General features: G+C 46.3%; 1 long non-coding RNA gene across 1 annotated transcript; it reads right to left on the reverse strand.

Annotated features, from left to right (window-relative positions):
• Positions 1-37,905: 37,905 nt before the first annotated feature.
• LOC116658642 lies at positions 37,906-58,983 on the reverse strand. The gene is made up of 3 exons (XR_004313865.1): positions 57,354-58,983; positions 53,828-53,835; positions 37,906-37,916 (listed from the first exon to the last, which is right to left on the reverse strand). It is a non-coding gene; the product is annotated as an uncharacterized LOC116658642 (long non-coding RNA).
• Between the last annotated feature and the right edge of the window lie 8,715 nt (positions 58,984-67,698).

The raw sequence follows: 67,698 nt of genomic DNA on the forward strand, positions 1-67,698 counted from the left end.
TCTCACCTACTTCTGACTCCCTCCTCAATGTCGGTGACAAGATTAGGAATTTTTCTGAGATTCCCATAAATATTGAATGAACAGAAACTTGGCATTTGTGGAAGGTCTAAGAGCCTTTCATAACCATCTCCGCTTGATCTTCCTTGATCTAAGTCTGGGAGGGATACAGGGCATACATAGAGAATGAAGCACACAGAAAAATGAAAGAATTCACTCAAGATCACATGAACTTAAGGTCAAAGACATTGAGATCAATCCCCAGTGCAGTTCTCTTTAGGCTGGCTGAGTAGGGTGACCTTCCCACAGGGCCCAGGGCTGCCGCGGGAGCTGTTCCCTGTTATGGTGCTGGCTGGGGCACTGCAGGAGCTGATTAAACAGCTTGTGACCAAATGGTATAGTTATCAATTTCACCGTGTTCCTGTCTCCCAGTGCTGCCGTACTCCACCGGCTGGTCGGGAGGTCTGATCCACATCTCATGCGGCCCTTCATCAGAGCCTCCTGCTAGTTCAACCTCCTCATTTTAAAGGTGTGCAAACTGAGTCCAGAGAGAGGACAAGACTGAGTCAAAGCCACTCAGGTTGTTAGTATAAGGTCTCTGGCATCTGGGTCAGGGGCCACCAATTTTCTAGCATTTTCTCTAAGTTGGGACTTAGTTCAGATCCACCTCCAAAATTTATACTCAGAAAAAATTTGGTGAAAAAAAAATTGAGTAATGATGAAGCACCCCCCCCGCCCCCACCGCATTGGCCACCGAAAGATCCTAGATATGAGTCAGGGTTATTTTTTTTCCCTAACAAAGCCCCTTACCTAACACCTCCTAGAGTTATTACCCAGTTGGCTGAACCCAGTGTGGCTTTTGCAGCTGTTGGTTTTTGTGTAGCATCCGGGTCTTCATAATAAATAAAATCCCTTCCCCATGAACAGTCCTTTAAAGTTTATAGACATCAGCCCCTTTGGCCCTCAATCTGACTGCCGCGAGAGAGGCAGGGCACGGACCACTATTCTCACTTGATAGATGGGGAGACTGAGGAGGGCTTGACAAAGTCAGAAGCCTCCTGATTCTTAGCTGGCCATTCCAGTCTCTTATAAAAGGATCATTCTGAGGGTGAAGAAGGGAGGTGATTGGTGAGTCCACATGAACAAGCAAGAATGCAGTGGGACATGAAGGGCAGGCTACCCTGTCACCTGAGTGCCTCATTCAGAAAAGGGTCTCTTCCTGGTTCTCCCCATTGCACGCAGGGCCTCTCAAGTGTTTTGCCCCAGCTGGTATGCTTATCCTGGGCCTTGCCTGTCATCCACAGTGAGCTGGGGAGAGTCTGTTGCAGCAGGGCTCTGACCCACTATTCCATCCACAACGCCCAGCCCCTTCCAATCATCGGATGACCACAGCCCGGGCTTCCAGGGGAAGCCACATTGCTTTGCCAGCCTGGCTCACCCAATATGGGTGGTTGACCTCAGACTCTAACCAGCTCCACCCATCTGAGGCCCAAGCCCATTCATCAGGTAGGTCTTCGGAGAAATGCTTGTCATCTCTGAAAATGTAGTGAAGAGAGGGCAGAGGTGGCTTCCACCCCGTCCCCTTGTCTTCCCCTCCCCCAACCTGGCAAGCATGGCTTAGGTTGAGAATCCCTCACTAAACATTTGCCAGCTTCCTCTGGTCAAGCTCAGCTCAGTGATGCCTGGAAAATGCACTTGCGAGCACTCAGCACAGCACTCTGTGCAGAGTTGGTGTTTTAGACTTGTTAGTATTCTTCCCTCTCTTCCTCCAGTCTGGTCTGTTTCCTGAAACAGGCTCCAGGGATTGGCAGGAGAGTGAAGGGAAAATTCTGTCTCTTGGTATTGATTTTGGAGAAAAGAGAATTCCCTATTTGTGAGCCTCTGCTTTCAGGGAATCAATGGAAATGTGTTTATCAGAGAGTTGGAAGGCAGCTAGGCTCACCAAGCTGTACCCAGACTTCCGGTGGTGAGCATAGTGTCCTGCAAACAGAAGTCAAGATACAGTGTTGCGCACATGAAACGTATATAATGTTATAAACTATCATTGTCTCCATTCAAGAAAGAAAGAGAGGAAGGAAGGAAGGGAGGAAGGAAGGGAGGGAGGAAGGAAGGAAGGAAGGAAGGAAGGAAGGAAGGAAGAAAGAAAGAAAGAAAGAAAGAAAAGAAAGAAAGAAAGAAAGAGAGAGAGAGAGGGAGGGAGGGAGGGAGGGAGGAAGGAGGAAAGAAAGGGAAAAGAGAAGAAAATTGGCCTGGCCTAGGCAGGGTTTCAGTGATGTAAACCATTGGAGGAGGAGGGAAAGGGAAGAGGTCCGGCCAGAGCTTGGACATTGGCTCCAAAAAAGTTCTGGCCGTTGAGACCACTTGACAACATTATCTTTATTTGATGGAAGGCTTCAGAAGCTGCCCAGCACCTCTGCACACAAATATCCTGCTCCCAACCAGGTCTTTGCAACTGGTGGTTCAGTGGCCACCAGAGTGCAGGGGTGGGGCTTTACTCTGTCCTCAGCACAGGTCACCCTGGGCCCTCCTAGCAGTCCACAGGGAGCTGACAGCACTGCCTCACCCATCCCCTGAAAGTCTGAGCTCCAGGCCCTCTTGACTCTTCATGTCCTCAGGGAAAATGGAGAAGTGAATGGACTCTGGCGGACCCCCTTAATGGCTCCATGCCTCAGTTCTTCTCCTGGAAGGGCTGACGGAAGTAGCATCTCTTTGCTGCACCGTCCTGGTCCCGACCCCAGTACAGCAGGAGAGCTGGGCCTGGAGGGGCAGAGCCAGGAGGTGAGAGCCACCACCTGAGGGGCTGCTGGCCTGACAGTTTGCAGGGGAAGGTGCAGCAGCCTTGCTCCAAACCTGAAGGTGTGGGGGTGCTGACTGAGAGCCAGAGCCTTGGAGAGGGGGCTTCGGACCCTTGGGGGCTTGTGATGTGACTCAGTCATCCCGGGGTGGCCATCTGCGTGCTGCTGGGGCACTGAGTGGAGGCAGTTGTCTTGCTGTGGCTTCTGCTTCTCTCCATCCACTCACTAACCTGGGACTTTAATGGGGACTCCAGAACATCCATCTGGCAAAGAATGCTCCCCACCTCTGATTCTGAGAACCAGCCACCCTAAAGGGCAGTCTCTTCTCCTTCCTCTCAGTCCCTCCAGTCTCTTGCATCTGCATCTTTTCTTCCTCCCCCACACCTCCTTTCCTCCTGTATCTTCCTCTTTCTCACTTCCTTCCTCAAAAGTTCCATCTCTCGGTCTTGCTTTTTCACAGAGTATGCACAGTCTCTTACAAAAAACACACAATAAACACACAACCACGCACATGAATCCTCCCTTACAATTATATTAAGGCACAATCCCATTCACATCCTTTTACACTCAACCGCATGTGTGCATCACACCCACAGCTGCAGGCTCACACAAACAGCCGTGTTTACCCTCACTCGCCGAGGCCCCAGTGCCCACAAAGTCCTCATCTCCTCGCCTCTGGAAGCTCTGACAGGACGGAAGCTCTGCTGCGAGGAGCTGTCACTGTGAGCATCAGTCACATCTCCAGTGACACTCCCACCCCCAGCGACACTCCCACCCCCAGCCTGCGGTAATTGGGACAGGAGGGAGTGCAGGTGGTGACGTGAGCCAACCTAAGGCCCATGCACGCAGGTACTTGACCCGAATATCTCAGTAAACACAGGACCCCACCCCCCCAGCAGTGGCTCTGATGTCAAGAATAAACCATACCCAGGAGCTGGGCTCTTGGCTGGCTGAGTTAATGGAGCTGGGAGATTTTAACTGAGAGGTCACTAGTTCAGACCCAGCTCTGGTCAGCAGGAACTGAAAAATTGCTTTATCTGACAGCTGAGGGCCTTCCTGCATTAGCTGGAGGCGGGTCTCCCGCCCACCCCACCGTGCAGGCAAGGTCACTGCACCTCGGGGTTGGCGCAGGGCTGGCACAGAGCTTGGCAGGCTTATGGAGGCTTGGGACAAACTAGAAAAAGACACACACAGATATACACACGGCAACTCTCCCCTTTTCCTTCCTCCTGCAAGAACAGATTTTTTAAAAGTCCAGTGTCTGGGCAGATAGACTCATGGATTGTTGCTTTAGTGTGATTCAACTTCTCTCTCTGGGAGGTCGCCTTTCTGCACAGGACACGTGGTGAACAGAGCACAGGCTAGATCCCAGCCTCCTCGATCCCTGGGGCCAGAAACTTTGGGCAACATGACTTGCAGATCTACCAACGGCAGCCCGGAGGAGGCGCCCCGTCCGCCCCCCGCCCGGCCCCAGCGAGCCTCCTCTCTGCGCTTCTTCATGAGAGCCCACAACCAAAGGGGGCAAGCCTCTCTTAGACCTCTTTGCTACTCTGCCCTCACAGGCGAGGACATCAGTGAGGTGTCATGCCCGAGCTGTCCCTCCTCAGGGAACAACTGAAGCAATTCGCTCATTTAAGGTCATTAAGGCTCTTCACTAACACTGGTGGGAGAAACAATGCTAATAACCGCATTACGACAGTTAAATTGCAAAAAATCTTTCCTAGTTTTCCAAAGTACTTTGGCACACATGGCCATCCTTCTTGAGAGGAACCGTGATAATGAGGATTCCCATAGTCCTCACTGGCATCTCTCCGTTTTGAAGGACAGCCCAGTGTGGTGGCGAGAGAATGGAGTTAAGAATCAGGATGCTCTAGGTTTGAATCCCTGTTCTCACCTATTACTACCTAAGTGACAGTGTTATAGTCTCTTTGAGCTTCAGTTTAATTGCAAAATGGGCATAATATTACTTGCCTTACAGGCTTGTTGGGAAAATTAAATAATTTTTTTTTTGTCCTGCAGTTGGACATAAGGTGAATCAGTGAGAAAAACTATGGCACCCAAATAAGGAATTAACTTTCTGGAAGGAGCAGAGACATAATAGGGTGTGTCTAAAAAGAGACTGAATTGTGCTTCTGATTTACTTCACGGAACATTCGTGGGACTCAGGCTGCCCATCAAGTACTGTGCCATGCATGGGGTGCGCCAGTGGGCCGTCTCCCATCCCTGCCCCGCAGGGTCTTAGAAACGACACTCCCAGTGCACCTTGACCCTGAGTCAGTCATCAGCATCAGAGCAGAGCAGGAACAGATCACAGCCACTGGTGGAAGAAGGAATATTCTGCTAGAAATGGTGGAAGAGGCTCATTGAGACAAGTCTTAAAAAGGTTCAACAAATGGAGGCTGGGTGGAAGGACTCCAGGAAGAGGGAAGAACTTTGACACAGGCACCACATGTGAAGGACTGAAGTCGTCTGCTTTTGCCAGACCCTGGGGTATATGTACAGCATGTAATGGTTCTTGTTGCAGTGACCTGGAAACTGTGATCCCCATAAGAGACTGGATGGGAGAAGGTAGAGTTTTCTCTCAAGTCAGTATCAAAGGGCAACATTTTGACTTAGTTTGTATAGATCACTGAGTCCCCTTCCCGCCAAGGTGGAGTGGGGTGCGCCTTTTTCTACATTCATGAATTATTTGTATTATTCATTCTTTATATGATATCAGTCTTAGACGCTTTCCAAACATCTACAACTTCCTGCAGCTAAAACCAGCATCTTACTCTTGAACAGTTTCATTTAAGAACACCTTTTAGGTGCACACACCAAAGGGAAATTGGGGGCCTCCGGGCCACGAAAGGCAATAAGCAAGAAGGATTTGGGGGGATTCACAGAAAGGCTCTAAAGCAGTTAGGGAAGGAACAAAAGGAGTACTTAGATGTGTTGGGGCATCAAACCACTGTGCCCTAAGAGAATAAATCTCTGGGGGTGGGAAGAGTCGCACCCTTCACGCCAGGCTTCACATATGGGAGTAAAGAGGGAAATACTCTCTTGCAGGGAAGAATATTCGCAAGGACTCTAATGTTAAATTATTTTTATTATAAGGGTACTTAAATTTATGCAAACACAAAAACTAAGTGTGTATTCTTAACACTTGGACCCTTTGCATAATTATAAAACAAAAATAAATTTATAAATTTATAAAAACTAAAAAAACCCACATTCAAATGAATCACACCCGTTTAATGTGATGTGCGCTGTTTTGCTCAGAATATATCTTCGCTAACAAAGTGAATAGCAAGTCTGGCTACTGAGTAATATAGTGCCGATTCTTTTGACTTTGAGATATCTGTATACACTGTATAATAACCCAATGTTTCCACCACTTGTCTTTCTTTCTGTAAACCCGAGACACAGAAAGCTGAATTAATGACATCCCTGAAGTCACAGCAAAGTATCAGAACTTGTCATACAAAGCCTCCTTTGTATCATTCCATCTTCTTCTTCTTCATTCCTTTTGCCTCCTAGACCCTTCCCATCCCCGTAATCAAGTGGGTATTTGCATGTATGTTGTATTGTTAGTGGATGGGGGGACACCCCTAAATTAGGAAGCCCACCAAAGTGTGGGTTCTTGCCACTGGCTGTGAAGAAATTCGCACAGCAGAGGCAGAGGGATGAAGTGATCAGCGGCTTTATTGCTCAGAAGGGGAAAGGGAAGGAAAGTGCTCGAGGAGGGAGAAGGGCGAGGAAGAGGTGCTGAAGTGGGGAACTGGCAGCCAAGATGGGCTGCCGGGACAGCTCCAGCCCGGCCGGGCCACGCGGACTGTTACGGGAGGCTTCTGCCATCATGTCCTCCTTCTGGGTGTGATGGAGCCAGTCAGTCCTTGTGTGGGCTTTTCTGGTTGTTGTCATGGCAACTGGCAACTGTCAACTGTCAACGTTCATGGCACTGGTGGGTGTGTCATTTAGCATCTAATACATTACAATGAGCGTATAATGAGGCTCACAGTCCACTGGAAGGCGAATCTTTCACCGTCTTGGACTGAATGGGTTCTAACCAGTTCTTATTTCTTCTCTGCCGCTGCCTCCTGAGACTCAGACAAGAGTAATTGGTTTCTATTTGAGGGAGGGGCAGGGGTCTGATCCTGGGGGCAACAGCCTTGGTAACAAAAGGAAAGTTGCTTTTAATCAGAATGCCTGCAATCTGGTGGCCCCAGCATCCCCCAATCCCCCCCAAAACTATCTCCAAAGATTCTGTTCAGCCAGGAAAGTTTTAAAGGGAAATGAAGGCATAATCTCACTTAATTGTTGAGATAGGTGGTCAGAGTCACTACCATCCCCCCAGTGCCTGCAGGCTTGTCCTCGTCCCCCCAGTGCCTGCAGGCTTGTCCTCATCAACGGCTTGAGCCTGCCCTTCTGTGACTCAGGGAGGCCTGGGAGACTCCAGTTTTTCTATGAACAAGAAGCAGTGGTTGGGGAGGGGGGGTTGGCAACAGGGTCCCGCTCCCTTTCAGTCTGTGTCCTTGGATATCTGTTTGCTTGTTTGTAAAATATACAGTGTCGTTTTACAGTTTGGTTTTAATTTATGTAAGTGGTATTAAGCAATCTACTTCGTTCTATTTCATACTTTATTCATTTACTGCGTGTTTTTATGAACTACCCCTGTTGTCGAGTGAACTTCAAAATATTCCTTCAAATTGTGAATTCAGCGCCATGCTCTGCATTGGCTGCACTTTGACCAGCTGGTTTCCTAGGGTGAACACCCAGATGGCCTCCGATTTCCAGCGGCCTGGAATCAAGCTGTGGCCGATCTCCTCACCCTTCCTGGGAAAGTTCCTCTAGAGGCTGTCTTCTCCAGGAGTGGGCCTGGTTGTTATAAAACACTTCTATAGAGATAACTTCAGTAAGATGGTTCTCTAGTGTGGCTGGGCCAGTTTGCCTCCCAGCAGGGGTACATTAGGTTTCTCTTCCAACTTCTCTGTCAGTCCTTGTTCGTGCCTGACTTTAACATGTTTGCCAGCTTGATAGGCATAAAGTAATACATCATTGTTTTAAGAGCGTTTTTTCCAATTAGTGAGTTGACCATCTCCTCAAGTGCTTCTAAGCCAGTTTGCTTTCCTCTGCTGCAAATTTTCTGCCTGTAACTTTTGCCTGCTATTCTATTAAGTTTCCTTTCTTGTTGATTTGTAGGATTCTATCATATCACAGATATTAATTTCTTTTTGGTTTTATACATCACCTCCAAGTTGGTACCTTATCTGTTCATTTTGTCTATGTGGTCACCGTTGAATAGAAATATTTAGTTTTGATGCAGTTAAATCTCTTAATTTTTTCTTTGTTCTTTGAGTTTCTTAAGTCTTATTTTTAAAATGTTTTCTCAACTCAAAGTGGTAAATATATTCTCATATTTTAAAAAACTATTGAAGGTATGAGGTTTACTCTAGGTTTTTAGAATATAACCTTTATCAGATTAAAAAAGTTCCATTCTTAGTTTTTTGAAAGTTATTTTAAAATCATATATGAGTTTGTACTTCATTAAATGCTTTTTCTGAATATATTAGAATAATAATATAATCGCTATATGAATATAGTGATATAGAATAAATTTTCAGTATTAAATTACTTTCTTTCCTAGGAAAATATTATTTGATTATAATCTTTTATTTTTTTCAGCTCACTGTTATATTCAGGTAGCTAACATTTGACCTAGAACTTTTGCTTCTTTGTGCATAAGTAAAATGAACCTGTAATTTTTGTTCTCATACTGTCTTTATCCAGTTCTAGACTCACAGTAATATCAGCCTTGTGAAATGAGCTGGGCATCTTTCTTTTTCTATTTTTCTGGAACAGTTTAGATAATGAAGAGGTTATCTATTGCTTGAAACTTGACCAGAATGTGCTTATGTAAAATGACCAGGTCTGGGATTCTTTGGAAGGAGTTTTCCAATTACCTTTGCAATATCAGCTATAAATACTTTATTTTATATATTTTAAGATTTATCCATTTTAGTGTTTCAATTTTATTGAAACATAGCTAGTCACAAGATTCTTATATTTAAAAAAAATCTCTGTTGTGCCTTAATTTCCCTCCTTAAATTAATAACTTCATTCATTCACTCATTTATCCAGCTTTGGGAAGAAGCCTCTATGTTCCTCTCTGGGTTTGACCCTCCACATTTGCCACCCATTGCTTCCCTCATCCCAGGGTGACCCTTCCCCTCAGAGAACATGCCAAACAAGGCTCTTTTCCAACAGCTTTATCTCTGGCTTCTTTGTGAATATGATGCTGGGGGAAAAGTTAGGAATGAGAAGGAGGAGGGGTAGTAACGAAGTAGGGGAGGGGAGGGGGGAGGGACGGTTGCTGTATAGTCCCCACAGTTCATTTCTCATTAGCCTGAGTCTCTTAAACCAGCCCTACTTGTTGCCAAGGTTACTGTAAACAATAACACACACAGGCATCATAGTCACGTCCAAGTCCTAGGTTATAAAGTCGCCAACTCGATAATCCAGTGATACTTCTATGAACTACTTTTTAAAGATTAACATCAACATGAAAGCACAAAACCTTAAGATTCCTTAAAGTTCTGTTGATCCCAGTTTAAGAAGCACTGCCTTGAAGGATTTTTACTTGCTTTTCTGCTTTCCTCTATTTTTAATGGTAATCCTTTATAATCTTAACACATGTTCGCATAATCATATTTTACCAGCTTGAAAAAAAAAGGGAAGTTTATCCAGGCAGAGAAGATGACACTTGCCAAGATATGGAGGCACAAAGAGGGCAGGGGGTGACCATGAGGAACACCTGGTAGAGGCTTCTAGAACACGTGTGCAGGACGGGTGGGCAGTTAGTTGGGAAGGCAGAGCTGTGAGTGAATGAGGGGCTACAGAGATGCAGAGCAAGGTGAGGGCTGCAGGAGGGTCGCTGGATGGCCAGCTGGGAGCAGTTTCAGGACAGTGGCGGGAGAAGGAGGTCAGTCTGCCTGGAACTGAGGGGTGAATTGTGGAAAAAATGACGCCTAGGGGTGAAAAGCTCCCTTCTGGGCCTTCTGAGCCCGTTCTGACCTGCTGGGCTCTGTGCTAAGTGCTGTGGCTCCATCAGGAAACAAGGAAGGTGGTGTCTGCCCTCATGGAGCTTGTGGTCTAAAGGTGGGTATGGACATTGCATGAGCAAACAGCGCAGTGATGCACTGATTTCTGATCATGGGGAATAACCCTGGAGGACCAAAAAGGAGATAAGCAGAAATGAAACCTAACTGCAGATGCAGGTCCTTTAAATAAGGGGTCAAAGGAGGTGCTTTGGGGGAGATGACTTTGAAACTGAAGCCAGAGAAGGAAAACTTGGGAAAGCTTTTGAGGTGGAAGGAACACCAAGTAAAAAGCTTGAAGGTGGAGAACTGATGGGCTTGAGGGAATACAGGGAGACTGGGGAAGCTGGAGAGCAGTGAGCATGCAGGAGGGGCTGGTGGCAGCCTGACCACGGGGTGGGGATGGAGTGGGGCTTGGATTCATCTGGATTTGGTGGGGAGCCCTGGCAGGGCTTCATGCAGGGCGGAACACACCTAAGCTTGTTTCATATGCCCTCGGGTGATAGGGAGGGTACAGGTCACCTTTAGCTGCCTCTGTGGTGCTCCAGGCATGAGACGAGGGGGAGAGAAGAGGGCAGGTGGGGGAGGTCTCCTGGAGGCAGAGCGGACAAAGGATGGCCCAACATGGGACTTGGACAGAGTGTGAAGGAAAGGGAGAAATGAAGGATGACCCCTAAAGATTTAGGCTGAGTGACTGGGTAGATGGTGCCGCCGTTAGGGGTGGAACAGGCTGGGAAATGGGAGAGCAGAGGATTCTGCTGGTGGTAAAGAGAAGTGTGATTTTAAGGAAGGGGAAGGTTGTTTTATTATGATGGGGAAGATGGAGTTTGCTTGCAGTAGAAGGAGAAAGGGCCACTTGTCAGGGCAGGTTGGCCAGGCAAGTGTGGGAAAGGGCCACCGATGGGTGAGGGGGACACAGGTGACTGGGCTGCGGAGTGAGCCATCAGAGAGAGAGCAGAGAAAGAGGGAGGAAATTTGCAATGGTGAGAACTCAGATTGTGTCGTCTCAGTCCAATTACGATGCTGAGCCATTTGCCGCCATGTGATGGTGGAGTAAGGGGCTCGTGCTGGGGCGAGGCTGCCCCTTTAAGTTGTTTGAAACTGATTGAGTTCCCAAGCCTGTGTTCCCATAATTACCGAACCTATTACCTGGTGTCACCCAGGGCCTTTTCATTCTACCAAAGCAGCTCATTTTTTTCCAAGTGGAGCCTTCCATTGATTAAACATTTATTGAGTGCTTGTTATAGACAGAAAACTCTGAAGATTGGGGGTACTAATATAGCGGCGGCATTGTCCCGGGTCTCAAGGAACTCACAACCTAGTTAGGGAAGGTGACAGCTGAACCAGAACTCTAAAACCAGGCAGAAAGAAAAATAAATAACTACTAGGAAGGAATTACCGCAACAGCTTGCAGGAGAGGAAGTTACATATAATTCAGATGGGCAGAGGGTGCCATGGATCAGAGCTGGCTTGTGGGGAAGTCGGCTGGAATTTTGCCAACAGGTGAAGGAGGGGGAAGATGTCCTAAAAGGGGGAACAGGGTGAGCAAAAGCTGACTACTCAGGCCATCTGCCCTGCACACAGATGGGGAGGGGGATGTGCCAGGGAGTAGAAAAGACAAGAAAATCAAGGGTTCTGCCTTAGAAGAGAAACCACACCAATTAGCATCAAAGCAAAGGAACAACGGGGTGTGCATTCTTGGGGGCCACCTTGAATTACATTCCTGCCCCCCACCCCTGGAGTCACACAGCTTCCAGGTAAGGAGGGCCTCACTGCCAAGAACACCTGGGCACCGGAGGACGCCTGCCTGCCTAGAACGTGAGGCTTTCCAAAGCCCAGTGGGGACCCCGGTTTGGACTATTTTCATTATTGTTACCATCATAATTGGCATTTCACACACTGCCTGTTATCTCCTTCTGGTGTTTAGCAGCTTGGAAATGTTCTGCCTGTGATTTTTTTTTTTTCCATCTAGCATTTATTCCAGCTTCCCCTCCACCTTTTACTTAGCTTCTTTCCCCTAGAAGAGAACTCGACACCACGAACATTTTTTTTATTTAGCACAAAATAGCGACAAGTGTATTTGTGAATGTTACAACAAAGAAAGGCATTATGTGGCTGAAAGAAAGGCTCTTAAAGAATTAGATAACACCCCACACTCCTAAATTTTAACTCCGTCCCTCCCCCAGGAGAATACACTTAAGCAAATTTTGTGTGTGTGATGAACAATTCTACTTGTTCGTAGGTTAGAAAGAGCTTTAAAAAAAAAAAAGCAACTCACAATACTCCCTTTTTTGCATATGCCAAACATTTTCACCCAGGGCGAAATCAGTTGCTATTTTAAACAAATTGATTTTTCTGGAGGATGCTGTAAAAATATTATTGCAGGCAGAGCCAGCCTGGGGCAAAACAGTGTGAACTGTGGGAAGCTTGTCTTTGGTGTTTTCCTGACTCCTCTTCCCTGTTCAGGGGCTGACCTCCACCAGCACTGGTCCCATCCTGCCTGCTGAGGGCTTAGATCTGTGATGGAGAGGCCTGGGAGCCTGGGAAGGTGGGGTCACCTCTGGCTCAGCCAGTAACCAGGTACAACCTTGAGCAAATCCCTTCCCCTCTTTGGGACATAAAATGAGGGTATTGGATCATGGAGGATCCAAAACTCAGATGACCACAAGATGAGACAGATCATGTAAATGGGTGAAGCAGGCTTGGCAGAAGACACTAGGGAGCAGTGGGGACTGAGGCAGAGCAGAGAAAGACTGCCTTAACCAAGAGGCAAGGGCTGGTTCATGGCAGCCAATCGCTGCCTTAGTTAGTGCGAGCCTGGTGTTGCCAGAACTGCTGATTTTTTTAGGAGAACCAAAAATATGAGTTTTATGTGAAAATCTCCAGGCCTAATCTGGCCTGCAGTGGTAAGTGTGTGATCTCTGGGCCAGGTTATCTCTATGACCCTTCTGGTTCTGTCAGTAGCTGGGGGAGGATTAAGGTTCTTTTGCGTCTACTGAGTCTTTTAATGCAACCTCTTAAACATGAGAAGCCCAGAGAGTGAGTCTCTGACGGTGGAGCTGGAAGCCCTATGATGGGCCATTGGGAAAGTTATTTGCAGCTGCGCAAATAAAATAGGGGTGCGCCTGCTCCCCTAACAGATTATGCTGTCCCCGCAGCTTGGTGCTCTGCCCACACGTAAGCCTGGTGCTATTTACATGGTTTCTTTCTCGTACAAAGTGGCCCAGTCAGGGCAGTCAAGTCCACACGCAGAGCTGGCCTTCCGCCCTGAGTACCATTTTAACACAACAACTGCCTGAGTCAGATGGGAGCCCCCTCAGTGGCCAAGGGGTGGGGAGTTCAGAGACTGAGTTATGAGGGAGGAGGAGAAAACCTGGAGTGAGTCTTTGATCACATAATTGCATGCAATTAGAATATCTTACTTTTAACTCCCTGCCCCAAACACATTCACTATTTAATATACTGCGGAAAACTTACTTTCTTGCTTTGACTCCTAAGAATTAGGGAAAATTTAGCTCTGTCCAAAGCCCTTCTTGTGATCCTCTCTTAGTCCAGATGAGAATGGCTAGGATTCTCTACTTTTAATACAAAATATCGGCTTTGTTTTATTTGCATATCTGATGCCTAAAGCACACGACTCTCTTGTTATTCAACATTCTGGTAGTTGCCAGTATTCAGCACTGGAATGACTGCTTTTTAGTTCCAGATAAAAGCTGGGTTGAAGTAACTGATACATTTTTAGTTAGATCAAAGCATAGACCCATCATTTCTCGTTTAATGTTTATTAAGCTCTCTCCCTGGCTCTTGTTGTGTTGTTCAGAAAGCTGTATCCCTAGACCGTATTAACTTTGTTCCCTGCGGAAAGATCCTCACTGAGTCGCATTGGTTACCATGCCCGTGACTTTTATGGAAGGCCATTTTAAGAATCAGCCAAATGAAGAACATTTCCCCCATTTTCTCAAAAAACTGTTGTGGAAGATATTGTCCATTATGGTGTTCAATGTTCCTGACACAACGATCCACATTATAAATTCCTCTTAGGATTTAATATTGGGAAATGTTTGCTTCTCTTGACACAAGAGAATGCTTCTTCTTAAGTGGTCATGAAGATCCTAGACGCTTGACCTCGTCATGCTCCTGTTGCTCTTTTGCCTTGGCTGCTGGGACCCTTAAAGCCCGCCTTTATGCTGGTGGCAGCAACCACATATTCCCAAACTGGGAGCAGAATTATCCTACGGCTGAGCTTTCTTGGTGTTGACCTGTTTTTATTTTAATTGTTTTCTGCATATATATGTGTTTTCCTCTATGTTGGTTAGAGGAGTTTGGGAAGTAAGCAATCCATAAACTATGCATAAATTTCACGATCATTTAAACACATATGTTATGTTATTTTATTATTGTTTTCAAATTACTTCATTTGTATCTCTTTAATCTTCTCAGCTGGAATTGTAATTTTTTAAAAAATCTTTCAATTGTACTTAACACAAAGCTTTACGCCCAGTTAGCACTCAATAAATACTTGCTAATTTGTTCGCTTCACCATTGACTAATGGCCCATTCCCAAGGCACTGAAAGAGGGAAAACAGCTTAAATCATATAAAGAATGAAAGTTTATTCATAATCGTGAAGTGAGAAAATAGATAGGTTTCACATACTCTCTCCCTCCTCTGCAAATGGGTGGGGCATCTGACCCAGTAAGAAGGGTGACTTACCCCAGGAAGGCTTGGATTTTGGTAGGAATTCCTAATGTGCAAGGGCACGTAAGACCAGAAAATGGATTCTACTTATTTGAAGATTTCCTGTATTTACCAAACATGCCTTGACAGTTTACCCTGTGCCTAGCACCGTGCCAGGTGAGGGAAGACAGAAGTAAGGGGAGGGGTCTAGTCTCAGGCTGCACAGAAAAGCAGACAGACCTCAGGGCCACAGCTCACAAAATGGCCCCAGGACATTGCCACTAGGGTCATCTCTCTCTTGGAGCTGCCCAGCTTTGTGGAACTGGGCGAGGGGTGCAGGGGAATGGTGACAATGAGGAACCAACCACTGGTCTGCTTTATGAGGAATGTCCTCAAACAGCTCAGTCTCTCTTCATCTTCCAATTATTGAACCAGTAAGTCCAATACCACCATGTTCTTGGCCCTTCTGCCCGCAGCCACGATCTGGCTGGGTTGAGGTGTGATACAGCTCACACCAGAGATGGAGAAATGCGTACTTACTGGCAGCTGGGGATTATGATGAGATGGCACTGATTAGATCTGCAATTAACTGTGACCAGCTACCTCAAAGCTAAAGAGTCTGCATTGCCGAGGGAGGAATGGCATTTTGTTGGGCAATGTGTCTTTTAGCCCTTGTTTACATAAATTGTTTACTGACCCTGTGGGGTAACATGACTACTTAGTTGCTAACACACCTCCAAATTTGTGGTAACAATCTCTGATAACACGCATACCACTAACTCACTAGGCAATGCGTATCTCTGTACTTGGACTTTTCTTAGTCATCATATTCTTGGGAAAATAGCAAATGATGGTCACAATTTATTGCAAAGGGTGTTTAGTAATTTAGCATGCATCTGTGAAATGTTACTTAATCCTAGGTGGTCTGTGTGCATAATTATGTTTTAATTTGCACATGATTGCTGATTCTCATTTCACTTAAACAATCAGGATGCATCAAACGCCTGGCTGTTGTCTTATAACATTTTGTTTTCCCCCTTGGAACAATTGGAAAGAGACCATCACATCCCACAGCCATCTGCAATACTCCATGTGTATTGCTGAATATTGAGTAGATATTACAAGTATTGAATTTGGCAGTACTTCCACAGTCATTTTCTGATGTATTTTTCATTGCCTACTGGAAAGAAAATTAAAAGAAGGAGGAAAATGTTAAAGTTCTCTGGGTTCTGCAGAAATGCCCTTGCATTTCTATACCTCTCTCTTCCCATCTTTTGTTTTGTTTCCTCCTCTAATAATAACATCAATCTCTTACCTTTGCATAGTGCATATATTTTAAAAGCATCATCCAATAAAGTGTGGTGTTTGGTCTTTACATTGACTGTGAGATGGGTGGGCTTGCCAAACATTCGTTGCATGTATGAGAAAACTAAAGCGAAGAATGCTGGTGACTTCTGGTAACTAATACCACTATTATTCTGTGATAGCCTAGGAGAGGCCAAGAACTCCTGGTACCTACTTCTGAACATTCCTCACTCAGTAGCACTGCCTTCTAGCTAGAGGATGATATAGTGGGAGATAATTCCTGTCACATCTTACAGTATATCTCCAGGATGTCAAGAGTGATCATGGAATTGAATGTGAAGGGCCAACATCTAACTAAAAAATAGCCCACTTACAGGTGAAGGGCCAGGAATATGCATGTGTTTCTTTTTCTGGGTCCCCTTCTCTGACAGAGGCCATTTGAACAGCGATCAGAATAAAATGAGGAAGGGAACTATGTGACTATCTAGAAGAGCATTTCTGACTGAAAGAACAGCAAGTTTAAAAAAATCCCAAAGATGGGAGTGAACCTGGAGGCCAGTGTAGCTGGGGTGGAATCCTGGCCAGGGATCCCGGGCGAGGTTGGAAAGTTAGCTGGGACAACACCACGAAAGGTCTTGCAGGTCATTATGAAGTCCATGTCTTTCACTTTGTGTGAGCTGGAAAGCCAGCAGAGGGGTGACATGATGTATACGGCTCGGGACTGAAACGAATCACTCTGGCTGCTACGCAGAGAACGGATTATCAAGAGGCAAAGGTGGAAACAGGAACATCAGTTTCCCTGAGAGATGCTGGTGGCTCAGGCAGGGACAATGTGCAGCGGAGGTGAAGGAGTGATCGGGTCCTGGATACATTTTGAAGGTGAAGTTGGTAGAATTTGCTGATGGATTGGATGTAGATGTTGAGAGAGGGAAGTCAAGAAGAAAATATTTTATTTAATAAAACCCTACGTTTCCACAGAAAGAGTAAGAGTTAAAAGAATACAATATAAGGACAATTGATCCTTCTGTTTGGAAAAACAATATTCTAGATGCAAGCAAGCAGGGATTATGGCTTAATTTAGCCCTGTGGGTGAGTGATTTGTTGGAAGATGAATTCAGTCACTAACTGTTAGAGTCTTCCAATCAATCGAAGGCAGGATCCTGTGAAAATGTGGGTTACATTCTAATCTCAGCTGGAGGGCTTTGGTGCCCTAAATTTCCCTTCCTCCAACATTCCAGTGTGTGGGCCTTTGTGACCTGCAACCAACTGGTTCAATAACAGTTTTGCCCTTCCCCTAGCCCTGGGGCTGAGGTGCAGCACTGGGATTTTTCTGAGTGGTCCTTCTGTGCTAAGACCTCGCCCAAGGCCACAGCCACATGCATGAGAGCCTGTTCATCAGGAAGCCATCTGAAGGAGAGTTAGTCCAAGTGGGTTTTTGAGGTCTTAATACAAGAGTGAGAGAGAGTCCATTTCCCCAGGAAGGAGGTTGGACATTCTCTGGAAGTCACTGAGGAGTGTCCCTGCCCAAGAGGGTCACAACTGGTTATTGTTAATAACTGAGAGAACCCCTGTAATTCGTTCTCCTGTCCAGCTGAACAAGAGCAGATCTGTGAGACATCTCTTCCAGCAGGACTCTGCGTAAAAGGAAGCTGGTTCTCTCTGTCTCTACTCGTCTCTTCAGATCCCAGCATCAGGGTCTTAGGGACGTTCCTGAAAGGTCTGCACTCCCTGTTTCACAAGAACCTGACTCACAGCAACCCGGCTGCAGGAGTTATGCTTCCGCAGAGAAGAGCGATTAGATGCTCGTGTGCAGCCCGGCAAGTAATGGAGGAAGCCTGGAAACTCGTGAGCCTCTTCTAAGGTTCCCTGGAGCTGGGGGTGGGGAGGACTTGTCGCCTCTGGGGAATGACACTCACTTCCCTCTCATTATAGTCAGCAGCTCCTACTCTGCAGAGCAGTGTCTGATGGTGACCATGAGACCACATGTACAGATAAGACGCCTGAGCATAGAGATCTAATCCAAAGTCACAGCTGAGACAAGGTTTCGACAATGGAAAGGAGCCCAGATGACATTAGGTTTGACATTTTCCCCTTAGTGGAAGACTTCTTCTTGGAGACACACAGAAGTCCATCCAACACTTCATTACCCAGGCACTAATGAACTGACACCTGGCTTCTTCTGGACCCTAAAGATGAACCTATCATGAAAATATAAATGCACCATCTCTCACTCATTGTCATCCAGGCATGATTAATCAGGCTGCGGACTATCCAGGGCTTTATTTTTTTCTCTGTCTTTTGATAATTTTATAAGCCAGTCCAATCTCCTCCACTACAGGGTGGGTATGAGCAGAAAGAAGAGGTACAGCTCAGTATAGTCAATGTATTCATGAGTTAGGAGGAAGGATTTGGTGTGGGAGAAACTAAATGGCTTAAAAATGATATTGGACTCTCTTTAAGTTTTAATTATCCATGTTATCTTTCCTTTCATTATTATGGATCCCTGAACGTCTCAGTAATGGCTGCACAGTTGACAACTGCACCGTGTAATAACTATGTCTGCTCTGTGATCATATTCCAGCATGCTATTTCTCAGGGACCATTAAAACTTAGGATACTGGAGGGCAGCAGAAATAAACAGTAGACAAGCCCAGGGTGCTCTCTTAAATGTCCTCGCCATCTTTTATGACCATTTTCTTAAAAATCAGATTCGTGCAGACTAAGTCTACTCTTTCTTATGAATTTTCAGAATCCAGTCTGTAAGAGCCACGGGGGAACTGCACGATCATTGTCTTCAGATTGGTATAAATTGAATTGGTTTTCAGCCATACCCAATGCACGTTAGCTACAGAGGTTCCAGAAGGAACTCATTGTTGGACAGTCTTGCTATCTTCTGAATATTTTTCTCAGACTCTGGCCTGAGTCATCAGGTAAAGACCTGGGACGGGACTTACTCCAACCAAGCACGGGTTTGTCAGAGCTGATGAGACTCAGTGTCCAAACAGAGAGGTCACCTCGGTGAGGAGTCACGCAGCAGAGAGTGTGTGATTCCAAGAGCCAGGGGCAGGGCTCCAGGAAAGACCCCACATAGTTTTGGGAATCAGGCAGAAGACAGTATAGTCATTACGTGGGAATCCTGTCCACGGGTGATTGTCTTAGCCTTGGAATTGGGGTGCAGGTGCAGACCTCTAGTCCCAGTGGAAGGATTCGGAACAGCAGGAGAAATGAGCAGTCAGCAAAAATTAAATGAGCATCCTGTCCCGGAACCTGGAGCCTGGGAAAGAGGGCAGGGGCTCTCAGCGCTGAATCACGGCTCAGCTGTTAGTGGGAGAGTTTAAATGTGCTTATGAGTATAAAGTGCTCAGAACACTACTTAGAACACAGTAAGCCAGTTTTAAGTGTCAGCTGTTATTAGTGTCACCACCATTGTCATTTTCACGTGGCTGTCCCAGGAATGCCACATCCTAACTCTGACAACAGAGGAGGCAGTGGTTCACACTAAGCACCTAGATTCCAGTTCAGCACGGTGATGGATGCTAACCCCAACTGTTGTGTGTGAGGCTTTTTATTTTTTCATTAATTAATTAATTAATCAAAGTACAGTCTGTTTACAATGTTGTGTCAATTTCTGGTGTACAGTATAAGGCTTCAGTCACACATACACGTACATACATTCCTCTTCATATTCTTTTTCATTATAGGTTGCTACAAGAAAGTGATTATAGTTCCCTGTGCTCTACAGTATAAACCTGTTGTTTATCTGTTTTATATATAGTAGTTAGTATCTGCAAATCTCAAACTCCCAATTTATCTCTTCCCACCCTTTTCCCGCCTTGGTAATCATAAGTTTGTTTTCTACGTCTGTGAATCTGTTTCTGTTTTATAAATAAGTTCATTTGTGTCTTTTTTTTTTCAGATTCTGCATATAAGTGATATCATATGGTAATTTTCTTTCTCTTACTGGCTTCACTTAGTATGACAATCTCCAGGTCCATCCATGTTGCTGCAAATGGCATTATTTTATTATTTTTGTGGCTGAGTAGTATTCCATTGTATAAATATACCACAGCTTCTCTATCCAGTCATCTGTTGATGGACATTTAGGCTGTTTCCATGTCTTGGCTATTGTAAATAGAGCTGCTATGAACATTGGGGTGCAGGTGTCTTTTCCAATTAGAGTGTGTGTGAGGCTTTTTAAATGCTGCCTTTCATATCTCTGGATTGATCTGGGAATTGGAGCAAAAATGGTCCATCAGGCAGAAGGAACAGAAGGTCCAGTTGTGGGAACCTGGACAGAGAGGAAGTGAGGGTTGAGGCTGGTGCTCATGATGTGGCCTGAGAGCAGCCTAAGTAGGTGACCCTCAGGCAGGAACATGTAATGAGTAGCTCTCAAAAACGGAGCATGCCTGATTTCTGTGTGGGGAAACATAAATTCGCTTGGATTGAAATTGATTTTTTTTTGTATTTCTGAAATAAACGTTCAGAAACCCAAATGTGGATAATGCTGTCTTCTCAGTAATCTATAGGCCTCTATGGACTGGAATCAGTCCAAGATAAATAAGACCTGCTGTTAGACTGAGGATCTCCTGCAGCCCGGGTGAACGCAGCATTACATGGGAGTGTGGACACAGGGATGATTGCTGAGGACTCCTGCAATTAATTCAGCCTCTAAAGAGTTAATTCAGTCTGAAGCACACACTACCAATTCCATCCATATCAGTGCAACTGGATTTGGGGGAGTTTTTATTAAAAATTCTCAAGTCAGTTCAATACAAGAGAATTACCTCCTTGCCACGCCAACTCTCCTGCCAAGCACTTGATAAAATGTGTTCTACAAATGTAGATATGGAGTCATGATAAGAAAACTCACTCCTGCTGAATATTGGAATTATCTGGCGGAGGTGCCAGGCAAATGTTAAAACCAGGACAAATCCCCACTGGAGTTTTTCCAAACTCAGAGATCATCCATCTTCCTGGGACAAACTTTGATGGGAAAAAAGTGAGACCCTTCGGTTTCCCCACATGTTGGTGAGCATCTTCTTGATGGAACCGCCCCAGCTGCTCATAACAGGACAACTTTCATGTATGTCAGGTCTGACCAAGACCTTGAGTTGGCGCTGGCCTGTGAGTCAGACCCCTCGTGTGCTAGGTTAGGTTTATTACAGGCTGAACCCTCTCACATACCTTTAACTTCAGCCTGCAGTGGACCTCACTTTTTCTGGGGATATATCTTGTTAACTATCTACGGAAGCAGGGATCCTATCTCTGGTGCCCATGGCCAGCCTCACCAGTACCTACAGAGGGGCAGAGGAGTGACCAAGGAGGAAGGAGGGACGATGCTAGGGAGTGGTGACAAGAGGGTATTGGCTTGGGAGCATTTGCCATTGAGAGAATGAGGAGGGCTGGGGCAACCTAGAATAGGCATGGCAACCTCTTTCTGAGTATTTTTGTCTTGGGGTTTTTGGGGGTGTTTTTGGTAATAAGAAACACTGTATAAAATTATCACTTACCATGAAAAAGCAGTGGTTTTGCACAAAAACAGCATCAGATGAGAAGAGGAAATGTAGTTCTGGCTCCTGGTGCTGTAGGAGTGAGCACAAGCAGGGCGTTTTCCGCCTCTGTGCCTTGGTTTCCACACCTGCACCTTAGAACGGTGGAGACAGGGAGGAGTCAGTGACGTGTCGGGACCTCTCCAGCTCTCATATTTCAAGTCCATGAGTCCTGCACCTTGCCCCAGTATGCTAAGTGCCAACCCACACACACAATTTCCCTCCACCGAACACTGAGATTTCCTCCGTGATACATTCTACTCTTCACACACACTTGGGCCATGGAGATAAAACACTTGCCTGAGATAGACAGACAGTATTTTAGCCAAGAAAACAAAATGTGAAAGAAAATGAAAGTCCATCAGCAGAACAGATGGCTCCGCATACAAGGCAGAGAGACCCGCAGGTGAGACAGAGGGCGGGGCTGATGGGGACACGGGATAAGAGGTGTCGGCGGAGAGATGGACGGAAGGGAGGAGGGAGGCACAGCGGTGACAAGTGGAGCAACTGCACCATCAGCACCGGCATCACCTAACGCAGACACACAACCATTTAGGGGAACTGAGAGGCCGGGACACACAGCCCTGCCCTCCTTCCCGGCTTCCTCCTGCCCTGCCTTCAATGGAAACGGCAAGCGATTTTCAAAACCAAAGCAGGGAGTTATGGATCAGGATCACAGAGCGTACCACCACCGTTCACTGTGTCGAGTGGTTTACATCTATTAGCCTATTTCATCTGCATAGTGACCTCATGGGTTGGCCTTATTTCTGTTATTATTATAATACCAGTGTACGAATGAAATTAAAAAAAAAAAAAACAGTCAAGAAGATCCAGTCAGCTAGTAACTGTCAGTGCTGGGCTGAACTGGGTCTGGCTGACTCTTGGCCCTCCTCACTGCCCCATGCAGCAACCAGACCACTTCCGGTCTATCTATGCACGTTAGCTTTAGTGCATTTCACTGTCTTTCACTCTCTCTCCCTCCTCCCTTTTTCCGAGACAAAGGTCTCAGCAGATTGGAGCAAAAGGAGATCTTTGCTTCACTCTTTCCTCTTCTTCTCTGCCTCCCTCCCTTCCTTTTCCAGCCGAGAGTTCCGTTTATAACATAGAATTTACGAGGAGGCCATCCATTCACCACTTCCCTAATTTTTATGGCATTTGTGATCAAATCAACTCAAAGGCTGTGGGAAGCTTTGGTAATTAAATAATTTGGGGAACAGAATATTTAATTAATTGTAATTACATATGCCATCTTGAAAGTCATTTCTATTTTAATTTTAGCACAAGCTGTATCGTACAAAACACGTTTTTTTTTCTTTGCCACCCAAACCTCTCGTTTCTTTTTTTGCTGTTTTTCTCACCATTTCTTTTAACCCTGGCATCTTTACTTCCTTCTTTCCTTGTATTAAGAGGCACAGGCAGGGTACCAGCCATACTTCAGTTCCTTGTGCTAGGGTCAGTGGACACCAAAAGAGAACATAAGGGAGTCTTGGCCTGCAAGATGCATATGGTCTGATTGAGGAGACAGTCCAAAATGCATTAAAATGTCAATAATACGAACAGCCCCATGGACGATACTTCCATGCCGAGTGCACTGAAGAGGGTGGAAGTGAGTTTGGATCTGCCTCGAGATAAGTGTGGCATTTGTATGGATAAAGACAAAGAGAGCAAGTTCCTAGGAAGAGGGGGGTTTGGATCTAGAAAAGGTGATTTGTATTTCTTTTCTCTTTCTTTTTTTCTCTTCTTTTATTTATTTTTTAAATTGAAGTATAGTTGGTTTACAGTGTTGTGTTAATTTCTGGTATACAGCACAGTAATCTAGTTAAATATATATATAATATATATATTAATATATATATTATATATAATATAATTATATATATATAATTGTTTTTCATTATAGGGTATTATAGTTCCCTGTGCTGTACAGTAGGACCCTGTTTATCTGATTTTATCCTCTTCTTCATTTACTCATTCATTCACTCAACAAAGATTTTCGAGCACCTGTGGATGCCAGACAGTGGCCACTAAAATGTCTGTCCTGAACCCAGGGAAGCACCATCCCACACTCTGTGCTCTCCCATCGGAGCTCGGTGAGGACAGCAGAGCCCGCCCCACCCTCCGGGTGTTCTGGTGGGCGCAGTGCCTCTGAGCCCACCTACTGTCGGAGCGAGATGAGTGTGTCCACTGCTGGCTGTCATAGTCCCAGTTGTGTCCTCGCCTGACCAAGGCAGAACTCCACATAAAGGAAACGGGCTCAGCCCTCAACTGTATGAGGAACACAGAAGAGAAAACCCACCTATGGGTCCCCAGCCTTTTTGCCATCTCCCCACGGAGCATTCTCCAAGCCCCTGGAGGCCCCCTGAGGTGCCTCAGTCTGGAATGCTAAGACTTGACATCCTATTTTAGCTACATGAGACTCACCTCAAAGCTGGACTCTGAATCTGTGTTTTCTGAATTCCGCAGTATTTGCTCTTTCTACATCTTCCCTTCAGGAGGTTTTCTGGTTTCACTCTGAAAAGGAACCTGAGAGTGGTGGTGATTCATTTCTTCGTTTCATTTATCCATTCATTTGTTCAGAAAACATATGTCAAGCAGCTGCTGTGTGTCAGGCGCTGGGCTAAGTTTTGTGGGACATAAATGAATACATGGTTCTGTTCTCAAAACCTTTAAAGATAAATGAAGTTTATCAGACACGAAAAAACACAACTCAGGCTAAGCTACGTGTCACAGTACAGGATGACAGAAGACACATCTAACTCAGTCTGCAGAGATGAACCAAGTCTTGAGATGAGTGATAAATGATTGTAAAGCAAAGAAGAGCAGGTGGGCATTCTATGTAGAGGGGACAGCTTGTGCAAAGGCGTGGAGACAGGTGTTGGGGAGTGATGTGACTTTCTTCCCTATAAGGTGTTAAATAGCCAAGAACTAGACCCAAGATTATTCGTCCCTCTGAGGGAAAGGGTCATCATAACCTTGTATGGGGAAGCAGCGTGGTACAGTGACAAGTCCCAATTTAGTATTAGAAGTTCTGGATTTGCATTGCAGACACCAGATGCTCTGCGCTTGAAGCCTGGCTTTGCCATGTACCATCTGCACATGGCAAAGCCAGCAGGTCACAAATTTCCCATCCCATTTTTGCCACTTGTACAGCAGACCAAAAAGATTTTGCAAAGCTACCTTGGGACTAAATGAGATAAGGTGCATGGTATTAAATAGCACTTAGTAGAGGGTAATATTAATATTACCTTAAGTTTTAATGCCAAGATTTTGTAAACTGTTAGAACTTTACAAGTAGAAACAATCACATAAACTCTACACGATCTTGCCAAATGTCAACCCCAAATTCGTGGTCACCAGCACTTTTAGATTTTAGGTAGTTTGGTGGTTTGGCCTCGTCTACCTTACAGACCCTATTTTCCACGTGAAATCAAACAATTTAACGCTGCAATAAGGGTCTGTGTTGGAGCTGGGGTGACATCAGTGACCGTGTTGTAAGAGCTCGGATGTCCTGCTCCTTCAACCCCAGCGGACGCCCGGGAGGGCCCTCAGCTCTCCACGGTGAGCAGGTGAATCCTGGGGACAGAGAAGCCAGCTCTGCTCACACCGTCTCTAACGATGTGATTTGCTGGGCTCTTTTGCCAAAGCTGCTTTTGCTTTGTTGTTAAGCCTGCTTTTCTTTTGTTTGTGAAGTCGATCAAGTGCAGAGACTCCACTGATAATGAAGTTGCGCGGGTGTGCTCGCCAAGCAGCCCGCTCTCCAGGGGCTTTGTTGAGCTTAGGTGGTGCTGCCTTTCGAGGTCCAGGCCGAGGAGCTTTCACAAACCCGAGATGCCTCCCTGAAGGGTCCTTTGGGGCACTTAGGTATTATTTACCTCATCCCACCCCTTTCTCCTCTAGAGCAAAATTGTGTTAGTGTGGATCACATAGTGATAGTGTCGCAATAATGGGTGGGAATGGCTGTACATGCCTCCTGGTTTTTCTAAATAGGTTTTTTTTTTAAACATTTTTTACTGACTTATAATCATTTCACAATGTTCTGTCAAATTCCAGTGTAGAGCACAATCTCTGAGCCACACATGAACATACATATAATCATTGTCACACTTTCTTCTCTGTGAGCTACCATAAGATCTTGTATATATTTCCCTGTGCTATACAGTACTATCTTGTTTATCTATTCTACATTTTGAAATCCCAATCTGTCCCTTCCCACCCCCTGCCCCTTGGCAACCACAAGTTTGTATTCTATGTCTATGAGTCTGTTTCTGTTTCGTATTTATATTTTGTTTGTTTGTTTGTTTGTTTTCTAATTCCACATATGAGCGATCTCATATGGTATTTTTCTTTCTCTTTCTGGCTTACTTCACTTAGAATGACTTTCTCCAGGAGTATCCACGATGCTGCAAATGGCATTATGTTGTCGGTTTTTATGGCTGAATAGTATTCCATTGTATAAATATACCACATCTTCTTTATCCAGTCATCCATTGATGGACATTTAGGCTGTTTCCATGTCTTGGCTATTGTAAATTCTAAATACATTTAAGTACAATTTTTTAAATTTCATTTTTAATCAGAAAGCAGCCTATGCTTTTTATAATATGTAAAGCAGTGTAGAGATGTATAAAGAAAGAGCTAATGTCCCCCTGGTCCTTCTGATTCCACTCAATGAGATCACAGTTCAGTGTAGGTGAGCTTCCACGGCTTTCTCTGTATTCACTAACACATACACTGACATGCACACATACTCAAACACACACATTTGCCTGTTTGTTTGGTTTGGCAAATGGGAGAATTCACTACACATTACCCTATCATTTGCCTCTGATATACAGACCTCCAGATACAACTCATAGACCCATATGTATTATATATTACATATTATATACAGATATTTTTCTGTAATAAAGACTCAAAATAAGGAGTTGCTGGTCAGGCCAGTGCAATGTTAATAGGACATTCCATATAATGTTCCACAAAGTCTGCATCATCACTTGAGAACACCCATTGCCCCACATCCTTCCCAGTCCTGAATAAGATCAGTCTTTTTAATTTCTGGAAATTGGAAGAACTAGACATTGATGAGATTAGTCTTCTTGACCCCTTTCCTTCCCTCCAGAGTAGCCAGACGATGACTGTCTGGGCGCTAAGAGATCAGGCAGAGAGCCGGCCCCTCCCTGACTCTCTCGCTTGATGAGAATTCAGCCTGTTACTCACAGGCTGTTCCGCTCACCTTTGTTTCACCAGTGGGGCTCGGCTGACTTCTCCGGAAGACTTAGAAACATGAGTAAATTTAGTGTGAAATACCCCTGACAGCTCTAAAAGGTTGTGTTTTATTCATTAGAAGGAGGCCTAACCGTGAAGCTAAACACCGTGGTAGGAAAGGATTCCCTAAACACCTGAAGAGACATTTGAAACAGAGGCCAAAACCCTCCTATCTGCCAAACGCTCCTATTTGCCAAAGATGAAAGAGGAAGAAGAGAGGAGGAGGGGAAGAGAGGGGATGAGTCTGACGTCATGCCCTGAGCCCCTGCGGGACTGTCGTGGGGCCCGCGGTGTCCTACATACACCTAACCCCAGGCCTGCACATGGTGAACACTGCATACATTGCGATGGCTGTTGTTATTATTACATGTTTAAAAAACAACAAGTTTTTTTCAACTTGTGATTTGCTACTGACAGACACTTCCTCAATAAGCTATGATTTGAGGACAGTTTCCATTAAAGGCTTTATTGATTTGCAGTTTCTAGGGTTAGGACAAGAGCCCCTTTTTTCTGCATGCCTGAACTGAAGCCTTTTCTTCAGGAAGCAGAATGGGACCTCTCGACTCATCAAATCTGTCCTCAGAGTCCACACAGCCTCTTACTCCTGATTTTTTTTTTTTAAGGCCATGAGGTCCCTAGATCCTTCTAGCTGAAAGTCCCTAGTTCCCAGACTTGGGCGTGCAGTTCAGCAGCCAAGGCAAGGATGCCTCCAGGCCCCGGAGAGCTCCGTGGATTAAGGGTGTCCTGGGGAATGACCCTCGGCCAGAGGTGGTATCAAAAATTCCCACCCCAGGACTTAGTATGTACCCGAAGTTCATTCCAAGGAGCTGATCATTTATTTACACAATGAGGGACCATGTGCTCAACTATTGCCCTTTCATTTTCCACACACACTTAATTTTCTATATGTGTATAAGGTGTGTATTTCCATTCACTTACCCTGCTGCTGACTGCATCTGCCCTACTTTAGCTCTTAGGACCATGCAAGGATAAAGGTGGGCTTCAGCACCCCAAAGCTCTTTCTTAGCAATCATCTGGTACTTGCTTCTAACTTTATTCCCAATCTGTAAAATTTCTTGGTTTCCCGATCTCAACTTTGACCTTTTAACCAAAGTGTTGGCTTTGGTCTCTCAGTACAGATACTGAGGATTCCCAGGCTCTCAGGCTCCTGTAGCCCCTTGCTGGCCCCGAGTCCCACCCCTTTGATGCTCAGTGTCTGACCACAGCCTCGTGACACACCTCCATCTCTCTAGAGCAAGGAAAATTGTTCTCAGTGATAGAATGCATTGTCCAGTTCACAACATTTCAGCCTCATGGAGTCCTCCCTCTATATTTCTGCATTTCTTGTGTCCATGGGCTGTTTGCCAGGGATCCTTTACTGCGCGTAGTGTCTTCCTGACACCCTGCCTCCTCCTGGAAGCTCGGGATGAGCGCTGTGAGCCTGGCATTGTTTTCGCATCTAGCAGCTTGAGAACAACCAAGTTTTCCCTAGGAACTTGCAATAGAAACATCTTAGCCTGGGTCAGGAGGAACTTGGTAGTGCCTTGGTCCTGCTGGCCACGTGCTAAAGCTAAGAGATGACAGGATGGGTTGCTGGAGATGGAGGAGAGGAGGCAAACCATCTCCACTCTCAGGCCCCGAGCGGGCGAGCGCTGCAGACAGCTGGAGCCGGATATGCCTGTCACACGGGAGCTCGCGGGCGCTATCCAAAATCCAATCTGATCCACTCCGACTGGACTATTACGCTCCAGCCCTGATAGGATCACACTCTTAGAGCACAGGGTAAAATTAAATTTGAGAGAAAATGAGATTTCTTTTGTTTTCTGCGGAGTCCCATAGATAAGCGTTCTCCACGACTTGACCTTGATGGCTGCAGGAAGCCCTGTTGCAGGCCCGGAGGGATCTGATAGACACATGGAATGAACTGGCGATTCCTTTGCTTGCCTGGCTTCACACCACCACTGGGGACAATGGCCTCCTCTCTCTGTCTCCCTTTAGGCCAGGCCTGGGCAAAACTGTAAACAACTACAGAGGATGGAGGATGCTTGTCTCCATCCCTTCTCTGCGACTCCTCCTCCCTCCCTTGTCAATCCCTGCCCTGCAGCTACCAAATGGCAGCTGCAGACTCCCCTGGGATTTTCACGAGCTCTCAGCTACGACTGACTCCATCAGATCAGCTCATTGGAGCTAAAATGTTAACAGTGGCACAAAATATGGTTAACTCTTTACCTCTTCACTGCAAGTCCTTTTACATGGCCTTCAAGTAAAGAATATCTAAGCCACAGATTTCAGAGATCCTGACAAGACTCTAACAATCTGTAGGAGAGGCTCCCTCTACCCCTAAATCACAGCACTTGGCCTCCCACCCCCTGGGGAGAAAGATAAACCCTGAACACATGCTTTCCTTTCTGAGCGTGGGCTGTAGACAAGGGGCATCGGAGTCACTGGGGATGCTGGTAAAGTGCATATTTTCAGCCCCCTGCCCAGAATGACTAAGTCAGAATCTCTGCCATGGCTTCCAAGAAAATAACCTTTTTAATCTGCTTTCCATGAGATTCTGAAGCACATTTTGAGAGCCACTGGCTTTAGACCTGGAGGCACTTCCCCCAGTGGTTCTGGCTCCTTCAGACCACCCATCATCTATGTGACTGCTCGTCTCTGGAGTGTCAGAGACAGCCGGCTCCTTTGGCCCTTACTGCCCCGCCTTACTCCCCAGTGGCTACTATGTTAAAGGCCAGGGCTTCTTAGAAACCTGCAGCTTCCTCTCAGCCAATCTTTTGAGACTCTCACCAAGAGGAAAAGTTGAGTCTTTGCAAAGAACACATCTGGACATGTAAAAATGTTAGGAGAGCCTCAGGTTAACTTGATGTATCAGAAGATTGATCTTATTTAGAGTTGGACAAAGATGATGATAATCCTAATTTCAATAACTCTTTATTGAAGGCCTAGTGAGTTCTAGGCCAGGTGCAGACCATTCATAGTTATAACTTCATTTAAACCTCACAATGTTCTTATGCAGTGAGAATTATGCTTTTTTTTTTTTTTTAACAGATGAGGAAATTGTGGCTCAGAGCCACATCTCTAGTGAATATGCTGCAGTAGAATTTGAACCTAGCTCTGTCTGAATCTAATCATTCCTTCCTGGTGGACACCAATGTATAGAGCCAAAGCCCTTCCCTGCACACTCTTCTGTTTTGAGTTTTACACCAACCCTGTGAGGCAGGCAGCAAATTTTACAAACTGGAAAGCTGGGGATTGGAGATGTTAATCATTCCTGGGCAGGCACTCATGAGAAGCACCGTTGGAACTTGAACTCAGGGCATTTTACTCCTCAATTCAAGGCTTTTTTTTTTTCTTTTAATTTCCTTTTTCGTTATTGTTGGGGGGTAGGTAAGTAGGTTTGTTTATCTATTTATTTATTTATAATGGAAGTACTGGGGATTGAACCCAGGACCTTGTGCATGCTAGGCACACTGCTCTGCCACTGAGCTGTACCCTCCCCACTCAGGGCTCTTTCTTTATTGATACTCTTCTCTGCCCTCCTGCCCCTCACATCTTAATTTATATTCAAGAATCAGCAGTACCATTGCTTTAGATTTTCAAATGTGTCTGTTTCCTAGGGCTGTCATAACAAATTACCACAAACTTTGGGCCTTAAAACAATGGAATTTTATTTTCTCACAGCTCTGGAGGCCAAGCGTGCAAAATTAAAGTGTGGGCACGGCTGTGCTCCCTCTGAAGGCTCTAGGGAAAGAGTTCTTCCTTGCTCCTTCCAGCTTCTGGTGGCTCCAGGCATTCCTTGGTTTGTGGCTATGTAACCCCAAGCTCTGCCTCCGTCTTCACACAGCCTTCCTCTCCTCTGAGTTTGTGTCTTCTCCTCTTGTGTCTCTTATAAGGACATTTGTCATTGGATTCAGGGTCCACGTGGATAATCCAGGATAATCTCATCTCAAGATCCTTAACTTAATTACATCCGCCAAGACCCCCTTTTTCTAGAAGAGGTCACATTCACAGGTTTCAGGGGTTAGGATGTTAGGACGTGGACATGTCTTTCAGGGGCCAGCATTCAATGCACTACATGTCATTCGTGTTCTCAGACATGCAATCCCAGGAAGTACGAATATACTGAGCTGCTTAGGAGGCATATGCAGTTCATTTCCATTCATTTCCCAGTAGTTTTCCTTCCAAGTGCCAAGTGAGGGCTGCCATGGAGAACAATTTTTGATGAGGACTGGGGGCCGGGAAGGATTCTTCTGGAGCATAAGGGTCTTCTGGAGCATAAGGGTCTTCTGGAGCATAAGGGTCTACAGCAACCTGGTAGGTGGCTCTGAAAGATCAGAGCCCAACCAGAAGGCAGGGGAGACAGGAGAAGCCATCTTGGCGCTGCTGGAGCACAACAAATGGGGCAGGACGAGGGTGGAACGGTTCTGGAAGTTGCTAGTCCACAGCTGTGGCCTACCCGGGTGGGACTCCAGGGGTAGGAGGTTTTTCATGCTGCGATTGAAGCTTATTTCTGGACTGGAGGAGGAGAGGAGGGAGTGAAGACAAATAGCACCATCTTACTCCTGTTCCAGCTTCAGGTCACTTCATCCCGCAGGGGATGTACCGGGGCTGGGGGTGGGGTGAATGCGGTAGAAGCCCCAGCAGCCTGTGCTCTGACGCTGCCCTTCTGTGACTTCTCGGGGGCACTTACCTCAGGCAGGGGGAGGGATGTGGAAGCAGCAGGGAGCCCTTTCTCAGCCGTGAAAGCATTCTCCAGGGAGAGCGCAGGATTGCCATTCCCTTGGGGAGGCTCAGAGCTGCTCCACTTCCTACAGCAGCTGGGGAGCCTGGCTGGGCTAGGATGGGGCTGGGGCCTCTGGAAATCCCTATACTGGGTTCTCGCAAGCAGCGGGCGTGACCTGCAGGCCAAGAAAACCTTTTTTTCCCCAGATGTTTCGGGCAGACTCTGTGCGATCTAGTGCATTTCCTGCCCCACCTCCGAGCTGCACCACCTCAGTGTTCACCTTCATCAGCATTTACACATTCCCCATATCCCCCTGGGATGACCCAGTCTCCAGTCTGATACGTTCTTGTGTCGATATTCAGTTTTCCTGACACTTAGAAAGGGATGTTTTACAGTCAGCATGGGCAGGAGAATCACCCTGCTGATTTTCACAGTTGTGGGTTATTTGAGAAGAAACAAAAAGAACATCAAGAAGGATTATTCAGGGATGGCCAAGTTTGTGGCTGCAGGAGGCTCCCAGGAGGTTTGCCAGGTAAATAGTGGGCTCTTCCTCCCCAAAAGCTCCTAAGCTGCAAAGAGTGGTTAGCTTCTTGGTGTCAGAGCATCAATACCCCTGATCAGGCTGACACGAGACCCCAGAGGTGCCCCTGAGCTTCCCCCATCTAAAGGTTCCCCAGAGCTGGGGGCAATCAGGAGCCATGAAGTGCTCAGCTGAAGGCTGGTCTCCCCTTCAGGGAGACTAAAGAAGGAGGCACCGCTCTGACTGTGAAGTGGTACACATGGCTTTGGAACACTCTTTACTTTGTACTTGTCTCCATGTGCCTCTTGGTGGCTCCCCACTCCCCACCGCAGGAACCTTCTGCTCCCTTTAGATTTCTGCATGAGTTTCCTGTGGCTGCAGTAACAAAGACCTGGACCCTGTTAACCCTCTAGCCACACTCCTGTTAGTGGGGTTCTCCTACACACAAATGAACACTGGGGATGCCCTGTACCCCAGCTGGGCCACGCACCTGCCAATACCTGCTCCACGGCTACCGAGGAGCCATTCAGCAAAGGACTGAGAGCACGGGAGTCTTGCTACCTAACATGCCCCTTCCTGACTCAGAGCCTCCAAGACTCATTTATTCTCCAAATATTTGTTTAGTATTCAAGGTTCTCCGCTAGGTATGTTAGAGACAGAAATGAAGAGTCACAATAATTCTTAACATTTACCCAACACATATTATGTACAAAGCACTGTATTCAGTGATTTAGGTGGATTATCTCACTCAATGCTCTTAACAACCTCAGGGACTGAATAACATTATTATCCTTATTTCACAGAGAAGGTACCCAAGCCTAGAGAGACTAAAAAAACTTGCCCAAAGTGTTTCCGCCAGGAAGCTGTGGAGCTGGGATTTGAAACAGGGTGGACTCAGTTCAGGAGCATACCTGTAACCTCTGGGTAATACAAATCTGGGCCTCCAAGGTGCCTGTGATCTAGCAAGAAAGACTGGATAACCATAACTCAGAGTGTGCTGAGAGTTTCTAAATGCTTAGAGAAGGGATGGGGTGGACTGGATATAGCATGGGGAGCAGGAAGCGGGGAGAAGGGGATTTTGAATGAGGTCAAATTTGAACTGGACATTGAGAGGAGGTAATATTAACAGGAGTTTATCAAGCGCTTGCCATGTATCAAATGTTGGACCCTCGCTTTATACCACAACCTTATGACTATTAATCTCTCATTTAATAGATTAGGAGATGGAAGGCACAGAAAAGTTGAGTATCAGTTGGATGGATGCCTCTGGGAGTCGGGCGCTGGTCAGAGAGAGAAATCATCCCTAAGGGCACAGAAGTGGGAACCTCGGGGGTGAGTTTGAGAGCAGTAGTGACGAAGTTTGGTGTCAGATCCACGAAGGTAAACGAGAGCAGTCAGATGGGGCCAGATCACGGCCAGCAGGGAATTCAAGCAAAGGGTTTGGACTTAATTCAGTAAGCAGCGAGGAGGCATTAGAAGATTTTAATCGGGAAGATTAATCTGGTAGCAGGATTCAGGTTGAAGCAAGGACAGACGTAGACAAGACAAGCAGACAGCAACTTGAGCGAGGGGCCCGTTAAAGTCAATCATGCCCATCATTTGCCCAACAATATATACTGAGTGGCTACGATGTTCCAGAATAGAGTGATCCGCCAGAAAGAAGAGTTCTCTGCCCGCTGGCAGTGGACAGTCAGGGACGATGGCAGTGAAGGACTGAGTCAGGGCAGAGCAGCGGCAGAGGGGTGGGTGGTGATCGTATTTCATGTTTAGAATCAACAGGACACAGCGATTGTGACATGCAGACTGCTCTCAGCAGTGGGAAAAATGGATGGTTCCTGTGGGTTAGGGACCAATCTACCTGGAAAGAGACTAAAAATAACAACTCAACTTATAAAGCAAGTTGGAGTTTAGAAGAGTTTTATTTATTTATTTGTTTGTTTGTTTCACTCACATTCATTTGAGGTTGAGTTTCCACGAAAGGGCATTTCACTCACCTGCCAACTCCAGCCAGGGGGCTCCGTGCTGTGGCTGGGGGAGCGCTGGACTGCAGGAGCCAGCCTCGTGCATGGCACGACCTGGGCAACTAAATTTCATGAGCACATCCTGGGCCCTTAGTCTCTGAACCAGCTACCGGCCCTTGCTCTCTGCCTGACGATCCTGTGGGCTGGGTTCATTCAGCCCTTCTGCTTCCCTCCTCTCTCCCTCCCGCTGTAGTCCTTGGGCTGTGCTTCTGCTCGTTAGCACCTCTGCTGGAGGTGGGGTGGGGAGGGGGAGGGAAGGAGAGGCTCCAGAGCTCAGGCTCACCGTGACTGGCTCTGATGAAAGCCAGGCGGGCTGGAGGATGGAGATGGTGCGGGACGAGGTTACTGGGTCAGATTTTCCTCCTGGTGACTCCGGGTCTGGGTATGTCATATCCTCTGCCCAGGCCTCTCTGCTTGTCCCAATTCCATCAGGCTTCAGGGAGGCTGGCTCACACCCAGCAGAGGCTCTGTACCTGTGGGGCTGGCGATGAAGCTGACAGCACCCCTTCGAGCTGCAAGCCCACATTCATTTCCCTGAGATCCTACACTCTTTGTATACGCTCCTGCAAACTGGGGGGAAGGGCTCCGTGCCAGACCTTACCTCTGGGGCTCTGAAATCACTTTAGCATTTCCTCGCCCATACAGCCAAAGGGAGCGTTATTAGCGAAGATGACTCTATCGATGTGAATTTGCCTGTCATAACAATTACATAGCACTTCATTTTCCATTTAATTCCCCTTGCTATTTAGTTGGTGAGGTAGGTTTTATTATTCCCATTTTATAGATGGGTAAGTTTCAGCTCAATGATTGATGCAAGAGACCGGGCTACTAGGGTGAAATGAGTTAGAGTGAACGTTTTCTTATTCCAAAGCCACCGTTCTTCCCATCCCAACACACACCCTTCGTGTTTGCACCGTGTTAGTGGGGACTGGCTCTGCTATTACATTTTCTGGCAAGTAGAAGAACAGGGATATATATTTCATTACCACCAATGTGTGAGCATCACAGACCTGGGTATCCTTCCTGGTTCAGCCCCAGCTAGCCCTGGGTCTTAAGAGCAAGTCTCACAACCTCTCTGGGGCTCTGTTTCCTCACCTGTAGGATGGTGTGTTTGGGTTGGATGCTTTTCCAAGGCTTTTCAAGTTCCAGAGTCTATGCTTCCATACCTAGGATTGAGTCACTCTTTTTTAGGTCCAAAACCAGCTGTAGGGGATCCTTGTTTTCTTCCCAGTCAAGCCAGCACACGATGGACTGGTGAACCCCATTGGTTTTGTTCTATCCCGTACAGCAGCTGGGTTATCTATGTGACTTTTCTGGTCTCTTGAAATTAAAATGGTCCTGTAGTAAAATGACTGGATGATGCACTTGCTGCTCTAGGCAAGGTCCTGGGAGGCCATTCCTGGGCTGGGATCCTGCACAGGGCTGTGTGAGCTGCAAGCTGGTAAAGGCTCTATAAATACTAGGTGTTCCCTTTGGGCAGCAACGGGTGGTGGGCCCAAGAGCAGCGGCTGCCAGGGGGGATGCTCTCACGGCTGAGTATGGTGTCTGTCTTCCATCAGGAAGCTGGACAGCCTGAGATGGCCCAGGAGGGACGTGGGCCAGTAGCAGCCCATGACGGAGGAGGGGACTGACGGGAATGAGCCCTTGGTCACTCAGAGCCCCTCCCAGCATCCCAGGGCAGCAGGTGTCTTTTCATCAAGTCCACTTCCTCTCTAGTTGCAGGAGAAGTTGCCCTTTCAGCCTAACCCAGCTGGGCAGCGCGGCCGGCGAGGCACAGCTGCGTGCTAATGAAAAGCCAGATGGAAGCCCAAACAGGCACGTCGGTGCCCAACCGACTCCTCCACCCTCTGAAATGAATCACAACCTGTGTGCCAGGCTCCCCTAGGCAGAAGGTGAGGGCAGTGTCTGATGAACGGCATTGCCCAAAGTGGAACCTCAAATAGTCTTTGTACCCAGGTCAGCCGTCCCCCCGGGCAATATGTCCCTGGAGGTGACTAGCAGATTTGGGCTCCTCGGTAGTTGACAAAGCAGGTGCCATCGGGCCCACCAGGTTAGAGGGTCCCACTTCCCCTGGGAAGCAATGACCCCATGGCTCTCTGTGAGAGCTCTCCCGAGGCAGAGGTCCCGGGCTGGGGAAGGGCATCCCTGCAGGAGGGGCATGAGCCATCGAATGGCTTCCTCCTAGCCAGCTGGGACCGGAGACCCTCGTGACCCAGAGCTGTGGTTTAATGACATGGAACAAAAGCAGCTAAGCGGCTGCCTAAATAGCATCCGGTTGTATCCCAGAAACTGTGATAAAAACACAGAGGCGAGGGGGAAAATAACCCGCCCTGCTGGGTGATTTGCAGTGCTGCCTTGACATTGCATTTGTATTCGTGGTTTCTCTGAAGAGGAGGAGGTGGGCTTTGGTGATATCACTTTCAGTCTCCAGGCCAGAGATGTAATCGCCTGCTATTACTCCTTAATTACATGGGAACTACCATGCCATTACTTTATAACTCCAGCCTAATTGCAACTCACTTCTGATTAGTGGGCAATAAACATTCGCAAACAGGGTCCGAAGTCTATTTTCATAAAGCTTACTGCAGCTTAAGAGAAGGAATGCAAACATATAAATTGGATGACTGCAGGGAGCCTGCCCCAGTAGTTATCATGAGGAGTGCTGGTCGAGCTTGAATGATAATGCAGGACGTCAAGGTTTGGAGCCCAGAGTCTTGAATTCAGATTCCAACCCTTTTATTCCATTGTTGTGTGATCTTTGCCAAGCACTAAACTTTCCTTGGGTGTCAATTTCCTGATCTAAGATAGGTAAAAGAAACAAAACCACCTTGCCAAGGTAAAGATGAAAAAAGATCATGTTTGTGAAAATGCTTTGTGAAATAAAAAAAGCTTGTGTAACTGTTCACTATTACTATTATCTCCAGGGCTGAGGGACATTCTCTGATAGCATAGTGATGCGACCCTGCTGTTTTGAAGCCTAGAACCACTTGTGCATACAAACCTCCTGGGGAATCTCAGACTCTGACACCGCCGTAGGTGTGAGGGGTGCTGAGATCCTGCATGTCTACAAGCTCCCAGGTGGTGCGGATGCTGTTGGTCCATGGACCATACCATGAGTAGAAGCTTTAGGCCATCCTGAGTCAAGGAGCCAGCTGTGGACTGTGACAGGAGGAAGGGCAGAATGACTTCATGGTCCCTGGAGGGAGCCAGCACCCACGGTCGCCTCTTCTCCTGGAGGAGGCGGCAGCACTGTCTGGGAAACCTAACGCATGGAGAACCCCAGGCACTCACACCTGACCCAGGGTCAGGCCCTCAGTGAAAGGGGGCCTGCATCTAAAAGGGTAAATCTCTGTGGAGAGAGGACATCAGGAAAGTTCTGAAGGAAAGGTGGTTTTGTCTGACGATTGGCAAAGGTGCTCCTGTATCAGAAAATTCTCAGCAGATAAGACAGTGGGGTGATCCTGGACAGGGGCTCCGGACGAACCACTCCATCCTCAGAATCTGATCCCAGGAGGGGCTTAGTTACTATGTGGTTGAAGAAGGAGAGAAAGAAAGAAAAAAAGATGGAAGGCAGGCAGGCAGGCAGGCAGGAAGGAAGTGGGGCGGAAGGGATGGAGGAAGATAATTTGCTTTTGGAGTGATGGGAAGAATAGAAATGGCCTACTTCACACTTTCGTTCATGGTTGGCACTGAAAACAATCCCCAAATCATAGATGACTGAGGCTGGAAGCCACCTTTGAAGTCATCTTTTCCCACCTTTCATTTCAGTACAGAGCAAACACTGAGACTACGTGCTTTTCCTGCAGTCACACAGGGAGTTGGTGGTAAAGCTGGGACTAGATCTTCAGTTTTGCCAGTTCTCAACCCTGTCTTATTTCTCATCCTTCTCATAGCAAATAAATGAAGTCTGCTTCATGGGCTGTCCTTACCTGCCCAGCACCCAGAAAGAATAGAGGTGTGGCAGGTGGAGCCCAGCTGGAGTGCAGCTGGGGCCACCAGGAGCCACTCCCCTCACTGACTCTTTGTTGAACCTCAGTTCTGAAACCACTTGTTTGATTTCCCGGAGAAGGTATTGCATTTTTTCAGTCCCCATCCTACAGCAGAGAGAAGCCAGCTATCCCAGAACCCCAAACCCTCAGAGCACTGCGCCATCTCGCATGCCTGGACCCCATGATACAGCTAGCATCACCTGCCAGCATTTGTAGGTACAGGCACCTGAGAGGGATAAGGAACAGAGCCGCTTTGTCAAGGAGACATCTGTTTGTTCCCAAAGTGGTGCAGTACATCTCGGGCAATGCAGCCGTGCCAGGGAGGGGGCCACAAAGGCAGGCCAGGAGAAGGTGTGCTTTGGCAGCGAACCTGAGGGTGTGGTCACAGTGAATGGCTAAGTGACCTGATAAAAGGCCACTCTCAGGGACCACTTCTGAGCAGAAACCTTAGAATCTGGAAATGCCTTTCAGGGTAGCGTGGGGGAGAGGCGATGGGTCTGGAAGCCCGTTTGGCCCGTGGCCCACCTCCTGGTAGTCTCTTTATCCCACACAGGAGGAGTCAGGGACCTCGTGGTAGAACAGAGCAGAACAGACCCACATCCATTCTTCAAGTCATTTTTTAAAATGACCTTAATCTATGACCTATAATGTGTACATTAGGTGAGCAAATTTAACATAAGCTCATATTACAACACTACTTTTGAAACTCCTAGCAGGAAGCGTGGAAAGTCATTAAATGTCCTTTCAGCAAAGACTCCGGTGAGATCCCTAACTACTACATAGAAAAGCGAAGTACACACACATGTGGGGTAGTTTAGAAGTCTAATCGAAGGGTGCACACTATGTTCGTGGTACGGACTGTAAATAAGAGTGTTCAAAGTTTCAGATTTGTGTCTTCTCTCTATTCAGTGTCACCAAACACGTTGTTATGGGGAAGGCCAGCCCTTTATCTTCAAGCTCCTCCCTCCACACCAGCTTCGTTGTCAGCTCCGTACACAGGGAGACGCTGAAGTTCAGACAGGTCGGGGGTGCCCAAAGTGACTCGGTAAGACAGGGCTGTCCCAGCCTGGAGCTCACACACCTTGGAGTTCACACCAGCAGTGCGGGCCTGGGTGTGGACCTCAGAACTGGACCCCTCTAGGCCTGGGGTCCCTGCCTGCATTAGTGGGTGGGACTGGGTGACCTAAACACCACTAGGGCATCTCCAGGCCTGCAGAATAAGTCTGGCCCCTCCCTTCCCAGGCTCAAGGTTTAAATTCAGGTCTGCTGAGTAAGGGATGGTTACTATTTAACCCACCGCACCCCCCAGGCCTGATGTCCAGGCTTGGTGCTCAGCATCCCTTTAAAGGGAAGCTCAGAGAGAAAACTTATGGGAGGGAAGAAGCTCCCAGAATCCCCTCCCTCTTCAGCTGGGAGATGTAGACCAGATGATTGCAACCAGAATTTGGTTGCAATCCATTTAGGCTCTGGGTCACACTGGCTTCATCCTGAGATGAAAGGTTCACAATTGGATTAGCAGCTCTCTTGACCCCTGCTGTCCTTTCTTTATCTCCACGAATGTGATTAAGCCATCTCCCGTCCTTCCTCCCCTCAACGTCAGGAAGGAGGCTGTTTTCACTGGTTAGCTGGCGGGGGTCCCTGGATGAGTCCAGATGGCCCTGAAGCAGCTGCCCCGAGGCTGTCCACTAGAAGGGAGCCCCGTGGCCCTTCTCTTCTCAGTATTTTTGCCCATGGCCCTATTGTCCCTTTGACACCACATACATAAGTTGTGCAAGAGAGCTTGTGTGCTGAGCATCTGTGTATGTGCTTACTCGCAGTCAGGATGAGATCGGACTTACCCTGGGGAGCCCCTGAGACAAGGTGCCCTTCCCAGGAGACATCATACCAAGGAGGAGCCTTTAGAGAGGATGCAGGGAGAGGCCTGGAGGACTCACGGTTACCAAGGGAGCTGTCCCAGGTCCTTGCCCAAAGCGAGTACTGATAACGTGTGCTACGAAGGGTCAGGACTGGGGGCTCCGGGGGAAGAGAATGCTGGGAGAACGTCTTCAAGTGCTCCACCTTTTTAAACTAATCTGAGCTGCTGCTGCTGCTGCTGCTGCTGATAAATTCCTGTAAAGGATAGAAGAAACAATCAAGAAAGAAAGTCGTAAATGAAAAAAGATTCCCAGGAGGTAGTAAGAAATCAAACCTCTCTCAAGAAGACAGTGAGGGTGAGAAAGTGGCTGGTGGAGGCAGGTAGAAAAGCCCTGCCTCCTCCAGCCTGGGTGCTTGGCTCACTCACAGCCTAATTTCAACGTCAGCTCAGCCTTGCCACCCTCCCCGGCTCACTCCCCACCAGAGTTGAGCCTCGTATTCTTTTCCCCACACCTCTCCCCTCCCTGACTGCACTCCAGTTTGACAACAATAGGATTTTGATATGGTTTACTCAGTTTTTTAGTGAGACAAATTGCAAAACAAACACATATGCAAGATATTATAGCTAACACTTACTGAATGCCTGCTGTGTACCACATCTCTCATAATAACAGTGCTCATGCTATTGTCCCCAATTTACAGATGAGGAAACTGAGACCTAGAAAGGTTAAGTAACTTGCCCTAGATGACACAGCTAGTAAATGACAAGGCTAGGACTTGACTGGGTTCATGTTTCTCCCAATGCCTTAAAATCTTTCCTACGGAGGTGATGGGGGTTTAAACTGTGATGCTTCTTGGGCAGGAAAGGTCATGTTCATCTTTATAGTAGGCATTTAGTAAGGATTGGACTATGCAGAAGGCCTGGTTCTAATCCAGTCTCCCTTGGCTTTGCTGACAATGTTTTCTCCAAGAGGGGAGAGGGCAGTAACTTGACAAAGCTAGAACACTGGCCTGACTCCAAGTCCTTAAGTGAAGGTCAGAGGGTCACCTGGCCAACAGGTGGTAGCAGGACTATAGTATCAACACACTTACGGCAACAAGGCAAGCAAGTGGGCAGAGACATAGGACCTCTAGCCTCAGAGGACAGAGAAGAAGGTAGGATACTGAGGGATGACCAATGTTGACAGTGAGATCAGCTGCGGGACTGAGGTCTAGAGGAACCACGTAGGGTGGCTCTGGGGCAGGGTTGAGTAGGAGGGGATAAGTGAGCTGATTTGTAGGACTTGCTTGCTCCCATGGTGTAAATATTCTCACCACGGCCAATTCCAAGCTGCCAATGTGATGTCAACTGGTTCACAAAATTCCTCCACATTTGGCAATTGGCTTTTACCGCTGGAACCAGGAAAGTGCTAAGCCAAGGACTTAGACCTTGGGCAGCAAAATAGGGCATACATCCGGACACTCAGAGGTCTGGAGAGGATGTCGGGAAGTTGGAGGGATCATGCCCTTGCATGATGGTGCTTCATGACTAGAGCACCATTCTAGAAAGGTACCTCGAGCTCCAAACAATGCCCAGAGGAGAGTTCCCACAGTCTCTCCTGACGATCTTTTCACCAGTTTCCCACTCTCATAAGCCTACATCTCTATGTGTCTGAACTGAATGTCTCCAGTCACAAGCTATTGATGAATCCATTCGTTTATCAAATATATTTTCAACTTCCAAAGTGCCAGGCACTGTACTGGACCCATAAATTCTCAGTCTTTCTTGACTATACACATCTTGAGGCAAGGGGCCATCTTCACACCCCAGCACACAGCACAGCTCCAAGCACACACACAAAACTTGTATATTTGTTGAGTTAATGGTTGGAATCAAGCTCATTAATGGAAAACAATATTTTAAAGAAAGACAACGTAACTTCAGGGTTTATGCCCTGAAGGGTTTATGCCCCTCCCCCACTCTCTGATTCTCTCTTACTCAGCCTTTCTCTCATCTCATAAGTGGTTTGGGACTTTAAAGGCATCACAGAAAGATTAAGGATACATGTGTCAAGGTTAGAAGGTCTTTAACTCATTCGTAAAACAGCTGCATTATTTCACGTGTTATGAAAGGTGGACTTTTTCCCCCCCTAATTGGGGAAAAAAAATTCTATCAGTGCTCAGAGTGATGGAAAATCCCAATGTTTAGCACTGCCCGTGGGCCCAGGCTTTGAATAACAGAGCAGAGGCCTGATCCATTTACTGATGCCTGTCCCTGCAGGGCATTTCTGAAAGAGGCCATTGCCCACAACCCAAATTTCCTCTGCGGTCAAGTGAGTTCCTGTGAAAGTCATCAGATGTGCAAAGAAGGGACATGAAAGATACTGAGCTCTCTGAGCAAAGCCACATGGGTCACTTAGAGCCTTGAGAGTCGTCTTTGCAGGAACACCTTTCAGTCCACGGTCCTGTACAAGAAAACTAAGCAGGGGGTGGGGCCCAGGGGTGAGCCCCGCCCACCCATGTCTCTGAAACCTAGTTGGGGAGGCGGGGGCGGGGGGTGGGGGGAGGCACGCTTAGCCTGTGGAAGGGCTGGGGTGGGTGATGAGAGCATCCAGGCCAGAGCTCCCCCTTCTTCCCTGCAAAACCCACTGTGGGCTGCTTCTCCCACGTCAGGATTGGGTGGGTGTACAAGCTTCTTCCGAGGAAGGACTCTGTAGCTGATCCCCAACTGATAAAGAACTGCATTACCCAGTCCATGACCTCCAAGGAGAGAATCATCTAAAGAGCCCCAAGGAAGGCTGGGTATTAGATATAAAACATGAAACATTTTCAATTGTTGCTTGTCTGCTCTTTGTCATCCCCTCCACCCCCGCCCCATTGATTTAAACTCAATATACAGCACTTTATTATTTTTTCATAGCTCTATTACAGGATGAATCGTGTTGTGCTATATTACTTTGCACGTCTGTCTTCCCTGCTCTCGGCAGCTTCTCAGTGGCAGGGAATTTGCGTCTCTTTGCTTCCAGCACCTGGAAGCGTCCCTGACGTATAGGCAGGGTTCTATATGTGCTTGTGTAGTTAGCAAGCCGATTAATTCATTTGCTAATGAGTCAGGATGAGGAGAAAGAAGGGAAGGGCGTGGAGACCAGGACAGGTGCCTGAAGAACAAAAAAATACACCTTAGAGAGGGCCCAGGGGCCATCAGGCTGCGCCAACAGGACAAAATAAAGGACGAACCCCAGGTGACAGCAAGGCTCTTTCTTCCCAGATGGAGGACCCAGTTAAGTTATTCTGCAACTTCTTAAGTTAAAAAGAAAAAAAAAAAGTATCAGTGAAGAACCAAGCAAGGAGAAGGAAGGTGGAGAGGATTTTCAATGGAAACTTTAAAAGGTTACTTAAAAAAAAAATTCAATTAGTTGATTTATAACATTGTGGTATTTTCAGGTATTTGGCAAAGTGATTCAGTTATATATATAAATATTTTTCAGATTCTTCTCCATTATAGGTTATTACAAGATATTGAATATATAGTTCCCTGTGCTACACAGTAGGTCATTGTTGTCCATCTGTTTTATATGTAGTTAGTGTGTATCTGTTAATCCCATACTTTTAATTTATTCCTGCCCCTCCTTCCCCCACCCCAGTAACCATAAGTTTGTTTTCTATGTCTGTGAGTCTGTTTCTGTTTTGTAAATAAATTTACTTGTATTATTTTTTAGATTCCACACATATGTGATATCATATAATATTTGCCTTCCTTGGTCTGATTTATTTTGTTTAATATGGTGTTCTCTAGGTCCATCCATGTTGCTGCAAACAGCAATATTTCATTCTTTTTATGGCTGAGTAGTATTCCATTGTGTGTGTGTATATATATATATATATATAACATATACGTATGTGTGTATATATATATGTGTGTGTGTATGTATATACACCACATCTTCTTTATCCATTCATCTGTTGGTGGCCACTTAGGTTGCATCCATGTCTTGGCTATTGTAAATAGTGCTGCTATGAACATTGGGGTGCATGTGTCTTTTCTAATTTGAGTTTTCACCTTTTCTGGGTTTATGCCCAAGGGTGGGATTGCTGGATCATATGGTAAGTCTATTTTTAGTTTCTTAAGGAACCTCCACACTGTCCTCCATAGTGGCTGCACCAATTTACATTCCCACCAACAGTGCAGGAGGGCTCCCTTTTCCTCACACCCTTTCAAAGGGCGACCTTTAAAGTAGAAGCTGGGCAGGAGCCTCTGGACAGCGGGGTTTCCAGGCCAGCCCGGAGCATTAAGCAGGCTGGGGGACGGAGTGGTGTAACATTGCCCACATAAAGGGAAGCTCCACTGAGGCGACGGACACTTCGTGAGCACTCAGGAATCTTGTCCTTTCTCCCTCCCTCTCTCCTTTCCTGCCAGACTGGGAGTTGTGATGGTGGCACCTCCTTCAGGGCACCCAGAGAAGCTGGAGGGGGTGGTCTATGAGGTGGGTCAAATTTAAACAAGCCCGACTAGGTAAGGAGAGACTTTTCATCAGAATCGATTACTTCAACGGTGGAGAAAGGGACTACTGCAACAGAGGAAACGCTGTGCCTGTAGACCTGCAAGCACCCAGGAGCAGGCAAGGAGCGTTTTTCTGTTATAGGAAGGAGTAAACAAGACTAGAAAGAACCAAGTGTGGGGAAGTGGGAGGAAAGTGGGGCAATGGGACAGTCGAGAAGAGAATGACCCTGGGGGCAGCTTATTCTCAGGAGGGGCTATTATGGAGTTGTCTGCTGACCAAAGCTCAGCAATCTGGTGGAAGAAGGGAAGCTTAACCCAAACTTGGCTAGCAAGCATTTTGTTCCAGTTGGTTAGTGGAGACAAGCAGTTCCATTAAGCACTTATGAGGTAAAGACTGGGAACTGAGAGGGTCTGTGTGTAGCTTGTCATAGGTAAATAGAGAGGAGGGCATCTCTGAGTCATATCTCAGTCATCTGGAGAAATTTGGTCCTTTCCTGGAACAAGAAAGGATGCAGGCATTGTTTTCCAAGATCACAGGGCTCGTGTGAAAATCAACATTGCCAAGTGCGAGAAGCCTTCTTCACTTTTATCTCAGTCTGCAGAGACCAGGGCAGTGGTGTTGTTAGAGATACGTTTTTCCTAAGGTGATTGGTTACCCTATTTGTCTGGAATCAAGCTTCTGCTTGTGTTCAGAATTGTTTAGGTCTCAATCTCCAGCTGATCTGTCTCTCATATGACTGCATCTAATTAGGTGCTAATATATGTGCCCAAATTCCATATGTTCTCATTAGCAAGACGACCCCTGTCACGGGACAATCGCTCAAACTCTCCCAACTGAGTGACTTTTTATAGGATCATTTAAATTCCTTTTGCTTTATCTCTGTCCCCATCAAGGAAACCTGATTATGGATTTGGCCCCTCATGTAGTTTGACTGCAGGGAGAGGACGCACTAATCACGCAGAGTTAGTGCTCTGGTTGTGTGACAGTTACCTCTCACTGCAACGTACATCGGTTGGCCTTCTGACATTTACCTCCGTCTCACATGCATCTCAGTTAACGCAGGCTGGCCCCCAGGGCCTGCTGTCACTTGGCCAACGACAGAGGCTGTCTGTATGCCTGCAAAGTAAAAGCCAAGTCCAAGGGTGTGGGCACATCTGCAAGGTACCCCTGAGGATGAGGATGACAATTTAGTTGATACTGCAAGTATGTTCACCTACTATTCTCTAAAACCCTCAAATCTCTTCAACCGGAGACTGTCGCAAAGGTCTATCCCCCAAGTCACTTCGGCCTCAGCAGCCACTGAAAAGGGAAAGGAAACATGAACCCCATTTCCAGTGGGATTGTTTTCCTTCTTCTTATTGATATATGGCCTTTTACCCTCATTCCCCACTCCCATTCTCTTACCCACATAGGAGATGATTCGAATGTGTTCGATGTATGTATATGTTCTTGCAAATTATGCATGTTACTTATTAGTGTTTTATATTTATGGGGGTGAGGTCAAATTGGGCTACAGATATGTTTCAGGTTTTTGCTTTCTCTACTTCACACGAAGTTTGAAAGCTCCATCTATATTACTAAGGGTAATATAGGACGTCCTGTCCGTAGCCTCCCTCTGCTGCAGCATAGTCCATGGTGTGCATGGACCATGTTTGGCTTATCCATCCCCCCACGATGGAAACTCAGAGAACCCCCATCACTCTCCCTGGCAAACCGTGCTTTGAGGAGGAGCCCAGGGCATGCCTCTTTGTTGGGGGTTCTTTGGATCTAGGTCCAGGAGCAGATTTTCTGGATCCCAGGTTTCATGTACTCCAGGTGACAGGACTGTCAGTGTGCTGTCTAGAGGGGCTGCAGCAAACTCTACTCCCACTTGAGGGTGTGGGAGCTGCCCACATCCCTGCCAACGCTGGCTGTCATCCAGCTTTCTAATTTTTGCTATTCCCACAGTTTAAACTGGTGTCTAATTATTTTATTTTGTGCCGTCTCTGATTACTAATGTGTTTGAGCACCTCTTATACTTATTATGCATTGGGGTTTAATCTGCTTTTTATTTCCTTTTCTGGTCCTTTGTCCATTTTTCTGTTAGATTATCTCCTTTTTTTGTTGTTGATTTATAGGTGCTCCTTATACATTCTATGTATCAGTCTGTTGCCAATTACATTACAACAGACATTACAAATATTTCTTCCCAATATCATCTGCCAACTTTTCCTACATTGTCCATAAATCCTTAATTTTTTATTAAGTTCAACTTTTTTTTACCTTATGCTTTATGCTTTTGAAGTTTCATTTAAGAAGTCTTTCCGTATCCCAAGGTCACAATTGACACTTTTATATTTTCTTCTATTAACCTCCTACTGATTGTTGCATTTAGTTCTTTAATCTGCCCATGTTCTACTTTGGGTGTGACTTTCATTTAAAGGAATCCAGTTGTGTTTTTTGCAGCAAATGTCTAAGTCAAATAAGTTCCTGAAATCTGCTGGTTTCTCAACACTGTCGTCTAAGCAATCTGCTGTCTCCCCATTGATCTGTAGCACCATCTTTACCATACATTAAATTTCCAGAGCGAGGTGTACAGTCAGAAAGTTCATTGATTAGATTCACTTGTTAGAGAAAAATAAGGCTTCAAAAGATTTCTCAAAGACAGAAACAACAAAGGGTTCTCAAACTTCCAGGGTGAGCTGCAATCTAAGGAAAAGCTTGGACAGACAGCACAGCTCCCTGGTGCTTCCTGAGGAGTCAGGGTGGGGTCAGGTCCGAGGGCCCCGGCTGTCCTTCCTGCGACTGCAGGGCCGACTGGGCTCACCAGTATTCGTTAATTGGCTGCAGTGTGTTTGAAACTTTCATAACTCGTCACTCATCTTAGGAATAATCTCATGAAGTAGTTAGTTATCATCTCAGTGTTACAGATGAGAAAGGGAGGCTGCAAAGAGGTTAAATTCACTTACATCGGTCTGCCCAGCAGATTCAGAGCTCGCTTTGAACCTCGGTGTGCTAAACTCCGTTGCTGCTGACCCTGTCGCTCTGTTACACTGCTCTTCCCATCCACCTCTATGCTTTCAGACAAGGTCTACTGAGTTCTGGCTGCCATAAGACATTGTGCTTGGTGCAGAAAGATTCATCAGATGAGAATTCTGCCCATAAGGAGCATCCACTCTAGTCTGGAAGCCAAGATCTATCCATAACAAGAGCGATGTAGGTTAGAAAAGAAGAGGTACCTTAGAGGACTGCTGAGTTCTGTAGTTGCTCAGAATTTGGAGAAATGTTTCCAATCTTTACTTTTTTTAAAAAAAAGTACCTATCCTATTGACTTCCATGTACCTCATAGTCACAAGTTGGGAAGTTAATTATTGGGTTGCATAAATACTTAGCAAAACTGTAGTGACAGAGAGTCCTACAGAGAGAGTGGCTTTTAGGAATTAGAGGACAGCCTCCATTTTACAGGAAATACCCTACTCACTGGAGCCATTTGAAAGTTTGGCATTTCACCTACCATCTAAAGTCACTCCATCTCAACAACCTTCCACCACTCACCAAAAGGAAGTATTCACAGAGGCCAGAGACACTGGAGCTGTAGAAAGGAAGGAAGAGGAAGAAAAAGGATAACTAGACATTTTCTTAGCAGAACAAACTCTACTGACTTTTCAGATCTGAAAGGTATCAGGCTGGGGTCCCAGAGGCAGACCCTAGGACAAGGACTCTTGTGATAGTGGCTCAGGAGAACCTAGCATGAGAGAGAAGGAAGCAGGACAGGAAGAAGGAAGGAGCCGAGCAAAGGTGCCGTGTCAGGCTCAGTCTCAGCCCAATCCTGCAGGGGCGCTCTGGAGCGTGCAGGGCAGCTCCGTTTGTTCAGACTTGAGGCAGTGTTGCCGGGGCTCTCACAATCCAGCATGCGTCCGGCATTGGCTGAGAGTCAGGGGGCGATGAGGTGGTGGAAGTAAGTCCCAGGCAGCTCCAGCGGTCCAAGGGCTGTCCCCAGAAGAGAAGTGAGCACAGGGAATCTGGGGGAGCGATGCGGCCTGGGCAGAGCATTGGTACTGCCACGGTGAAGAAGGGTCTGCCACACATGGTAAGTCAGGCTCAGGAATTCTGCCAGCCTGCAGCCGTTCCGAGGGATCCTAGGGGTCCCCCTCAATTTATAGGTGAGAAAGCTGAGGCACAGAAAGGTTAAAGTATTTGCTCAAAGTGACAGAATTATAATTTGGGGCTTCTAAATTCAAGTCCAGGGTTCTTTCAACTTACCACCTTGCTTCCTTGAGATGACCATGGCCCTTCGAGCTTGGAGGAATGCGTGCCAGCACAGTAGATCATATTCTTCATTTTATGTACATCATGCCCTGCCCAGCGTCTGCCGTCTTTTGGGCTCAGAATCCATCCTTGCAGGGCCCCCGCTGGCCCACAGAGCTCTGCTTGGCAGCCCAGGAGAAAACAGACTGTTCCCTTGACAGAGGACCCAGCAGTCATCTGGAAGACGTATCTGGGTAGTTAAGGGAACCTTGGCGCCTGAAGAAGGCACTCAGAAGATGACAGGTCTGAATAGTCTGACAAATTTTTATTGCCCCCAAATCTCCGGTCCTGTAAGTCATGAAATAAATCTCAGCCTGCATCAAATAAATTATTGTCTGTTTAAGAACGAAAGAGTGGATGAAGCAAAGAGCTCAAAATCTGCTCCTGCCTCTCCTTTCCCTCAGCTCAACAGCAGGGCTTTTCGATCCCGAGCTTTGCCTGGCCCTTCCCCACGCCGGATCTCTCCTGCCCCTCTCCTGATAGATGTCTGGGCCAGACAGCAGAGAGCAATCAAGGGGTTAAGCCTGCCTTTGAAAAATGGCAAACACAACCAGGCAGGGACGAAAGACACTCTGAAAGATGAGAAAGCTGTCATGCTTGCTGGGTGGGCACATGAAGTGACCAGCAGCTCCTGAGAGCACTAAAGATTTATCAGCAAAAGGAAAAAAAAAAAAAAAAAAAAAGAAGAAGTCAGTTGGCCAGACAATCCTAAATGAGAAGAAGGAAGGAGAAAAAATAATGCAAGTGACTAAGGGGATGGGGAAAGAAATTTTAAGAGTGAAATCGGGATGTCTTCTCTGGTCTCCCATGACGCCATCTGTGCATCCTTCCCCCTTGCATTTTTAAAAAATATTTATTTATTTCATTGGGGGCAGGGATCCCTAAGTCATTTATTTATTTTGTTAGTTTTTTGGTTTTTTTTTTTTTTTAATTGAAGTACTGAGGATTGAACCCAGGACCTAGTACTTGCTAAACATGCGCTCTACCACTTGAGCTATGCCCTCCTCCCCTCCCCCTTGTATTTAATAGGCTGAATTATAATTGCCTATTTGCTTATCTGTCTCCCTGGCCACAGTGCCATGTTCCCGATGACAAGGTCTCTGTCTTTTGCATTCACCCTTGTTGCATGCCAGGCCTAGTATAATGTCTAGTACATAACAGATGCTCTTTATATATTTGTTGAATGACTAAGAAAATAAATGAAGGAATGGGCAATTTTTTAAGGCCCAATATTGACCAGGCACAGTTCTACGCACCTGACCTTCTGGAATCATATAAATCTCTTAGCAATGAGGTAGATAGTATCGTAGCCATTTTGCAGATAAGAAAATTGAAATTCAGAGAGGTTAAATAACTTTCTTGAGGTCAGACAGCTAATAAATGGAAGAGCTGGGATTCAGAGCAAGGTCTACCTGAGTCTAAAGCCTCTGATTTTTGTTGGATTTACTATTTATGTACAGACAATTCTTTAGGATGTGCGGACCGGCTGCCCAACCTGAGAATGAGCTATTACACTCCCTCCCCTTGCTGCCTGCCATTTTCTCATTCTCCTCTTTGCTTCCTCCACTTGGTACACTGGAGAAAGAAAAAAGGTGAGACCCAAGCCAGCCCATTAAATACACGCTGTCAGGCTCTTCTCTCTGGGTGTTTCATCTGTGTATGTTTCTTCTCCCCTCCAAGCTGTAAACTCCTTGGGGGCAGAAGCCATACTTTGTGCATCTCTGACTGCTCCTCTTCTAGGCACTTATTGGTATGATTTGGGTCATAGGTGGTTGTGTCCCCTGACTGATGAGCAGACGGTGGCAGAATGAGGGTGACAGGGACTTGAGGTGGGGCTGTGGCATGTAAGTGGGAGGTGCACAAGAACTGCCTTTGAAAGCCCCACTGAAAACTGAGTCAACCCATCAGCTGTGCACAAAACAGACTGGCTCTCAAAGGACAAATGGGACTTAAAGAGAGAGGAGGGAAGAGGATGGCATAAACACAGTTTCTCAAGAAATGGGAGCACAGTGGAGTCAGCCGGCCTGCCTCTAACTCCTCTTTCTTCTCTCTGGGCAGCCAGATAGCATTGGCCACAGAAGATTTTTTTTTTTTACTACTGCCCTGCCTTCCTCCTGTGACCTTGGGTGACATTTCCCAGGTTGAGACTTCCTAATTGTAAAACTGAGGCCAGCCCACTTCTCCAGCCCAGAGCTCCTGGGAACCCCATACCAGCTCTCTGATGTAACTGTACCTTACAGGGCTAGTCAGGTGCTGGGAGAGGAGAGAACCCCCGCGAAGATCAAGACGTGCTGAATTAAACTTATTATTAGAGAATCACACCTGAATGTTGGCCGGCTGAAGGGCCATCCATCTCAGCCGGGCTGCAGGGATAGGGTGTGATTAATGCAGCTGGTTAGTGGGCCAGCCAGCCCCTGACCACCTCCTTCTCTGGAGGCTGTTTGAGGAATTCATTAGGAAAGGGCAGCAGGGAAGGCAGAGAGCTGCATTGTCCTATTCCCCCTACCCCACTCCCACCCGTAAGATGATCAAGGTGGATCAGGGTCCCCCTAGGTCCTCACGGTGGGAGCAAGAGAGAATCAGCATTGGTGTATCACCCCAAACCACATGGCAAGGCTAAAAGCTTTGGAATGCTCCTTTACACTGTTCACTTAAAAATAAAAAGGGGCTCGGGCCTCTGTGCTGACCCTGCTGGAATCTCCTCTGGCTGCCTGGCCCCAGAAGGAGTCTGTAGTCTAGCCACACCATCACCAGGATAGATAACATCAGTGTGGTGTGGTGAGTGCAGGGTGCAGGCAGGAGGTGGTGGGAGGCTGGAGGAGGGGCTCACCTCATCTTACTCGGGCCTCCTGGAAGGGGTGAAGAGGTACTGCGGCAGTTAGAGGGTTCCCCTCACCTCACCACTCACGATTGCTAAGTCCGGAGGGATCCCCTGGATGCTGCCAAGCAGATTCAACCCCTGCGATGTGGGCCACGTGAGCAATGGCTGTTACTTGACTATTAGACTCACTCTTCCTCACCCCTCTGATTTTTAGTCTGAATTCTTGGAAGCATCATTTTTAGGATTCTGGAAAAAAATCGAACACTTTCTTGCCCCTACTGGTGTCAGTGTGATAATTGCTGTAGTGGCTGCTGAGAAGTGGGGGGAATTTATCCATCCTCTCTCAGGTTAAAACAAAAAATTCTTTATTAATGATTAGGCCATCTTTGTAAGTTTTTATAAATTTTTGCTGACCCGTTGCTATTTCCTTCAGGAGTGGGAGTGACTGGGCTTGGAGCAAACTCATTGATTTCTCAGGCTGGATAACTCGACACCAAACACCAAGGCAGGAGCCCAGTTATCTTGATGCTTTATGTACAGGAAGCAGGAAAGACTAGAAAAAAGGTCTCTGTCACTGGAGCGAGGAGATTTATCCTTTAGCGCCAGGTCTACAGCCCAGAGCTGGTGGATCTTGGGTAAATCACTTTTGTTACCTACCGCACTAAAACAGACAAACAACACACAGTTAGTGACACCGACTTCTATTACTGTGCTATTTCTTGTCCCCTCAGAGCGGGTGTACATAATTTTCACCACTTCTTTATTTCGTTATTTATGTATTTATTTATTTCTCCCTCCTTCTAGGAAGGATTTGAGAAAGCTTACAAGAGAGAAAAAAAAAAAAAAGAAAAAAGAAAAAGAGGTCGAATAAAAATGCACGGCAGAGAACATTAGTGCTCTGGAATATGTGCCATAAGCTTCTGTCTACTTATTAGAAATAGGCTGTGTGTCGATCTCAGAGCTCTCTGTGGCCAAATGAAGTTATGCCTGAAAGTGTCCCAATCATTCTGTAAAACACACACAATTTTTCCTGCTTCTGAGAACCAGCAGAGATTTCTTTCTTGGATCCTAATAAAAGCACACGGGGGAAATGTGGCAGCTGACGTTCTCAACATCTTCACCAGAGTGAAGACACCAGTATTTTCTCCAGGCTGTTTCTTGTACTATTCCTCAATGTAAAGGACGACATAGGAACAGCAGGGAATTCAGTCAAAGATACCCTACAGGTCAGGAATCAAAACAGTCCGCTACACGTCTGTACTGCTCAGCTTCAAGCTTGACCTGTTGATAAACAATATTTAGACCAGTTTTTTTTTTCTTTTTTTTCCTTCAAAATGTAGCCCTGAACCTACAGCATCAGTATCACCTGGGAGCTTAGCAGACATGCAAATTTTGCGCTCCACCCAGAATCAGAAAGTGATTCAGAAACTCTGGGGCTGGGGCTTGGGCCAGGGAATCTAGGTTTTACAAGCCCTGCTGCAGTTTGAGGACCAGTGACACAAGGGAAGAACACTGCGTGACCTTCCCACAATGGTAGGAGCACTATTTTTATTTTTTGTTTTTTACTTTGCCTCAGATCTCTTGATTAGTGGTGAGCAGCACGTAGTTTGAGGATATATATTTTTGGCAAGAGCCTGGAGAGCACATACTTACGTTATCAATTAAAAGCGGATCCATAAACTTTCAAAACCACTTAGAGGGAAGTATGGTTGACCTCCTGCCTCTTCTGCATGCCAGGTCTCCCAAGAGGTGCTCTGACCTCCCTGCTCTGTACAGAGAGGTGCCAGGCCGGGCCAGTGGGGGACCAAGAGTTTCCTCCAAAGACACCCTCGTTATGCTGCATGTATTTCTTCCTGGCTTCTTTTAAATTGTTCTTATGCGTGTCACATGCATATTTCCTCTTTCCTCCCCACCGTCCCTCCCAGCTCTAAAATTCTTTGATTATTCCATTAGATGGGAATCGAATAAAGAGGAGCACTAAAGCTGAAAGGGACTATAGAGCTAATGTAATACAGCCCCCTCATTTTGCAGATCAGAAGCGAGTTGCGAGCAGGAACAATTTCCCTCTGTGTATTGCTTAGCTCAACACCTGGCACCTAAAGCACACTCTCGGTGACTCTTAGTTGAATCTGCCTGTTGACTGTATGTAGGGTCATCATTTCCACACGCCTTATAGAATTTTATCCCCACCAACACTTGGAAAGTATTATTACCCCCGTTTTCAGATGAAGAAATGAAACTTTGAGCAGTTAGATGGTTACTGCAGCTTCGCAGCTTTTAATATCTCACACCCAGACTGGTCCAAGCCTCTTAATTTTTGACATCATGCTGCCCACCCCTCCAATGTAGATAGACATGCATCAAACTGAATGGCTCTCTTTCTACGTAAATAGTGGCCCTGACCAACTCAAGGAGACAAAGACAAGGGCCTCGGCTTTTTCAGGGACTCAAGACTGCCTCCCGACACGTGTGCCTCTGAGTAGGGGTGGTGGTGTCTCCTCACCAAAACCCAACTTGCTGCAGAGCTAATGTAGGGAGGGGCTGGTTTTTACCAGACTCTTCTGAGAGTCTACCTACCGGACTATCACAGTCAGCTCACGCAAACTGAAAATGAAGGAGATAAAGGCATTTCCGTATTTTCATGTTTCTACATTTGTAGGCGGATTCCTGCACACAGATAGAGGTAATCATGTACAGACTGCCTGTCATTTCTAGGAGAGGCAAAGTGCTTCAATCTCCTCAGCAAAATTAACCCAAACAAATGAGGCGGTAGAAAGAGGATGACAAAATGTCAGATTGAGGAAATGCAAGAAATTGTTTCATTCAAGACCATAAACAGAGACACAAAGGTTTCCTTTGCATAAGCTTTTAATCCAGTACCTGCATTTGAGTGAAATGCCTTTTTTGTTATTTTTGTTGTTCAGGTTAGCATTTCCGGTGACCTTCCCAAAGGTCACAAGGCTGCTGATAGCCCATAGGGTGCCTTGGTGAAAATTAAGAAAAAGAGCCTCTTCCTTCAGGCAGATTTAGCTCCAACCAGGGAACATGGCTTAGAGACAGGTGCATGGACTGAACTTAAATTCCTACTCACCTGTCAGCCCGCCGCTCTTGCGCAGGGCACGACCAACTCAACTGTACAGGGCAACCCTATCCGTACACACAAGCCCTGTGTGTACTACAGTTTTGGGATCACCCAGTCCAATAAGGTCAGCACCTGGGAGTGCGGCTCATAGATGGGCGTAAACAGAAGCCTCACTTTCTGCTAAACCAAACCACCATTAAATCGGATCAATACTGGTAGCCAAGAATGACATATGAGAGTGTGTTTGCCAAACTGTTCCTCATTCAGTGGAAAATCACTTCTTCCAGCCCCATGAGTTTGTAAGACATCTCATTGGACAAGTCCAGATTGATGTTGATAACGCTACTAATAGTACTACCAGAGATAGTTAACATGTATTTAATGCTTACCAATTGCCAGGCAGGCGTTATTCTAAATATCACATGTATTTACTCATGTAATTCTCTTAACACCTCCATAAGGTAGTTACTGAAAGTAACTTCAAGCTAATAGTAAAGCTGGGATTCCTACCCGAGTCCAGGTCCAGAGCCTGTGTTATTAAGAACAGACTTATGTGATACTTATGTAAAATGCTAGAAACATAAAGAAGGCGAGGAAAGTTAGGTGTGTAGTCAAGCTGAAGTCCTACTGTATCATCTGGCCCACCCCTGCCATCCTGGAGAACCATTCTAGTCACCCAGGCTGGGTCAGCTTCTCCAGGCTACAGGGGTGCCTCCTTCCTGAGTAACACCCTCCTGCCATGAATCCAAATTCTCCTTGCTATCTGGGAAGAGCATTTTCTAGTTTCAAGTAGGACAGAAAACAGTTAAGAGACTCACACATGGTGGCAGAGAACCTGCCAACTGGGACTTAGAGGAAGCCTGGGCTGTCTGCAGACCCCTTCTGGACTCCCCATCTTGGTCCCACCCCAGCCCCTGCAGCGAGCCAGCCTCAGGCCTCCCGATGTGGCCACCTTGGCCTGCACTTGCTCCCACCAGCACACAGGTGGCCGGTCCCCATTACCGCTAATGCATGACACTGGCACAGCTGAGCGTGGGCTGGGACCCCCCATTAAACCCGCCGCCCACCACTCAGCCGCACAGGTGAATTACAGACCCCTAAGTCTTCACATTTCTCCTTAATGCTCTAATGGCCTGCTTCTGTTGCCATGGCAACACCAACACAGCTCCAAGGAGCCCTCTAAGTACCTGAGGTGAAAGCAAAAGGGGCATGTTTGCCTTGGCGGTTCAGGCGTGGTGGCGTTGCTGTGCTGGGCTGGGCTAAGGCTATGCAAACCCCCGGGGCTCTGGGAAAGAGGCAATGATCCCTGGGACTCGAGCTGGCCAAACTGAGACTCTTCCTGCCCTCCCAACCTGGCTACAGTGTGCGGGCTAGAGGGGACGCTGCTCCTCCCCACTCCTGCTCCATGACCTTCAGGCCATTTGTCAACTCTGGGTGGGGGTGGGGGGCAGGGTTCCCTCCAGGTCTAGGGAAGGAAGAAGTCCTAGGGTGGAGTCTGGAGGCCACCACTGCAGTCCTGCCTCCCCATTTCCTAGCACATGACCTTAGGGAAGTCCTTTAGCTCCTCTACAGCTGGAGACACTTAGGAGCACAGAGAGCATTAGGGTTAAGTGAACATCTCCTGTCTGCCCAACAGCACTTCCTGTACTGCATGTCTGCCCTCCTGGAGCTTACAATTCGTTAGAACATTCCAGAAAATGTGAAGGCTTGGGGATCTTGGAATTTGTCACAGAGTGACAGTGATTCACATATGCCACCGAGCAGTTGGTTTCCTGGATTAATGGAGTCTTCTTTGGGCCTTGGTTGCTTGAATGTCTTCCTTATGGTGAATGACACACTTTACTGAAATCCAATGTCGCATGGGTCATGTGGATCCAATGTCATGTGGAACCCATATTCTGTGCTTGTATGACTGACCTAGAAACTAAATGCATAGTCCATACTTCTTTTAAATTGTATCTTTATTCATTTTAACCTCTACTCTTAGACCCTCACAATCTTTTAAAATTTTAATTCTAACAGCCCTTTCTCCTCTCCTCTTCCCATTTATACAGCGTCTGTACGTTTAAGTGTATATTCTAGGCTCGTGCCCAAGGCCTCAAAGATAAAGAAAACATGCTTTCTAAAAACTATAGCTGTGTTTCATTAGCATGAATGTACACAGTGCTTAGTATAACATTTATTTGTGTCCCATGAAGAATAGCAACATTAATTCCAGTGAGTTGATTTGTTTTTATTTTTTCAACCATGATGTGGTTTCACTAATGATGTGATCTTGACCAAGTCACTTAACCTGCTTAGCTTTTAGTTTTGACAGAAGGTCTAGGAATCATAATTTAATTGAACTGTAGTAAGGAATTGAACTAAATGAGGTCCGCAGTTAAATCACCAGTAAGAAAACACCTTGCATGTGCATGGTGGGGAGTACTTCCTGAGAGACGTTTGTACATGTGGTCTCCGAAGACTGTAGCTTCCATTCTGAGCTGTGTATCTCTCTCAGCCAAAGCAAGAATGTTGTGTTCTGCCTTATATTTTCCTCGCCATTCTTAATATACTACACGGTGCTCATGTGTGATAGGCCCATAGGAATTATCTGCTGAAGATAAAGGTAAGGTCCAGAACCGATGACCAAAGATTACCTGGTTCCTTGAGAACTCCTTGACAAGATGGCTCTGAAGACCCCAATGGGCTCAATGTCCTACTTGATTTTTACTAACCCTTCTATCTCTTTTCTAGTGAGGACATTTAGAATGGAAGTGAGAGGAGTGATGTTACTGCAGAAGAGTCAGTAGTTTCCATTCTTATTGAAATTTCTTCTCCCCCACGGCCATCTGCTTTCCTTTGGGGATGAGCCAGTTCCTTTGGAGGTCCGTGCATCATTGCTAACTTACAGTACTGGTCCAGTTAACTATTCCCCTTCCCATATACACACACCCAATACACCCCTCAGCAAGATTTCTTTCTTAACCTCAGTGTCCCAAACAAGCAGACCTCTTCCCCCATCTAAAATCACAACCATGTATAGATACTCCACTAGTACATCTGAGAATAAGCCCCAGTGTCTCAGAAGTAAAGGAAAGCCTCTGAAAATTCAGCTCTTTGGTACAATTTGAACTTGAGCATAACCAAGTGCAGCTGGACATCTTGAGACTAAAGTGGCATTCATGCATTCAGTAATACTCACTGAATGCCTGCTCTGTCCACAGTGTCCCCAAACAGTTTCCAGATGGGAGGGCCCAGACATGGCTTCCTTTTGCGTGAGTCTCTGGCAGCCATGCAAGGACACGTGGGGAATGAAGTCCCTCCTGGCAGCCCCCAGGAAACACTGGCCCTCACACCAGGCCCCATCAGCATTCTGCAGACCAGAGCTCTGTTTCCAGTGTGGTGAGGATTTGGCCTGGGATTCTGGGAGGCTCATCTCACCCCGGCCCTGCCCGAGGGAACCTTGTACCTCAGGGATAATCTCTCTTGTCATTACTTGCCTCACAGGGAGGTTGAGAGGATTTAATGAGATAATGTTTGAAAAGCTTTCTGAGCTCCTCAGAAGAATGAACGGTGCTGTATAAATGCAACACGTCATTATTATAGTGATCGAAGAAGCATTCACTCTAGTTAAAGGCAAGGGGGAGGAACCCTGATTCCATTATAATCTCCTATTTTCTGAGAGCTGATAACACGCTGAAATATGCATCCCTTTTCCAACTGAAATTCTCCACCTTTATAATCCGCTCAGAGGTGAAATCTTTGGGGAAAATTTTAGAAAATTTCTCTTTAGTCTCTTTGAGAAGGAAGAACATTAAATAAGCACCCTTCGCCTGCTTACAAAAGAGCTGTTTTGACCAAAATCATTCAAAAAGGCTGAGCTTTATGACTTCAAATTTAGCTGGTCTTTAGTCCCCACTGAGATAAATGGAGCAGTGTTAAATCTGAAAGGGGAAAATTGATTTGGCAAGGTTCTAATGTTTGAAGCTGCCATTCAAGGGTTGCTGAACAGAGGCTGAGTTTTCCATATAACGAAATTGTTTCTTTCTAGAGAAATTATTCCAGTGATTTTCCCACACTGGAAAATGAGGCTTGTTATTTTGACAATAATTCATCCTTCTAATTGAGAAAGATCATTGATTTTTCACAAGAGCCTCAAAGTCTTTTTTCTTATGTAGAATCAGTCCCTGGGTAGCAGGAGAGGCCACTACGTATCTCTCTGCAGGTATCTCAAACTGAAATGATTCTGGGAGCCAGGCAGGCAACGTTAGGGTGGGAAGTGGGACAGGTATCAGGGCAACTTTTTCCTTCTAAGCTCCTAGGTTCTCACTTGAGGCTCTGCAAATTAGACTGACAAAAGACAGATTAACAAGAGAGAAACAAAAGGTTGTCAATCACACATACACGTGGGAGGACTCAGTGACAAGTAGTAACTCAAAGAGGTGGTTAGAACTTGGGGCTTATATAGCGTCTGAAAGAATTTGGTAGAGAAGTGATAAGACAAGAGAAAAAGGGTTTCGGCTTTTAGGGGCCGCAAACTGTGGGACGGTAACTACTGCGGGGAAACTACTGGAAGATAAGGCTTAGTGAGTGAGCTGTTTTTGTAGACTCTTTCTTGGTGCCATTCAGACTGATGATGTCATCTGGTCTCCGGTGATAAGGTTGCTCTCCTCTTCCTGTTACAGGAAGTTGGGGAGAGGGAGGCACCTTTACAAGGGGGACTTTTGCTCTATTTTCAGGCAGATGGGGGGAGGCAGAGAACTCATCTAATGTCTGCTTTCTTCTTCATTACCTTAAGCTCAGAATAATCCTTACATCGGAGTGGCAGGTTTTCATGTGGCATGTTCTGAACCCCTTCATCTCCACATTGGGGAGTGGCTGGAAGTAGAAGGGGTCGTGGGCAATTGGAGAACCTCCTAAAAAGATCTGCCACTCCTCAGCTCCGACTACCTCTCACACAGTACAAAAACATAGTTACTTTTAGTTTTTCAAGGGACGCCAAGAATCAGTAATTCTATATACCATCTCCCAATTTTAAATGTTATTCATAAATTCTTTTATGATTTTTAACACTACTTTTTTATTTGTAGCCATACAGTGGGATATTGTTTTCAACTTTGGATTTAAACTAATGTGAATTTTTCAATGAAACTATAGTGGAGGAAAAACATGATTTTTTTTTTGTCTACAAGTCCCAGATAGTCTTCCAATAACAAAAAGTCTGTGGACTCCTGACAGCATCTCCTTCTCCTTCTTGGCACTCCCCTTGCTCCACCACGAGTTGCTCAATTTCTCTCTCTGGGCCTCAGCCTCCTCATTCGTAAAATGAGGATAATAAGACCACCTACCTAGTAGGGAGGTTGTGAGTAATAAATGAGAGAATATATCTATGAAATGCTAACACATTTCACGGCATGTGATGAACACTCAATAAACCCTGTCCGTTATTATTTGTTGGCTCATTGTTTAAGCTAGCTAGAGCGTGGCCTGGGAATCAAGTCCACTGCCTTTCTCACCGTCATAAACATGGTCTGCATTCCTTAGTTCACCTCAGTCCAATTCAATCCAACAACTTTGTGCACCCACCACAGACTTAATTTCTAGTTTTGTCTTTTTTTAAGAGGGGGAGGGGAGGTAATTAGGTTTATTTGTTTAATTATTTTTTTTAATGGAGGTACTGGGGATTGAACCCAGGACCTTGTGTATGCTAAGCAGGCGCTCTACCACTTGAGCTATACCCTCCCTACTCCATAGACTTAAAACAAAAAAGATGAAACAGATTTTTGAAAGCCAGCACTCCTGAGAGCGGGAAAATGGCAAATAGTGACAAAGCCAAGTCCACACAAAAGTTTCCCAATTTTCCAGTCACAGTCAGCTTCTAAAAGCAGCCTGAGAAGTGCAGCTTCTCCAGCCATCTGCTTCCAGGATGTAATCGTTGATGCTAAACCCTTACGGAGGGGGAAGCAGGAGATAGAGGAGAAAGTTCTGAAATTTCAGGTTAGATGAACGCTTGGGCATGTGAAAGCACCCTTTTGTATTTGCTTTCGCATCTCATTTACGAAGTGAAGACGTTGGCCTAGACAACCTCTCAGCACCATTCAGCTTTATTTTTCTGAGTCTGGGTCTTCTCTTTGTATCTTCTCCCACATGGCATGTTCCCTACCAGCACCAGGTAATCCAGATGTCTATTGTCAATAACCATTCCTCACTTGTAAGGACACTATTACATACCTGAAACAGATAATAATACAAGATAATATGTGATTATATAAGACACAAAGAAATGCTTGAGGAGGTAGAACGAGAACCATAAATTAGACCATTAGTAGCAAGGGAAGGACTGAATAATGAGTGGGCTTCTGGTGGACAAGAAAAAGTGGGGGAGGAGACGGCATTCCAAGAGGAAATAACAGCAAGAACGAAAGCTAAGAGGTAGAAGAATATTTTTAAATGTCCAGGAAGCTTTTGCTTTTTCTCTGTACTGATGGATATATAAATTCAGAGGAATTAAAAAAAAAAATCAAAGCGGCAAAATTCCTACAGGCCCCAGAATAACATTTCCAATCCCCACCGGGACTCTGGAAAATTACATTATCTAATTGTACTCTCCAATTTCCCTTGTTTCTTTAGAAAGTATGCCATGGGGATCAAGAATTCCGGGAAGATTTTTTTTTTAAAATTCACATCAGGAAACAGAAACCTCCTAAGAGATGCTAAAGTAACACAGATGGGAGATATGTGAGAAAACAGATAAGATACTCCTCTTGTGCTGGACCCTCCCAAGATCTACCGGGTGGCTTTACGGGTGAACAATTACTACAGAAATAAAGCCTAATAAAAGAAATTCAGCACCACTGCCAGCCCCAGGTTCTGGAGTCATCAACGTGAAATGTTCTCCCTGTCTTTCATCTGTTTGGGAGGATGCTTGTGGGAGTGGGGAACTCAGGGATGTTTCTCCATCACAGAGAAAGCAAATGGCCACGAGCCCTACTTGCCTTTCAGAAGACGCTCACAGGCATCTCCTCTGCACAGACAAAGGAACAGGGGACAGAGCCCAGTGAGGACCCTGGGCTCCCCACGGAGAGGGTCTGTGAGGGACAGGCTCTTTTGAAATGTAATTTTATTGATTTCCGTTCAACCAGTAAAGGCAGCTCATGATGATGAGGGAACTGAGAGCAGATCAAACAGAACTAGTTCCTGAAACTTGCAACTCCTGAAAGCTGGGCTGACAAGGATGCTGAGTCTCTTTCATGAGTCTCTTATTTCCACTGCAATTACTTGCCTATAAGTCCCCTTGGTAGGTCTCAGGAGGGCCTGACATAGAGGGGTCGTCTTCTCTCACTGCTTTAGGACGTGCAAACTGTTGGCCTGGAGGGGGTCAGATGGGCATCTCTAGAGTCTGGAGACTGACGTTCGTTATTTCTCTCTCCATTAGCTGGCTCAGCGTGAGGCTTTGTTTACAAGCACAGAGTCAACCCTGTAAAGGGCTGGGCTGGAGGGCGGCCAACTGACTTGAACTTCCCCATCACTTCTATCAGCACCCTCCACTCAACTCTCACAAAGACACTAAGTAAAAGCAAAATGCTTTCTCTGCACGTACTTCAAGCTTTAGGATGAGTTCCCTAGAGCTGCTACCTTCCAATCAGATTGCTACTTAAAAAAATTTTTTTTTGTTGAAGAATAGTTGATTTCCTGTGTTGTGTTAGTTTCAGGTGTATAGCAAAGTGATTCAGTTATATATATATGTCTATCTTCTCTTTCAGATTCTTTTCCATATGGGCTATTACAAGATATTGAATATAGTTCTCTGTGCTATATAGTAGGACCTTGTTGTTTATTTTATACATAGTAGCATGTATATGTTAATCCCAGACTCCTAATTTATCCCTCGCCTTCCCTTTCCCCTTTGGTAACAACATTTATTTTCTATGTCTGTGAATCGTTACTGTTTTGTAAATAAGTTTATTTATATCATTTTTAAAAAGATTCCACATATAAGTGATGTCATATGATATTTGTCTTTCTCTGTCTGACTTAATTCACTTAACATGATAATCTCCAAGTCCATCCATGTTGTTGCCAAGTGGATTGCTGCTTTTAATTCCCTCCTGTAGAGAAATTCTGCCACTCTTGATACTTTTTAGAAGAGGTCCAACAGGGGGTGTAAAAGGGGGACCCTCGGTCAGAGAGGTACAGCGGGTAAATGCTACCTTTCTGCCATGGTCAAGGACAACAGCGATGTGTCTTCCAGCCCTGTATGTGGGTAGATACCCACTCAACAGCAGGCAGAAGCTTCCAGAGAAAGAAACGTTCCCGCTTCGAAGAATTGCTTGTTTGGTCATTAATGTGGGAAAGACAGGAGAGAAGGAAAAGGTTGGGCTTTCAAAATCACATTCAGCCTGAAATGAACAGGACCATTTTTCTCCACTTTGAGAAACTAAGCACAGGACAAGAAAAGCTGGGTTCTCCTCAGGCTCTAGCCCTGAGCTGTGTGACTTTGAGGGTGTCACTTAACCTTGGGAACTTCAGTTGCCTTATCTGTAACACACGTGGTGCTCTGCGCTGGATGCTGGTTAATAGCAAAGTGAAACAGTGATGTAAAGGGCGAAAGGGACTGACCCTCAGGAAAGCGCTGTCCAGATGAGTGATGGGGAGAGAGACTGAGCATGAAGACCACCTGATACAGCCCCTGCAGGGAAAGGGAGGGAGCCACCAGCTCGTCCAGCCAGGCGTCCCTCAGTCAGGTTCCCACGGGGTTATCTACATGGAAGGTCGTCCAACAGGGTGCCATTAATAATCACGCTGGCAACAGATACTGGCACTGTCCCAGAAAACCTGAGATAATGGAGCTCCTTAGCTGTCTATGAACCACAGAAGGAAAGTACGGGTTGTCTCGAGTCAAGGAGGTATGCTGAACCCTGGAGGAAAATTCCACCAAAGATGGTGTTTGGACCAGAGTGGGGCCAAGAGCATCTCTGCAGGCTGAAGTTTATCTGGTGTGTAGAGATACTTTATCAAAGCCCAGGAGAAGGCACTTCTGGAGGGACCAGAGGCTCCACCCTGCTCCAGCCTTTTTCCTGAGCTCATCACCTTGGCCAAAGCGAAGAAAGCCCCCAAGCAGAGATAGTCTCTCACTTTCTTGCTTGTCTTCTCTTTTCCCAGAAGACAGAGGCCTTGTGCTTCTGAGTTTTCTCTCTCGACCAAATCTCAGGGCTAGTGGAGGACGTCGCACTGTCTAAGGCACAGGAAGAAGCATTAGTAAAAAGTCTCTGCCTTCAAGCTGCAAACAACTGGGGCCAGGAATGGGAGGACTGGAGCTGAGAAGACTTGTAGACGTGAATGGCCAGGGAATGTAAAATAGCTGTGTGTTCTATATTTTCATGCTACAGCGAGTGATGGGTGCTTAGGGCTATCATATAGACGCCAGAGGAGGGGGCACTCTGTGAGCACTGAAGGAGCTGTTGGGTGCCCTGGAGGAGATGAGACTCCCACAGAACCTTACACGTGGGTGAGACCTGGGGAAGTGGAGAAGGCAGTCAGGGAGGGCACCCAGGCAGAGCAAAGGCCCTGAGGCCAGCTGTAGCGCTGGGGACTTGCACGCTGGTCAGCAAGAAGAAGCCAAGGTCCTTTCCCTCTTCCCCTACTCAGTACCTGCCTTGTTTATTCAAACACATCTCCCCTTTGTATATTATAATGGGTTGAAAAAAACAAAAGAAAAATATTTCCCCAGATAATTCCCCTTGTTGACATACTGACTTATTTTCTATTTCTGTTTTGCAAAAAAAAAAAAAAAAAAAAAAAAGGAAAGAGAAAGCTTCTTGCATAGCCTCCTATTCATAGATTACATTTACTCCCGGTCTTGGAGAATGGTACGGGGTTTTGCACCCGTCTGGCCATGCTGGCACGGGGGAATCGGAGACAGAGTGTGTGTTCCCTTTGTCTTCCCTGGGCAGGATGTGCGGGGCTGGCCAGGCAGGGGCCAGCATCCTGGTTACCGGGTCCAGTTTGTCTTTTAAGGGTGTTATGTGGCTCTGGACTTCAGCTTTTAAATCTGAAAAAGAAAAGAGGCTAGATGTTCCTGGCATTCAGGGTCACCCCCTCCTTGATACTGTTCATTCATTTGTCATTCACCATTCAACAGATGTTTCCTGAGCGCCTACTGTATGCCCAGCTTTGGAAGTACAAGCATGAACAAGTCATAGTTCTTTCATACACGCTAGAAAAGATAGCGCGTCAAAGACACAGCTGCAGCTGCCGGGGAGAAAAGCTACTCTGGGAAGCAAAGCAAAGCAAAGCAAAGATGCAGTGGCCACAGCTGGTCAGAGGATCAGCAGCCAGGGGTCAGCACACAATCATAGAGCGACCAGAGCGTGACAGGGACTCTGGGCAGGCCACCTGAACCAGAACCAGGATGTCTGCCAGAAGGCAGAGGGCACCAGCAGGTTTCACAGGCAGGGTTCCCAGCTACGCATGTGGGAGAGCTAGATGTAAACATGAGATACTAAGAAGGTTATCAGGGCAGATATCAGGCCTTGGAAATAACATGGGAATCCAGTTACCATTTCTGGGGTACAGCATGGGGGAGGGCAGTTGGCAGAAGCCCAGCCACTGGAACTGAAGCACAGAAGGGCAGCCCTGTGGGGAGGGACAACTTGGTACCATTCCCAGACCACTGGATTAGAGCAGCTTCAAATCCTCCTACCTCAGTTGGACCTGGTCTTAAAGCCTGAGAATAGGGCTCAGTCTACACATGGGGGGACTGATGCCTCCATCTGGGGTGGAAAAAAGCTGCAGAAACTGGGGGCCAGGTAGGACCTACGAAGAGACTGTGTAATAGAAGATGTGACACCAATACAACAATAATGATAATAACTACTGAGCTAAGAAAGATTGAGCACTTATAATGGGCTGAGAACTTGCTAATGACTTTGTATGAATTATCTCTTCAAATCTTACAATCACTTTAATCATAGATAGGATTATCCTCATTTCACAAGTGAGGAAACTGAGCCTTCAAGAGGTTGAATAACTTTCCCTGAACCAGTCAGGCTCACTCATGTTGTGCTGCAGTAACAAAAAATCTCCCAATTCTCAGTAGCTTGAGAGAATAGTTTACTTCTCATTCATGTGAGAAGTAGGTCAGTGGGGTGACTCTCTGCTTATCCTGGCCATTTAGACTCCCAGGCTAAATCAAAATTGGCACATGCTCCCTCGATGGTTATCGTAGGGGGCAGGGAATGTGGTGAATTTTGCACTAGTTTTTAAAGCCCCCACTTCCACATCACTTCTACTCATGCTTATGGCTGAAGCGAGTCACACGGCTACACTTGACTCCAGGAGGGACAGAGAAATACAATTCTACCATGTGCCCAGTTAGAGAATAGGGGTATTTATCAACAGCCCTATTGCTGGCCACCCAGTAGATGGGGAAACCAAGTTGGCTGGGACTGCGTTCTATCCTCACATTGTTCCTGAAGAGAAAGTCAGCCAGCTGGGACTGTCTCTTGCCCCATCCATGTCCTACCCCCCATTATCCTTGCAGAGCCTTTTCCCTTCTCTTCCCAGGCCCTGGGTTAGGAGACAGGCATCGGGTGATTGATGGCTCCCAGTAATAGTCGGGAGAGATTATCTAACAGCATGTGCTGAAGGAGCCGTGGCTGGGAGCCTGCTCATAATAGCAACTGAAGTGCTGGTTTCTGTAGGGCTTGGAGTACCGGGGTCTCGAGAGTTTATTAATCCCACAGCAGTCCTGGGAGGGGTTCAGTGCTGCATTTATTTATACCTTTAGCTGTGCTCATCCAGCAAGGAGAGTCAGCTGGGCTTATGGTCCAGGGACACAGAGCCCTGGCTGCTTTCCAAGCTAGGGCTGCAGAGGGCTCTTCCTTCTCCTCGGCCAGGCTCCTAGGCTGCATTCACAAAGAAGAATGAGTGGAGGCTATTCAGTCAGGGGCACACAGACACAGCATCATGTCGGAGAGAAGGCAGCCAGGAGGATGTGAAGTCCTGGAACCTGGCTAACCCTCACAGTGCTAAACTTAAGGGCTACCTCCTCCGTGATCTCCCCTTCTTAGTCCAGAGTGACCGACGGTGCCGTCCCCAAAACCATCCTCTTCCCTGCACCCCTTCTTAGTTATGTGGTTTTATTGTTTCTTTTTCCATATAACATGCTCTGTCTGCTGTAATTAAAGGGAGTTCCTTAAAGCACAGATTAAGACTAATGCTTTGTGGGAATACAAGCACCAAGCACATGCGAGGTGTTCAATCAGTGTTTGCAGCCCCTGGCTCCTGCCTACCTGCGCAAGCTCCCCTTCTGACGTCCCCTCCTATGCTTTCACTTGGCACTCCTGCCAGTCAGAATGAACGGCTCATCTGGCCATCGCACCCTTCCCTGCCTGAGCACACGCTTTCTTCACCCTGGAAAGCCCATCCCCTCTTCGGTGCCAAATACCCATCTCAACAAAGTGGATTCCTCCCTCCTTTGTGCCAACGCTGTCTTTTGCACATATTTCCATTACAGAAATAATTACATTTCAATTATGTGTTTACTCGTCTGTCTTTCCCACTAGCCTGAGAACTCTTTTGAGAATAGAGATGGGTCTTACTTATTTTTCATATCCTTCTGCCTTTACCCACGCCTGGACAGAATCAGGACTGGTGGAAGGCAAATGAGGCAGTTGCCTGGGACACAAAAAATAAGAAGGTGCAAAAAAACTCAGTAATCAAAGTAAATAATGTTTAATGCAATATTTAAAAACAATCAAAATTTATGCAAAATAATCCAAGATGAACAAAATGTGAAAAGTTTTAAGAAAAGATGAGATCTGCAACAGTGTCATGGTGAGTCCTACTGGAGCCTGAGGCAAAGGAAAAAGAAATACTGATTCTGTCTATTTTAAATTTTGATATTTTGATATTTTGTTCTCAGATTTTTAGCACTGATTTTTTGCATGAATCTTTAATTTTTTTTGCAAATATTGCCTAGAACATGATAAGTGCTCTATAGATATCTATTGAATGAGTGAGCCAATGAGTAAGTGATCAGTGGGTATGTAAGTGAATGGCTGCAAAAATTTTACAGATTGAAACTCCAACCGTCCAAAGCTCTGATATTTACTTGTCGAATTACTCATGTTTTCTCACCAATTCCTTTTTCATTCTGTTATCTGTCGTTTGGTATAAGTTCTCTAAACCCTTTCCCAAGTTTAGAGAAAAGGAAGAAAAGAAATACAATACCCAAATTCAAGTCAGTTCCATGTGCTTTGTTCAATTAGT

The sequence above is a fragment of the Camelus ferus genome, chromosome 21 (assembly GCF_009834535.1).
Source record: "Camelus ferus isolate YT-003-E chromosome 21, BCGSAC_Cfer_1.0, whole genome shotgun sequence".
NCBI classification, from domain to species: domain Eukaryota; kingdom Metazoa; phylum Chordata; class Mammalia; order Artiodactyla; family Camelidae; genus Camelus; species Camelus ferus.